Source organism: Coregonus clupeaformis, unplaced genomic scaffold (assembly GCF_020615455.1).
Source record: "Coregonus clupeaformis isolate EN_2021a unplaced genomic scaffold, ASM2061545v1 scaf0351, whole genome shotgun sequence".
NCBI classification, from domain to species: Eukaryota; Metazoa; Chordata; class Actinopteri; order Salmoniformes; family Salmonidae; genus Coregonus; species Coregonus clupeaformis.
In genome coordinates, this window is record NW_025533806.1 from 30,878 (window position 1) to 101,866 (window position 70,989).

The window sequence follows — 70,989 nt, forward strand, 5'->3', positions numbered from 1 at the left end:
TAAAATGCATTGATAAAGATTTATAAATTGATTTGGAGTACTTAGGTGGTCGCCTGGGGCAGAGGGGCCGTGAGATAATTTTCCTGTCTTGATTGATTGATGGATATTTGGAATGAAAGCTGCCAGACAGGTTTTTCGCTCTTACACTCCATAACAATTTATTTACACTCCATAACAATTTATTTACACTCCATACAAAATGTGTCTATATTAACATGTGTTTACTCTCCATACATTTTGGTTTATTGCTGAAGTTACTCAAGAAAAAAATAATTATTTGTCATAATCCTATTCTTTTTGTTTTCGAGACTTAATTAGTCTCGAAGGGGGGAAATATGTAGTGTCTGAAGGTCTATGATTTTGCTGACATTTGCAAATGGTGTAATAGATTAACTCTACTCTGCTTTGCTGAAACATCTGGAAAGCATTACTACATAGGCTTCTTGGAATAGAGGACATTTGGAGATGTGTGGAGGCCAGGGATTGGTCTGTCAAAAACCACCCATCTTATGTTACATAGGATAAATACCATGTTTTGAACAAAGGACGGAGAGAAATAACATATTAGGGATTGGGTCCGGTTATTCTCCAGATATCTGCAGATGTCTGTAAATTGACGCTGGAATCCTTTGAAATAATAAACCTTTATAATCAAAGTACAGCGTCAGCGGAATTCTTATCATCACAGCATAATCAGCATCGTTGTCTCGGACACCACACTGATGGCAGCCCATTCTTGCATAATCAATGCTTGGACTTTGTCCGAATTTGGTTGTCCACCCGCCTCTTGAGGATCGACCACAAGTTCTCAATGGGATTAAGGTCTGGGGAGTTTCCTGGCCATGGACCCAAAATGTCGATGTTTTGTTCCCCGAGCCACTTAGTTATCACTTTTGCCTTATGGCAAGGTGCTCCATCATGCTGGAAAAGGCATTGGTCATCACCAAACTGTTCTTGGATGGTTGGGAGAAGTTGCTCTCGGAGGATGTGTTGGTACCATTCGTTATTCATGGCTGTGTTCTTAGGCAAAATTGTGAGTGAGCCCACTCCCTTGGCTGAGAAGCAACCCCACACATGAATGGTCTCAGGATGCTTTACTGTTGGCATGACACAGGACTGATGGTATCGCTCACCTTGTCTTCTCCGGACAAGGTGTTTTCCGGATGCCCCAAACAATCGGAAAGGGGATTCATCAGAGAAAATGACTTTACCCCAGTCCTCAGCAGTCCAATCCCTGTACCTTTTGCAGAATATCAGTCTGTCCCTGATGTTTTTCCTGGAGAGAAGTGGCTTCTTTGCTGCCCTTCTTGACACCAGGCCATCCTCCAAAAGGCTTCGCCTCACTGTGCGTGCAGATGCACTCACACCTGCCTGCTGCCATTCCTAAGCAAGCTCTGCACTAGTGGTGCCCCGATCCCACAGCTGAATCAACTTTAGGAGACGGCGCTGGCACTTGCTGGACTTTCTTGGGCGCCCTGACGCCTTCTTCACAACAATTGAACCTCTTTCTTTGTAGTTCTTGATGATCCGATAAATGGTTGATTTAGGTGCAATCTTACTAGCAGCAATATCCTTGCCTGTGAAGCCCTTTTTGTGCAAAGCAATGATGACGGCACGTGTTTCCTTGCAGGTAACCATGGTTAACAGAGGAAGAACAATGATTTCAAGCACCACCCTCCTTTTAAAGCTTCCAGTCTGTTATTCTAATTCAATCAGCATGACAGAGTGATCTCCAGCCTTGTCCTCGTCAACACTCTCACCTGTGTTAACGAGAGAATCACTGACATGATGGCAGCTGGTCCTTTTGTGGCAGGGCTGAAATGCAGTGGGATTTTTTTTGGGATTAAGTTCATTTTCATGGCAAAGAGGGACTTTGCAATTAATTGCAATTCATCTGATCACTCTTCATGACATTCTGGAGTATATGCAAATTGCCATCATCAAAACTGAGGCAGCAGACTTTGTGAAAATTAGTATTTGTGTCATTCTCAAAACTTTTGACCACGACTGTACACAAAGAGAGGCTGTACTTCTGTCAAAATTGCTCATAGTAATTCCACACCAGTGCTGTATTGCCATCTAGTGATGACATGCAGTCTATTGCTATAACCCGTTGTGTAGACCTGAAATACCAAAACAACAACTTGACAATGCACATTTACAAATCAACTCCCCTCATTTTTTATATTTTAATTTGCACAATTTATGGTTGCATTGATTAGCTCAGTTGGCCCTTTGAAATCATTCAAACCTATTGATATGAAATGGCTGTGATTATAATTATCTTTTCTCACAACTGACATTGTTCTCTGGAACACAAACTTTTGTTGGTATCATGACGAAAATCTTGGTTATGATGATCTTAAAGTTAGCCCGTTAACTGAAGTAACACTATATAAGTGACATGTACATTCACAGATATTTATATCAAGGCTAAAGATGGCACAGGTTATGGAGAGACTGCCATGGGGTGGAGGAACAGCTGGAGGGTGACTGGTACACCTGGACTATTCACTCACGGTCCTGGTCGGAGGGCACTAAAGCTGGTGCCATGACTCCATGACCAAGGAGTAATTCCTTCACTGGGGTTTGAACTGAGTTTGAATTTGAGTTCTGAGAGTTGTTGACATGCTATAACAAAGTAGCACTTCCCCCGAAACGCTTCACCAAATCATACTGACAGGATTTCTAGGAATACACATCCTAATGTGAAACTATGCAACATGTTTTAAATATCAGTCATTAGACTGACACAGTGGTCTAACGTAAACCTGATCAATGTTTTCACTATGTGCAGTTTTGCATTATCATTTTGTGACCTTTGCACGTTGTGCAATAGAAGTTTGTGCGAATGTGTGCATGTTGTTGTGGCTTCAGGTAGTTAGACCGGCGTTTGAGTCAACAGGAGAAGATGCAAGACTTCCAGGAAGCAGGAGATGAGAAAATGAAGGTTTGTGATGAAAGAGGGAGTAGAGTCACAGCATGACCATGTGTTTACCTGGGCTGAGAGTGGGAGAAGGTTAATGTAGTGTATCTGCACTGTCACACTGTCTGTCACACCATGACCCTTCAATGCTTGCAGATCTGAAGGGGCTGGATAGGTATAAGCAGTGTAATGGTCAAGCTTCGACCATATTGCTTCCACCTTATAGATCTGCAAACATGGAAGGGTTAGGGGTCAAGGGGCAGGGGTTAGGAGCAAAGTGGGAGTGTGTACTGGCTCTCTGTGGGTGGGGGTGGTTATATATATAAACCTCTAGCACCCCGAAGACCACAACAGGTGGCCTCTCCTCTCCAGCCTCCACCTGTCTTTCCTTTTCTAGAGGCCACATGCATGGTGACCGGGCCCAGAAAGGATCCGTCATTCAGGAAATGGTATGCTGCTCTGCCAAGGGGATGGCGTGAGCCCAGTTAGCGCAGGAACCCCGCACCCCCAGTCACCGGATCACACGGCGGCAGCTGGTCCCAGGTGCTATTTTCACTCTGCATTTATAAAGTAGTGAGCAGCAGTCGGCCGCGCCATGAAACAGACACAGGAGCAGAGCCAGTCCCAGACCCCAACTCAGTCCCCTGCCTTAGACACCCAGCCAGGTCCACCATGAAGTCCACAGGGAGCGAACAGGGCGCCGCGCCGGACGGTTTCCCCTCCGACCTGGACGAGCTGGATAGCGGAAGCGAGGAGAGCTCCGACAACAAGTCGACGGGCGGCGGCTGTAGCCCCCAGGGAGGGGGCCGTGAGGGGGCCAGGCAGAGGGAGAGAGGGTGCAGCGGCAGCAGGCGTCTGCCAGGCGTTAGCAAACAGAGGCAGGCAGCCAATGCGAGGGAACGGGACCGGACCCACAGCGTGAACACGGCGTTCACCGCACTGCGCACCCTCATTCCCACAGAACCGGCCGACAGGAAACTGTCCAAGATCGAGACGCTGCGCCTGGCGTCCAGCTACATCTCCCACCTTGCCAACGTGCTGCTGCTGGGGGACGAGTGTGTGGACGGCCAGCCCTGTCACAGGTACCACAGCATCCTGCAGAGCAGCACCAACATCAGCAGCAGCAGCCCCCCACTCAGGCCCATATGCACTTTCTGTCTCAGTAACCAGAGGAAAATGGTGAGTCGTCAAAATAAATCAGTATATATTGGTTGACAGGCTGTGGGCTATCATGGAAGGCTGCATGTAATCTCTACAAATGAAAATGGATGGGATTTGGCTATATTTAGATAAAGGGTCAGTACTCTAACATTTGAGCAATTCCATAACAGCAATCACAATCAACAGTATTAATGGTTTTATTTCAATGTAAACTACTACAATTTCTCTACCCTCACAGCTCAGAGATGGAGATATGCACACAGCCATCTGACATGGGCACGCACTACTGTCAAGACAAGGATGCAACAAGGATGCATACCAAGTCACACTGATGTTTACATGTACCTACGAGTGAAAGAAAAAATCTATATAACTGTACATATTTTTGCAAAATCTTCAGACAAAAACCCCCACTGATATGCACTTTCCGTTCACTACATGTGCGTCTTATCCACTGTGTTTTGGTAAAATTGTAACTCAAGCACAATGTGTAAGGTTGCACCTGACAGTGGGCTATTTCGGTATCAGAAATAGTAAGCCCTAGTGTTGCGCTCCTAAAAAACAGTCTTGCCTCCCCCATGCAGCCAGTCACATGGTTGTAACCAAAGCCTAGGCCATGCAGCGGTTGCTGTCAGTAGAGTAGTGGACTGGTTGGCTTGTCTCCTGACTGACTAATCTTTAGCCAGCTGAGGAGAGGGTGCCTTGCTTGATTATTATGAATTGTAACTGCCATTCAAACTCAATTCCATGGCCCCAAATATACTTTGGTAGCTGCAATATTTAATGTAATTTTAACCAGGATAGTCCACTTAGTAAATGAGTATAAACCACTGCTTTCGAGGGCGTCTTGAAATTTAAATGGGGGAGGCAAAACAACAAATATAGAATGTGCTTGAATCCAAATATTATGAATTAAAGTGTTATATGTAGGCCACGTCCACTAGTACAGCAGAAGCAACCCAACCGTACCACAACATCAAGTCATATTCCATGCCAAATGTAACATGGTGTAGATCAGAAGAAAATGTAACAAACATACAGTGCCAGTCAAAAGTTTGGACACACCTACTCATTCCAGGGTTTTTCTTAATTTGTACTATTTTCTACATTGTAGAATAGTGAAGACATCAAAACTATGAAATAACACATATGGAATCATGTAGTAACCCAAAAAGTGTTAAACAAATCAAAATATATTTTAGATTCTTCAAAATAGCCACCCTTTGCCTTGATGACAGCTTTGCACTCTTGGCATTCTCTCAACCAGCTTCACCTGGAATGCTTTTCCAACAGTCTTGAAGGAGTTCCCACATACGCTGAGCACTTGTTGGCTGCTTTTCCTTCACTCTGCGGTCCAACTCATCCCAAACCATCTCAAATGGGTTGAGGTCGGGTGATTGTGGAGGCCAGGTCATCTGATGCAGCACTCCATCACTCTCCTTCTTGGTCAAATAGCCCTTACATAGCCTGAAGGTGTGTTGGGTCATCGCTGCAGAATACTGTGGTAGCCATGCTGGTTAAGTGTGCCTTGAATTCTAAATAAATCACTGACAGTGCCACTAGCAAAGCACCCCCACACCTCCTCCTCCACGCTTCACAGTGGGAGCCATACATGCGGAGATCATCCGTTCACCTACTCTGTGTCTCACAAAGACACAGCCGTTGGAACCAATAATCTCCAATTTGGACTCATCAGACCAAAGGACAGATTTCCACCGGTCTAATGTCCATTGCTCGTGTTTCTTGGCCCAAGCAAGTCTCTTCTTCATATTGGTGTCCTTTAGTAGTGGTTTCATCGCAGCAATTCGACCATGAAGGCCTGATTCACGCAGTCTCCTCTGAACAGTTGATGTTGAGATGTGTCTGTGAAGCATTTATTTGGGCTGCAATTTCGGAGGCTGGTAACTCTAATGAACTTATCCTCTGCAGCAGAGGTAACTCTGGGTCTTACTTTCCTGTGGCGGTCCTCATGAGAGCCAGTTTCATCATAGCGTTTGATGGTTTTTGCGACTGCACTTGAAGAAACTTTCGAAGTTCTTGAAATTGTCCAGATTGACTGACCTTCATGTCTTAAAGTAATGATGGACTGTCGTTTCTCTTTGCTTATTTGAGCTGTTCTTGCCATAATATGGACTTGGTCTTTTACCAAATAGGGCTATCTTCTGTATACCACCCCTACCTTGTCACAACACAACTGATTGGCTCAAACGCATTAAGGAAAACAATTCCACAAATTCACTTTTAACAAGGCACACCTGTTAATTGAAATGCACTCCAGGTGACTACTTCATGAAGCTGGTTGAGAGAATGCCAAGAGTGTGCAAAGCTGTCAAGGCAAAGGGTGGCTACTTTGAAGAATCTCAAATATATTTTGATTTGTTTAACACTTTTTTGGTTACTACATGATTCCATGTGTTTTTTCATAGTTTTGATGTCTTCACTATTATTCTACAATGTAGAAAATAGTACAAATAAAGTAAAACACTGGAATGAGTAGGTGTGTCCAAACTTTTGACTGGCACTGTATGTAAACACTGCTTTCGGGAGCTCAATGTTATACTGTATGTTGATAAATGTTTACTTGCATGTATTGCACAAGCCTTTTTACAACTCACAAACACACAATAGTTCTGCATGTGTGTCTGTGCAGTATTGGTTGCACCTTTGAAGGCCCAATGCAATTTTTATATCACCATCAAATCATTTCTGGTTAACAAGTACCTTACTGTACCATAAAACTTTCTCAAGCAAGACTTTTGCTAGGACTGTCTGGGACTGGTCTGAGTGGGAAGGGTAAACTGAAAACTAGCAGTTATTGGCATAGAGGTTTGGAACTGTTATTGGTCATGGTCCACTAACCAATTTACCGCATGGTGATGTCACCATGGAAAGCCAAAACTCCAGCCCATGCAAACCTGCTGATCAGAAGGTCCTGTGTAGATCGTATTTTCAACCAGCAACCATCAGGAAATAACACTGATCAAATGTTTTCACACTTTCAGTATTAGTTTCATCAGCCGTTGTACAATATAATTTAAAAGACAGGAACAAAATTGACTGCACTGGGCCTTTAACACCTTTAAGCTTAAAACAATATTTTTACTTTATGCATTGATTTGGGTATATAAATAACTTCAAAATCATGCAAGATAAAAATCTTATTTGGATGAATTATCCAAAACAATTAACTTGATGTGGCACACTGACTGCAATACACTTACCTCAATGAAGACCCCTGAATGTATTAACCTAATAGAATTATAGGCCTACCTCCAAATGTGTAACATTGTTGTAAACATACTTGAATTTCTCCTAATTTATGTAAGACAATTGTCCTCTGCACATAGCAATCAATGAGAAGCTGCTTGAGAAAAAACAAATGTATTTTTGTACAATAAGTTTTAAAAATCAATCATTAAACTACTTTCAAAATAATATTGGACTGATTACTTGAATGTGCATGTAAAAAACATTCTTAGGCAGATGTTTACACAGGCAGTCCAATTCTGATCTTTCTCCACTAACTTGACCAATCAGATCAGCTCTTTTGTCAATAATTGGGTCAAAGATCAGAATTGGGCTGCCTGTGTAAACACAGCCTTAGAAATCACTCAAGACAAGACCATTTACTGTGGATTGTGTAGTATAGTCATCAGGTTTACCTATTAATAACATTAAGCTTTGTGTGAATTTGGTAGCTCAGGTGGAGATGTATTAGTACAGCAGGCACCCATGTTAAGTATAGTAATTGATTGCAGTGCTACACATCTAACATACAATCATGTACACCATAAATAATCAAAACAATATGAATTTTAGTCATCTTTATTTCTTTAGAAAAGTAAATTGGTTTAATCAGATTAAAGAAAGTAGTAACCAATATTAATTACTTAGCTGGCAATGCATCTTCCAGAGAGGATGTCAGTCAGGTCAAGAGGTGGTTCTACCAAAATGACAGTCACTGCACAACGTTCATCTGGTCACCAATTCAACTGTTCATTACAGGTTTGTCCAAAAGGCCAAGGTCAGGAAATGAGCTAACATGAGGATAGGGCTACCGGTAAATCATTTGGCGAGAAGGCAATGACTTGTCATTTTTTGGATGCCTTTAAGTCACATGGCAAGAAGGCGTACTACTGCAATATTAACTGATACAGCAATATCAGGGATATCATGGTTATTAAACTTTAGACTGGAAGCAGCAACATCAAGAGTATCTTAATCATCAAGTGGAATGTTCCATTTCCAAAATACACAAGGCATAATAGTGATACTAATAAAAGGGGGTTCATTTCTGCTTCTTCCCAAATAAATCAACACTTCATTTGTTAATTTGATGAGGTTTTAATTCACAATCTATGTGAACTCTTAAGGGTAAGTTAAAATAAAATGGAATAAAGGAGTGTACTGCTCACATCACAGCCCTTGAATTAAATGTTGAAGTTGGAGAGGGGGGAAAGAAAACAAGGAAAAATAGAAAAACAGGACTGGGAGAGACTAGCACTCTGCTGCTCCTACTGTGATGTTTAAAATGCGGGAGGGTTGCGGTCTCAGTTCTCTTCCTCCTCCTCGGACTCAGACTCTGGAAGACAGAAAAGAGTAGACTCAAATCAGAACATTACAATTTACATCAACATGAATATTAAAATAACTTTGGTGTTTTTCAAAAAGGTTAATATTTACTAAGAATAGGGCTGTGGCGGTCACAAAATTCTGTCAGCCGGTGATTGTCAAGCAAATAATTGTCGGTGTCGCGGTAATTGACCGTTAATTAACAAACACATTTAGCATCTCCTGGCTTCCACACATGGTCTGCATCAGTGGTTTGTAGGCTTTTGGAATATATACATTTTTTAAAGTAATAAATTCATGTAATATAGCCTACATCTTCACAATAAATCCATTATTTTAGACAGGTCTAAAGAAACATGATATGAAGAAAATGTAGTCTATTTCAGAAGAACAGAATAGCATCCTGATCTGGCTATGCCAAATGGCTGTTGCCTACACTAGTTCATTTAGCAGACAGGATTCGCTTAGAATTCCGTGCCATTATTTTATAGTATGAAGAATACAATTGAACATAGCTGAATAAAATAGAAAATACATTTTCCCCAAACGATTTGAGGGAGTGCGCAAATGCGGCTATTCTGTGTTGAGCAGTTAAGTTAATAGGTACTCTATATGCTTAATTTAGAGTTATTCATGTAACTTTAGTTCTACAAACATTGTATTAAAAATCAAAACATATAGCCCATTGTAAGGCTGCATGATGCGACTAATGATGATTTGAAAAAAGTCGCTTGAAAAGGCATGAGCGCTGCTTTGTTTTTTGCACAGGCTGTACACACTACATCAGTCACTCATTCACAATTTGACAAGCACATGATGCCTTGAATTTCACAGCGGCATCCCCTTTGTGTGGCCGTAATGAATCCTAAAAGAATCCATGCCTTTTGCGGCCAGTGGCCGTTGTGCCCTTGGCCCAGAGTGCTGCGGGCTCCAAATCACCTTTCACTCACATGGCTCTCCATGACGTGATCGGGTCTTTCTCACAGGCTACAAGTGAAGACAGACACATCGGGGACGCAACTGCGAGCGTCCTTATCCAATTCCAAGGTTCATTTTGAAGATATTGGAAGAACTGTCCAAATTTACTTTGTCAGCCAACAAGATGAGTAGGCCTAATAAACAGCTAAAGCACTAGCCTATGTCAATCTACTATCCCCCATAGTACAAAAGTTGACCTATTCTATGCGATAAATATTTCAAACATAGTCTGGGACCGTTGTGGGATGCGATAGAGCCCAAATTAATACAACCACTAGCATCAAAACCACTTTTTTACACAATGTGGCTGACAACAGATCAGAACGTTTAGCTTAAAATGTTGATAAACTATTAGGCTATTTCTTCACATTATAAGCGCAGCAATGCGCACACGGCAGTAGGCTATAAGCACGAATGTTCCATTAGCGGGAAAACTCCATTATCAAAAGTGACTGAAAATGCGATTATATATGTAATGTTCTTTTAATAAAAAGGTGAATATCATCTTCCCCAAACTTGAAACTCACGCACTGCTTATGTATGCCAGTTAGGCTCTACACCCCTTGTAAAGCAGATTAATGTGCTTACATTTTATGAAGTTATTTGGCCCCTATAGTTGTGATAAACCTTATCAAAACATATAGGCCTATGCGCTAGTCTACATGAGGTGTGCGACTGATGCGAAAAAGTCGCAAAGAAAGGCATTGTTTCTTGCCTTAAGCTGGGCATCATTCACAAGTAATACTATTTAATTCACAAGTGATAAGCTAAGATTGTCACCCATCAGACTATTCTTGATTTAATCTTGTCTTCACATATATTAAATAATGTGTGAAAATTGTTTTGATTTAGAATGGACCATTATCATGCACCTTTCTTGAAACAGGGGCAGGGGAAAAAAATACATGTCATCTATGTACTTAAATAGTGAATGGAGGATGCTTTTCCTGCGGTTCATTTTCATGCCAGTGTTTGATTAGATTTTTGATTACATTTGCATTGATGTCAGAGTGATTAGAGGGACCAGGCAGTTAGAAAGTTTGGTAGGCTACTAATGACCATCAGCAGCATCAGAGCTTGGAGAAGCCTAATTACTGTGACTAAACGGTCACGTGGAATTTGACTGCCTTCATGACTCGTGACCGCCGGTGTGTCGGTAATACGGTCACAGCAACAGCCCTAACTATGAAAAGTAAGGCATTTCTTTTTACCTTCCTCGGCACTCTTCAGCCACTCAACAAATTTCTTCATCTGCTCGAGGAAAACACTCTTTCCTTTAGCAACGTGGGCCTCTGTGTACCACTTAAGAATGGCCTCTTCACTCAAAACATCCGCTGTGTTGGGAGAGGGGGCAAGATCATAAGAATGTTAGGTCAAAGTTCATGCGAGCCAGGGGACCAGGGTTCATTAGGGCACACCATAAAGCTTCAATAGAAAACAAAAATTAATCTTTCTTATTAGACAACTCCGGGGAAGTCTCTCTCTCCGTTTCAGTCCATTATCTTCCGTTTGGTCCCTAAATGACATGTCACATGAGAGCCATTGCACCCCCCACACAATGCCTGTGTCCCAAATGGCACCCTATTCCCTTTATAGTGCACTACTTTCAACCAGGGCCCACACCCACACCTTTGTAGAGGAGCACCACGATCTTCTGGAAGGCCTTCATGAAGTGGATGTTGTCGTAGCAGTACTCCTGGATCTTCACCAGCAGGATGATCTCAGAGGCTCCCTGGGAGGTGAACGCCTTCAGGAGAGGACTGTATTGCTGTGGAGGAGAGAGAGAGAGCGAGAGTTAGGGTCCAGGAGGGTTAGAGACTAGATGATCTCAGAGACTCCCTGGGAGGTGAACGCCTTCAGGAGAGGACACTGCTGTGGCGGAGAGAGGACCAATTAGTTTTCATTTATCCAATCTTTGTTTACTAATAGGTGAGTCAATTAAGAACAGATTCTTAGTTGCAATGACAAGATGTCAGGGGCAAGCACAGCAGCAATAAGCACATACACTTACATTTTAGTCACTTAGCAGATGCTCTTATCCAGAGCAGCTTACAGGAGCAATTAGGGTTAAGTGCCTTGCTCAAGGGCACATTGACAGTATTTTCAACTAGTCGGCTTGGGGATTCAAACCGGTGACCTTTCGGTTACTGGCCCAATGCTCTTAACCACTAGGCTACCTGCCGCCACCTAGGGTGGCATTTAGGACACAGCCTGTGTGTGGCGGAGGGGGGCACGGTGATTGACTGGACTAAAACCATTTCACGCTCCAATCTGGCCCATATTAGTACCGCCCCACCCACCTCTTCCAATACTATACAGTTCCACAAAACTCTAATATGAAGTTAACATAGCTGAACAGCAACTATTTTAACCTTAATCTTGGTTTGTCTCATTGAGAAATCTTTGGCAAGAGACCTGTTCAAGACCACAGAAGTCTACAGTTAAAGTATTTACCTTCAAGTGTTTGATGGATTGTTCGCAGACCAGCTCTTCCTTCTTGTTCCATTCCACACAGCTCATGACACTGGACCACACGATGCCAATCATCAGTTGTTCAGAGATGCTGGTCTTCTTCATCTCCTCCCTGACGTAGGCAATTATCTAAACACAGCAGGGAACATGTCAATTAACAATGCCCATCTATCAAGCATATATATATATATATATATATATATATATATATACACACACACACACACACACACACAATTCGCCTTTTAAAATGATAAACTTGGATTAGCAAACACAACGTGCCATTGGAACACAGGACTGATGGTTGCTGATAATGGGCCTCTGTACGCCTATGTAGATATTCCATTAAAAATCAGCAGTTTCCAGCTACAATAGCCATTTACAACATTAACAATGTCTACACTGTATTTCTGATCAATTTGATGTTCTTTTAATGGACAAAGAAATTGCTTTTCTTTTGAAAACAAGGACATTTCTAAGTGACCCCAACCTTTTGAACGGTAGTGTCTACACACACACACACACACACACACATACATACATATGTGTGTGTGTGTAATATATACAGTGGGGAGAACAAGTATTTGATACACTGCCGATTTTGCAGGTTTTCCTACTTACAAAGCAGGTAGAGGTCTGTAATTTTTATCATAGGTACACTTCAACTGTGAGAGACGGAATCTAAAACAAAAATACAGAAAATCACATTGTATGATTTTTAAGTCATTAATTTGCATTTTATTGCATGACATAAGTATTTGATACATCAGAAAAGCAGAACTTAATATTTGGTACAGAAACCTTTGTTTGCAATTACAGAGATCATACGTTTCCTGTAGGTCTTGACCAGGTTTGCACACACTGCAGCAGGGATTTTGGCCCAGTCCTCCATACAGACCTTCTCCAGATCCTTCAGGTTTCGGGGCTGTCGCTGGGCAATACGGACTTTCAGCTCCCTCCAAAGATTTTCTATTGGGTTCAGGTCTGGAGACTGGCTAGGCCACTCCAGGACCTTGAGATGCTTCTTACGGAGCCACTCCTTAGTTGCCCTGGCTGTGTGTTTCGGGTCGTTGTCATGCTGGAAGACCCAGCCACGACCCATCTTTAATGCTCTTACTGAGGGAAGGAGGTTGTTGGCCAAGATCTCGCGATACATGGCCCCATCCATCCTCCCCTCAATATGGTGCAGTCGTCCTGTCCCCTTTGCAGAAAAGCATCCCCAAAGAATTATGTTTCCACCTCCATGCTTCACGGTTGGGATGGTGTTCTTGGGGTTGTACTCATCCTTCTTCTTCCTCCAAACATGGCGAGTGGAGTTTAGACCAAAAAGCTCTATTTTTGTCTCATCAGACCACATGACCTTCTCCCATTCCTCCTCTGGATCATCCAGATGGTCATTGGCAAACTTCAGACGGGCCTGGACATGCGCTGGCTTGAGCAGGGGGACCTTGTGTGCGCTGCAGGATTTTAATCCATGACGGCATAGTGTGTTACTAATGGTTTTCTTTGAGACTGTGGTCCCAGCTCTCTTCAGGTCATTGACCAGGTCCTGCCGTGTAGTTCTGGGCTGATCCCTCACCTTCCTCATTATCATTGATGCCCCACGAGGTGAGATCTTGCATGGAGCCCCAGACCGAGGGTGATTGACCGTCATCTTGAACTTCTTCCATTTTCTAATAATTGCACCAACAGTTGTTGCCTTCTCACCAAGCTGCTTGCCTATTGTCCTGTAGCCCATCCCAGCCTTGTGCAGGTCTACAATTGTATCCCTGATGTCCTTACACAGCTCTCTGGTCTTGGCCATTGTGGAGAGGTTGGAGTCTGTTTGATTGAGTGTGTGGACAGGTGTCTTTTATACAGGTAACGAGTTCAAACAGGTGCAGTTAATACAGGTAATGAGTGGAGAACAGGAGGGCTTCTTAAAGAAAAACTAACAGGTCTGTGAGAGCCGGAATTCTTACTGGTTGGTAGGTGATCAAATACTTATGTCATGCAATAAAATGCAAATTAATGACTTAAAAATCATACAATGTGATTTTCTGGATTTTTGTTTTAGATTCCGTCTCTCACAGTTGAAGTGTACCTATGATAAAAATTACAGACCTCTACCTGCTTTGTAAGTAGGAAAACCTGCAAAATCGGCAGTGTATCAAATACTTGTTCTCCCCACTGTATGTGTGTGTGTAACAACAAACAGCAAAGGTATCCATCAAGTTCATAGTCACAAGCTTGATGTAATCATTGCGTCCTAGGAACACGGGACCAAATACTAAACTGTTGACTACTTTAATACACATAAGTGAATTTGTCCCAGTACTTTTGGTCCCCTAAAGAAAGTGGGGACTATGTACAAAAACTGCTGTAATTTCTAAATGATTACCTGATATGGATGAAAATACCCTCAAACAAAAGCTGACAGTCAGCACTTTAACCTGTCATTGTATCATTTCAAATACTAAGTGCTGCATGCAGTACACATCCAAAACAACACAAATGTGTCACTGTCCCAATACTTTTTGAGCCCACTGTATAAGAATAATAGAGAAGCCGGGTCTTACTTCTTTGAAGTTGTCCCCACGCGCCATCATCTCCTGGAGCTCTTTCTGCAGCTCCTTACGGGACCCAATGGCCTCCTGGTTCCTGGCAAAGTCTGACAGCTCCTTCAGTCCAGCGTCAGTGAAGTACTTCGAAAAATGCTCGCAGCTCCGCTTGTTGGCAGGAAAGAGTTCCTGTGACAGATATTTATATAAGTAATTAGTTCCCATTCAAGATTTTGTTTTAAATCTATAGGCCTATATACACCCTTAGGGCCGGTTTAACGGACACAGAATCTCCATTGAACATGCTTTTTAGACTAGGACTAGTCTTAAAGGGATACACGACAGAGCCTGAATTCGAACCAGTCTCCCGAGTGGCGCAGTGGTCTAAGGCACTGCATCACAGTGCTAGTTGTGCCACTAGAGATCCTGGTTCGAATCCAGGCTCTGTCGTAGCCGGCCGCGACCGGGAGACCCATGGGGCGGCGCACAATTGGCCCAGCGTCGTCCAGGGTATGGGAGGGAATGGCCAGCAGGGATGTAGCTCATTTGGTAGAGCATGGTGTTTGCAACGCCAAGGTTGTGGGTTCAATTCCCACGGGGGGCCAGTATAAAATAATAATAATAATGTATGTAAGTCGCTCTGGATAAGAGCGTCTGCTAAATGACAAAAAAAAAAACCTGTAAGAAGTCTATGGATAAGGTATGACAGAAATCCAAGCTTTGGTTTAGTATCCCTTGCACCATTTCAACATGCTAACGTTATAGTATTTGTGGCACAAATTCCATTAAAGTCATGGGACCGATTAGCATTATTCGCACATCATGTCCAAATCATCCAAAAGTATCTAAAATTAATTGTGAAGCGCAACAAAGTCACTTATAGAGGATTTGAAAATGGTGTGAAATGCTAATATTGGTCCCATGACTAATGGTTTTTGTGCCACAAATGCTAAAATGTTAGCATATGGAAACAGTGCCAGGGATACTAAACCAAAGCATGGATTGCTGTCATCCTTTGTCCATAGACTGCTTACAGCAGGTGTGTCAAACTCATTCCATGGAGGGCCTAGTGCCTGCTGATTTTACCTTTTAATTAAGACTTAGACAACTAGGTGAGGGGAGTGCCTTACTAATTAGTGACCTTAATTCATCAATCAAGTACAAGGGAGGAGAGAAAACCCTCGGCCCTCCGTGGAATTAGTATGACACGTGGCTTACAGGATAAGAAAAGCAATGTCATTTTGGAGAACTATCCCTTTAAATCTGTGTTGCGGAAACCTGTCCTTACTCTTCTATATGTGGGCGGCAGGTAGCTTAGTGGTTAAGAGTGTTGTGCCAGTAACCGAAAGGTCGCTGGTTCTAATCCCTGAGTCGACTAGGTGAAAAATCTGTCGATGTGCCCTTGAGCAAGGCACTTAACCCTGATTGCTACTGTAAGTCGCTCTGGATAAGAGCGTCTGCTAAAATTACTAAAATGTAACAAATATGTATTGGTATCCTTGGGAGAAAACAAAATATCTATCAAGTAAGGAATGGTAGCTTTACCATCAGCCTGTTGTCCATGCCGACTTTGCGGAGAGCGACAGCAACAGCGTTGATGTCCCTTTCATAGATCCAGGACTTGAACAGTTTCACAGCAAAGGCTGCAGATACTCCTACAAAGTCATAAAGCCTGAATATTATTTAAAAAATTACAGAGCAGCAGGTACCCTGCAATGAACAGCACTGAAATCACTATTTTGTATGAAGTTCATACAAAATAAAGTTGCTTGACTGAATACTGTGTCCATTTCAGAGAACATTTAACAAAAATGTGTGTTTCCAATGAAGAGGGCCATGTTCATTAGGGAACACCGTAACCAAACATTTGTAAACTGAAAACAAGCAGCTCTTATTGGACAGTTCCAGGTAAAAATAGTGGTGGGCCGACAGACACTCACCCTCTTTGACCACGTTCTCGTTGAAGAGACTTCCAATGACGGCAGCTGATATGTTTCCATTGGCCAACAGAATGCCAGTGAGCATGGCCAGCTTGTTGCGTTCTGATTCGGTGAACCCTTTTAAAAACAGTAGCAACTGTGGAGTAGATAAAATAATGAGCCTGCAGGGTAAAATAATGAGCCTGCAGGGTAAGTGTTAAAGTTAGTTGTTGTGAAAATAAAATATCCCATTCAAATAGCTCATGCAGGTTCCATTATGTGTAACATTCATCAGAGCCAACTGCCAAGCAGGAGGAGTTCAAACCGTCACCTTCTTGATCTCCTCCTCAAACCCTTTCTCCAGGTACTTGTAACGCCGGATTAGCTTGTTAAAAACCTACAAGTCCAAAACAAAGTAAGATGTGACATTGTGGTAGATCCATTATTATACTGCATTGATTAGCTGGGTAGAGCTTCTAGACAGATTCAGCTCCATAGTTGAATATAGATACTTTGCGCTAAGAAATCATTTCCACATCCTCTTACCTGAGCATATGCTTGCATTGTCTCGAGGTCCTCTTGTGCCGTGAAGAGGCAGAACTCTGTGCGGGTCAGGTCGTCAGATATACTCCCTCCTGGGGCTGCAGACAGGTGAAAGGGGAGAAGGAGAGGGTGTCAGTGTGCTGATCTGAACAGTGATTTTCCAAATGGTATGGAAACTGACTTCCAACACTATACTTCCTCTAAAACATTCCTTGAATACTCTCTCCTTCTCAAAACGCATTGTATAAGAAGGTCAGATGGGAGGGTCTTTGGAAAGAGGCAAGGAATCACTGAAAGGTACTGACTTTCAACATTATTTAAAGAACTTTACTCACCCAGCATTCCGCCAGCCACCAGGATGTCAAAGAGTGTCTCTGCATACCGGCGGTAGTCAAGCTTGGCACCAGAGGCATCAAGGAATTTTGCAACAGCTTCCAAATCAGAGCCAGTTTGATTCAAGCCTTGTACGATACTTTCTTGAAACTGTGTAGGGTCAAATCTCTCCTTTTCATCTGTTGAAAAACATGTCCGAATTTCACCGCCGGTACCATTTTGACATAGCTAGGTGAACCCAAACAAGTAGTGGCAAATTGGTGAAAATGGAGATGCCCAACTTACCTCTTTTCCTCGTTTTGAAACGCTGGCCGGTTAGCGTTGGCTTTTGCTGCTTTTGATTATTCATAAAAGACACTCTGGATGAGAAAAGTTTAACATTAACGTCTGTGATTGAGCACTATCAAGATAACTAGTCAACACTAGCAGGCTATGTAAAGCTAGCTTGTTGGAAACGTGCTCTGCCCAACAGGATTTCTGTAACGTTAGCTCTGACTGGCTCGCATGGGCCTATACTATGCCTTGTTCTGGCTAACTTTTAGCAAGCCACACCTGGTAATTTTGAGAAATTGCAAAGTTGACATTGTAATCTAGATAAGTCGTGATGAACATAAAACACAATGAAAATGAAGTTAGCTAGCCTGCTTAGTTGCCATCCAAGATGGTAGGCTTTAGTGTGAGCACGGGGACCTTCCCCCATGCGCCAGTTCAGACAGGCCTTGTTTGTGTGGCACCTGCGAAACTCCCATAGCAGCTAACAAGCCACAACTTCATGTAATGCTAACAAAACTTGGAACAAAGGACGTCGATATTCACACGTCTGATTATCGAATATCATGGGTAACTAGCTATCTCTACAGTGGGTAGCTAAATAAAGCCTGTGTTTCAACGTGCCATATCTAACAAAGTCAGTTCTTCCGACATGATAGCTAACGTTAAGTTAACCATTTAGTTTGCTAGGTAGCTAAATTATGCTTGCTAGCTAACAATGCCGGAAAAAGAAATCTATCAACAACACTTTGCTAGCTAGCCAATGTTGGTTTAAACAGACACATGTGTAGATTAAATTGTAAACCGAATGTGAGAAGCCTGCAGGTATCCTACCGAAATGTATGCAGATAAAAAACGGTTAGAGAAAAAACAAATCCAAACACCCGATTTCAGTCCTCTCGACCTAACAAAAATACCCTTTACAGAGCCAACCAGTGACCGGTTTTCGGAAGTACGCATGCGTGTTTAAATGTGGCTATAGTGTCACTTTCTCTGGGCGGGGGGACTGACGTTGTGTAGATCAAAGTCAGTCCGGGGGGGTGGGATACATGTAATATTTATTTGGCATGATATAACTTTCTTGATAATGTGTGTAAATGATTATCAAGCTCAAGCCATGTGACAGTGGTCAATCCCAAAGGTATTTAAACTGCCACAAATGATAGTTCAGAGACAGAGTTTCAGATTGCTGCTTTTAAGTAAACATCAATGATGTCCTCTCCCAACAGTTGCAGTGAATTGATTTTCTATGTAAATGGCCAAAAGGTAAGAAATTATATTTTTCTAAAACTTCTAATATGTGACAATGGCTGTGTTCACACAGGCAGCCCAATTCTGATCTTTTGCCCAATTATTGGTCTTTTGACCAACCAAATCAGATCTTTTGCCAATAATGGGGCAAAAGATCAGAATTGGGCTGCCTGTGTAAAAGAAGAAAAAAAGACTGCTTAATCATATTGAATCAACACTTTATTTACTCTCCATTAGATATTGGTTTGACCATGTATACTGTACTGGTCTTTTGGAATAACATTAGGGATACATGTCCAAACTGCAGAGGACAGTATATTTTCCTTTAGCTGAGCAGCTCAATTGACATTAGTTCCAATTTAAATGGAATAATTAGGCTAATCTCATGCTAAATGTCCTGTCATTTACGCAGTGTAGTTTTCTGGTAAATATCTATTGTGTTTGTGACACTTTCTGTTATTTATATGGTTAGTATGAGGAAATCATATCACTTCAACACTGTAAGAAAATATGAAACAAAAGGCTGCTTTCTAAAATGTAACATTTTGTATAATCTACAGTTTTTCTGCATCTGAAATATTATCTTATACAGTATTCAATATATTGATACATATTCCTCCAGTCCTCCCACCTCAAAATGTTCACTTTTATGTAAAGCACATGATTGTCAGCAGACTGATACACCAATGTCCTGCCTATAGTCACACATAATACTATAGATTAGATGCAGAGGGTATGACATTCTCAAGCCAACTGTGATATCAATTTGACTCTCCAGGGTGCTTCCTGTCTCTTGATGTAGATATGCCTTGTGACTGTTTTCTCACAAACAGAGGCTTGGTTGTCTTAGAATAGATTGTGATCTGCGCGTGTGTGTGTGTGTGTGTGTGCGTGCACGCGTGCATTGGCTGGTGTACACATTTCAGATCTCAGAGAGGAATGCCGATCCAGAGGAGGTGCTCCTCAAATTCCTCAGAAGGAAAGGTACTTTTCCTCAACAACATAACAACACCCTTTTTGTGTAAATAACAACACACAATGTCTATGTTCATCATCAAATCCGCTGTGAAAGTCATTTCAAAATGCTTAGCCAAAATCATCTACGTGTCTCTTCTCTATATAGTGCTTCTAACTGGGACTAAGTATGGTTGTGGAGGGGGTGGCTGTGGGGCCTGCACGGTCATGGTGTCCAGATATGACCAACTCCACAACAGAGTTCTGTATCCTTTCTTTCTATTTCTGCCCTCACAACCACATGTGGGACCCCTGTAGCTCAGTTGGTAGAGCATGGCACTTGCAACGCCAGGGTTGTGGGTTCGTTTCCTACGGGGGGCCAGTATGAAAATGTATGCACTCACTAACTGTAAGTCGCTCTGGATAAGAGCATCTGCTAAATTACTAAAATGTAAAATGTAAGAAAACCATTTAATTTAATATTTTACTAAATAACACAGCCACAAAATATCATGACTGAGAAACCCAGTTTTGGGGTAAAATGACTGGAATCTTCTTCAGTTTGCATCACACTATTCTATTCTATTAGACACGGCACTGCTTGTTATATCCTTGACCTCTGATCCTAGCCACTACACTGTTAACGCCTGTCTGCAACCCATCTGCACCCTACATGGGGCTGCTGTGGTAACAGTGGAGGGCATCGGCAGCACCAAAACCAAACTGCATCCGGTTCAGGTAGGTCCTACTATAGGGTTATATAGGGTTTTGTGATCGTAAATCCTACAAGTGGAGCTCTCCATTCATTGTGGCTGGATGATATGTATCGTAAGGAAAGCTGATATGTCTATGTTCTTGCAGGAGCGTATAGCCAAGGCCCATGGCTCTCAGTGTGGGTTCTGTACTCCAGGCATGGTGATGTCCATGTACACTTTACTGAGGAATAAACCACATCCCACCATGGAAGACATCAGAGAGGCTCTAGGAGGTAATTCATTTATATTTCATAGATAAAATATAAAACATAGGCTATTTATTATTATTATAATATTTTATTATTATTATAATCTTGAGTAGTCCAAAGGTCTCCACAAAAACATGGGCTCTAGGTGCATGTCTATTTTCAAACATTATTGACAGTTTTTTGACCACATTCTCAAAGGAAACCTCTGCCGCTGTACTGGCTACAGGCCCATCATTGAAGGATTCAAAACTTTCTGTGATGTGAGTAATGCCTTTAACCCATTTCCACAAGCTAGTTGTTTGATTCAAAGCACATGTCTCTTAACCAAAATGCACATGTTTTCTCTTTTGATTACTTTGACACATGTTCTATAAAATGCATGTGTTACCTATCACAAGGCATCAGAGAATGGAGAGGGATGTTGCCAGAATGGAGAATCAGGGGGAAAGTGTTGTATGGATATTGGAACTAAGCACCACAAGGATAGTGATGTGAGTTAAATACTTTACATTTTCACCTAATGAATTCCAACCTTATACATGTGCAAGATGCGTTAGGGAATGGTATAGTCCCCTTAACCCAACGAGTCCCACCATAACGCCTGCGTGTTTTGGACTTCTAACCCTTTTTAAACATTGTGTGTTTGAGCTGAGCTACAGACATCTGGGTTGTACCATTGGCTTTGTACATTTCTTCTGCATACGTTAGTCTGTGTGATTAATGAGGGCTGAGCTAGAGCGGTGTTTGTGAGACAAGGGCGGATCCCGAAGGGCCCCGTGGCCGGTTCTTTTACAAAAACGTCTGTTGAGTCCAAATGGTTTCAGCTTCAAACTATTAACAGCTATCAATGAAAAGCTGAGACTGACGGATACGCATGTTTTGTGTCTATTGTGACATAGTGTCTATAATACTATAATAAGTTCACATAGTTGATGTCACAAACTCCACAGTTGTCACTGACTAGTTGGATATTAATTTCCCAGTGAGCAAACAATTTCTGTACTTACAGCATTCATATAAATTCATTTTTATAAGGTTTTCGCTTTGGCGGACCTTATTTTTTTATTGACATTTGTCAATAAAAGTCATGAATGCAACTGTTTATGTGAAATTGTTTTGTGTACTACTCTACTTGTAGCTCTGGTTGTCCTGAAAATAAAATGGTAAAACACTTCATTGTGTGGCTAAATATAAGGGCTGGACATGCAGATAAATGAAAGTCAGATAAATGAAAAGCAGATTTTTGCTGGGGTCTCTGGACTAATAGTGTTAACCAAAATGATACCTTAACACTACTTCATGTAAAGGTAATCACAGCATGTAACTACGGTGGCCCTAAGGGGCAAAGTAGCCTTTTAAATTGAGTGGCAGTTGCAATGATGACACCAGGACAGAATGATTGTGTCCTAAAGACATATTTTGATACCTTGTCAGATCTCGGAGGAGCTGTTCCATATGGACGATGTTCTACCCCTTGACCCATCCCAGGACCTAATTTTCCCTCCAGAACTCATGGTACGTGATATTCAGTCTTCACAGTGAACAGACTTGTCCATTGTCAACTCAAACAGAACTAACTTGCAGAGAACTTTGCTTTCATTCTTTTCTATACCAGCGTATGGGAAAGAAACGTGCCTGTGGCAGTCTGTGTTTCCAAGGGGATAGGGTGAAGTTGATATCTCCAGTAGATCTGTCCAATCTGCTTGAGTTGAAAACAGAATATCCTGAAGCCCCTGTGGTGGTTGGCAACACAACTATAGGTACTAACCTTTTGTTTTGCCATTTTGCTTTTGTGTTTCAGAACTTCTTTCACTCTACCCTAAATATTTTGTTCCCTAAAAATACACCCATATGTTGTATACGGTACAATAAATATTCATCCCAATGACTACTAAGCCACATTGTATCTATTATGCGTGTATTTATTTTGAGCAGGACCAAATATGCAAGTGAAAGGAGTCCATCATCCTCTCATCATCTACGCCGGGAGGGTTTCAGATTTACATACTGTGAAGTGGGGGAAGAACGGTAGGTTTAGAAGTGTATTTATTGTCCGTTAATGGAAATAACTTTTCAGGTTTCTATAATCTACTTGCTGTGTGCTCATGTCCGTGCAGGTGTGAGTGTTGGGGCTGTCTGCACCCTGTCCAGTCTGAAGGAGGAGATGGAGAGGGCTGTGAGGGAGATGGAGGCAGAGAAAACCAGGGGGTACCAAGCCCTGCTACAGACCCTCCAGTGTCTAGCAGGGAAACAGATCCGCAACATGGCTGTAAGCCCTCTAACTATTACCCAGATACAGATGTTCTATCATAATTTGACCCGTTTCTCACAGCAGGAAAGTCATCCTGCAGCAACAGGACATTTGAATTATTATGTGGATTATAATTAATGGACATTTTGTATTTGTATTGGCTGATACATTTTTAGTTAGGATAAATCGATGTTAAAGTGGAAATTACCAACTTTAGAAGCCTTTTTAAACCTTCAATACACTACAATTTGCATTTCCTGCTGCACAGGAAAATTCTCTGTGACAACAGAGTGATCAAATTAAGATAGCACACCTGTATGTACCCTTTTCACACTGTCGTGCCGACCCATACTAAACTGTGTTGGCTCAGATATGCTCTTCTCACATTGTCCTTTTCAGCATGGTTCCAGCAATTATGGTCAATGCGTAACCAGGAAAGCACAGACATTACAGCTTGGCTTGGCTCTATAGTGTGAAAAGGGTGTCGCTAGGCCACTGTCATGCATAGGCCAGTCGTATGACATTAGACCACTGCATTACTCTTGCCTGAAAGCCTTATTGATGTGTTTTATTTGATTGGTTTTCTCATGTCCCATGTCTTACAGACCATTGGAGGCAATATCCTCAGTGCCAACCCCAAGTATGATCTCAATAGTGTTCTAGCTGCCTTGGACTGCACGCTACGGGTCATGTCTAAAGGTACTGTTGGCCAAAGCATTGATTCTCATTGATTTTATCATTTTCTTTCAGTTCGTGATCATTCAATATCACATGACCTAAATGGGAAGGACATGGTTGATCGAGTGATGAACTAGATTCATAGTATGAAACTGTCTTTTTGTTATAGAAAATGGGACAAGGGAGATCACTCTGAATGAAGAACTCTTCACTGGCTTTGGCAAGACAGCACTTAGACCAGATGAAGTCCTCCTGTCCATTGACATCCCCTACTCCAAACCAGTGAGGAATAACTGCTTTACTCTCTCATACAAATACCACTCTGGACATTGATGATGACCTTAGTTTACTCTTTCTGTTGTGAATGTGATGTCAGCACAAAAGCATTATGCTTTATATAAAGCTTTGAGTACTGAGGATTTGGTTAATTGGTAAGTGAACATGAATAATCTGTTGAGAGGTTTTCAGGTAGGAGAAATGGTCTGTTGACTGTATTGAGGTTGTCTGTATTGAGGTTGTCTGATAATTGACTGTATTGCCTTCGGAAAGTATTCAGACCCCTTGACTTTTTCCACATTTTGATAGGTTACAACCTTATTCTAAAATGGATTAAATCGTTTTTTCCCCTAATCAATCTACACACAATACCCCATAATGACAAAGCAAAAACAGGTTTGTAGAAATCTTTGCAAATTTAGAAAAAATATAAAATATAAATATCACATTTACATAAGTATTCAGACCCTTTACTCAGTACTTTGTTGAAGCACCGCGATTACAGCCTCGAGTCTTCTTGGGTATGACGCTACAAGCTTGGCACACCTGTATTTGGGGAGTTTCTCCCATTCTTCTCTGCAGATCCTCTCAAGCTCTGTCAGGTTGCTGCACGGCTATTTTCAGGTCTCTCCAGAGATGTTCGATCAGATTCAAGTCTGGGCTTTGGCTGGGCCACTCGAGGACATTCAGAGACTTGTCCCGAAGCCGCTCCTGCGTTGTCTTGGCTGTGTGCTTAGGGTCGTTGTCCTGTTGGAAGGTGAACCTTTGCCCCAGTCGGAGGTCCTGAGCGCTCTGAAGCAGGTTTTCATCAAGGATCTCTCTGTACATTTCTCCGTTCAGTTTTCCCTCGATCCTGACTAGTCTCCCAGTCCCTGCCGCTGAAGAACATCCCCACAGCATGATGATACCACCACCATGCTTCACTGTAGGGATGGTGCCAGGTTTCCTCCAGACGTGACACTTAGCATTCAGGCCAAAGAGTTCAATCTTGGTTTCATCAGAGAATGTTGTTTATCATGGTCTGAGAGTCTTTAGGTGCCTTTTGGCAAACTCCAAGCGGGCTGTCATGTGCCTTTTACTGAGGAGTGGCTTCCGTCTGGCCACTCTACCATAAAGGCCTAATTGGTGGAGTGCTGCAGAGATAGTTGTCCTTCTGGAAGGTTCTCCCATCTCCACAGAGGAACTCTAGAGCTCTGTCAGAGTGACGATCGGGTTCTTGGTCACCTCCCTGACCAAGGCCCCTCTCCCCCGATTGCTCAGTTTGGCCGGGCGGCCAGCTCTAGGAAGAGTCTTGGTGGTTCCAAATTTCTTCCATTTAAGAATGATGGAGGCCACTGCGTTCTTGGGGACCTTCAATGCTTCAGAAATGTTTTGGTAGCCTTCCCCAGATCTGTGCCTCGATACAATCCTGTCACGGAGCTCTACGGACAATACCTTCAACCTCATGGCTTGGTTTTTGCTCTGACATGCACTGTCAACTGTGGGACCTTATATAGACAGGAGTGTGCCGTTCCAAATCATGTTCAGTCAATTTAATTTACCACAGGTGGACTCCAATCAAGTTGTAGAAACATCTCAAGGACGATCAATGGAAACAGGATGCACCTGAGCTGAATTTCGAGTCTCATAGCAAAGGGTCTGAATACCTATGTAAATAAGGTAGTTCTGTTGTTTGTTTTGAATACATTTGCAAACATTTCTAAAAACCTGTTTTCGCTTTATGGGGTATTGTGTGTAGATTGCTGAGGAAATTGTTTTATTTAATCCATTTTAGAATAAGGCTGGAACGTAACAAAATGTGGAAAAAGTCAAGGGATCTGAATACTTTCCGAAGGCACTGTATGTCTGTTAACTGTATTATGTTTGTTGACTGTAGTACAGTATTTATTTTGACTTTGATCTCTGCAGTGGGAGTTTGTGTCGGCCTTCCGTCAGGCCCAGAGGAGGGAGTTTGCCTTCTCCATAGTCAACGCTGGGATGAAGGTGGTCTTCAGGGAAGGCACTAACATCGTGGAGTCTCTCAACATCTACTACGGAGGAGTGGGACCCACACTGGTCAAGGTTGGACGCACATGCCAGAAGCTTGTTGGCCGGTATGTAGACTGACAACAACACACTTTATAGACATTGCAGACCTGGGTTCAAATACATGAGTATTTGGTTATTTAAATACCTATTTTCTGTGTATTTTAGTATTTTCAAATAATGTGGCCCAAATCAACTGCAATTTCCTATAAATAGCGTACTATTTGAAAGTTTTTTCAAATACTTATTTCAAATACCTGGTTAAAATGCATGGGAGTGTATTTCAGTAGGGGATTTGAATATTTTCAAATACATACCAATACTTTCAACCTGGACTCCGGGGTAGACGTAACATAGTAAATGTAATTAGTATGATATGTTACGTTTCGTATGGTATTTATTAATTTATGGATGTCCATAATCCATTTCGAATTTTATTTTACAATTTTAAATGTGTGTGATATGTAACGAATTGCAATTCGTACAATATGTTGCAAATTTGCAAACGTATGATATGTCACGAATTCCAATTTGTTGTGGCTAACGTTAGATAGGTGGCTAATGCTAATGTAAGCTAGGTGGCTAATGTTAGCTAGGTTAGGGTTAGGGTTAGCTAACATGCTAAGTAGTTGCAAAGTTGCTAATTAGCTAAAATGCTAAAGTTGTCCGTGATAAGATTCAAACACGCAACCTTTGGGTTGCTACACTATGTGTTACAGTTGAAGTCGGAAGTTTACATACACCTTAGCCAAATACATTTAAACTCAGTTTTCACAATTCCTGACATTTAATCCTAGTAAAAATTCCCTGTCTTAGGTCAGATAGGATTACCACTTTATTTTAAGGATGTGAAATATCAGAATAATAGTAGAGAATGATTTATTTCAGCTTTTATTTCTTTAATCACATTCCCAGTGGGTCAGAAGTTGACATACACTCAATTAGTATTTGGTAGCATTGCCTTTAAATTGTTTAACTTTGGTCAAACGTTTTGGGTAGCCTTCCACAAGCTTCCCACAATAAGTTGGGTGAATTTTGGCCCATTCCTCTTGACAGAGCTGGTATAACTGAGTCAGGTTTGTAGGCCTCGTTGCTCGCACACGCTTTTTCGGTTCTGCCCACAAATGTTCTATAGGATTGAGGTCAGGACTTTGTGATGGCCACTCCAATACCTTGACTTTGTTGTCCTTAAGCAATTTTGCCACAACTTTGGAATTATGCTTGGGGTCATTGTCCATTTGGAAGACCCATTTGCGACCAAGCTTTAACTTCCTGACTGATGTCTTGAGATGTTGCTTCAATATATCCACATAATTTTGGCTCAGTCAGATCCTGGACTTGAACCCGATCAAACATCTCTGGAGAGAACTGAAAATAGCTGTGCAGCGACGCTCCCCATCCAACCTGACAGAGCTTAATAGGATCTGCAGAGAAGAATGGGAGAAACTCCCCAAATACAGGTGTGCCAAGCTTGTAGCGTCATACCCAAGAAGAATCGAGGCTGTAATCGCTGCCAAAGGTGCCAAAGGTGCTTCAACAAAGTACTGAGTAAAGGGTCTGAATACTTATGTAAATGTCATATTTCCGTTTTTTATTTTTAATACATTTGCAAACATTTCTAAAAACCTGTTTTTGCTTTGTAATTATGGGGTATTGTGTGTACAATGATGAGAAGAAAAAACAACAATTTAATCAATTTTAGAATAAGGCTGTACCGTAACAAAATGTGGAAAAAGTGAAGGGTATGTTCCGAATGCACTGGTCAAAAGTTTTAGAACACCTACTCATTCAAGGGTTTTTCTTTTCTTTTTACTATTTTCTACATTGTAAAATAACAGTGAAGACATCAAAACAATGAAATAACACATATGAATCATGTAGTAACCAAAAAAGTGTTAAACAAATCAAAATATATTTTATATTTGAGATTCTTCAAATAGCCACCCTTTGCCTTGATGACAGCTTTGCACACTCTTGGCATTCTCTCAACCAGCTTCATGAGGTAGTCACCTGGAATACATTTCAATTAACAGGTGTCCCTTATTAAAAGTTCATTTGTGGAATGTAATTGCTTCTTAATGCGTTTGAGCCAATCAGTTGTGTTGTGACAAGGTAGGGGTGGTATACAGAAGATAGCCCTATTTGGTAAAATACCAAGTCCATATTATGGCAAGAACAGCTCAAATAAGCAAAGAGAAACGACAGTCCATCATTACTTTAAGACATGAAGGTCAGTCAATACGGAAAAAGTTTCTTCAAGTGCAGTTGCAAAAACCATCAAGCGCTATGATGAAACTGGCTCTCATGAGGACCGCCACAGGAATGGAAGACCCAGAGTTACCTCTGCTGCAGAGGATAAGTTCATAAGAGTTACCAGCCTCAGAAATTGCTTCCCAAATAAATGCTTCACAGAGTTCAAGTAACAGACACATCTCAACATCAACTGTTCAGAGGAGACTGTGTGAATCAGGCCTTCATGGTCGAATTGCTGCAAGGAAACCACTACTAAAGGACACCAATAAGATGAAGAGACTTGATTGGGCCAAGAAACACGAGCAATGGACATTAGACCTGTGGAAATGTGTTACGAGTCCAAATTGGAGATATTTGGTTCCAACCGCCGTGTCTTTGTGAGACGCAGAGTAGGTGAACGGATGATCTCTGCATGTGTATTTTACACCGTAAAGCATGGATGAGGAGGTGTTATGGTGTGGGGGTGCTTTGCTGGTGACATTGTCAGTGATTTATTTAGAATTCAAGGCGCACTTAACCAGCATGGCTACCACAGCATTCTGCAGCGAAAATATCATACTAATTTAAGTGTCCCAGATTTACGTTTGCTTTGTCACGTATAGTCTATGAGACCAGGCTGATATATTCCAATATTCAACTTGTCTTTTCATCAAAGAAATATCTGAATACGTACTTCAAAATGTACTGTATGTGAAAGTAATTGAGATATTTGAAATAGTATTTGAACCCAGTTCTGATAACTTTTTATAAAGAATTGTAGTTATGTGCTCTGCGTTGAGTTAAAATTAACCAAACTGAACTGAACTGGTGAACTTAACTGGCGATCTTGTGAACTGCAATTGAAGTGTTGGTTGATTGGCTCAGGTCCTGGGGGGAGGAGCTTCTGGCTGATGCCTGCTGGCTTTTAGAGGAGGAGGTGGAGCTGTCTGACTCCGCCCACGGAGGGAAGGTGGAGTATCGCAAGACCCTTACCACCAGCTTCTTCTTCAAGTTCTACATGCAGGTCCTCCAGGAGCTCAGAGAGAGGGTACATATACAGGACAGGCACAATCCTTAATTATTTTTCAGTAAAACAGCAACGCTGCCACTTGTTTTGCTCAATCTGAGGGATGTGACAATATTTGAGAATACCAATATTACATTGGCTCTAAAAGGTGTTTTATAATCATCGTTGCTATGCTTCATGTTTCTTGATTTCTACCCAATTGTGCAGGATGTGGATGTGTGTCATTTACCCCTTGAGTACCTCAGTGCTCTCAAGCCTTTCAAAAATGAAGTGCCCCAGGGACATCAGTCTTTCCAGGTTTGCTATCAACAATTACTTTTATGTAAACTGTTACAAAACTTACTCCAATGGAGGATGGTTGTATCCCCATATTGTCTGTCTCTTTCCTCTGCAGCTTGTGTCCAATGCCCAGTCCTCCCAGGACCCTGTGGGCCATCCCATGATGCACCAAGCAGCGTTCCAGCAGGCTACTGGAGAGGCCCAGTATTACGATGACATACCACCTGTCCAGGGGGAACTCTTTGTCTTCATGGTGACCAGCACCAGAGCGCACGCCAAGATCATGTGAGTCTATCTTCTATGGTAGTGTGTCATTATGTGACTGTTTTTGGATTGGCCATACAAACCTTTACAGTTGGATCTGTATGATAAGATAATCACCTAAATCCAGACTTTTTTTGGGGGGGGTCTCCCCTTTTTCGTGGTATCCAATTGGTAGTTACAGTCTTGTCCCATCGCTGCATCTCCCGTACGGACTCGGGAGAGGCGAAGGTCGAGAGCCATGAGCCCTCCGAAACACGACCCTGCCAAGCCGCACTGCTTCTTGACACACTGCTCACTTAACCAGGATCCAGCCACACCAATGTGTCAGAGGAAACACCATACAACTAGTGACCGTGTCAGTGTGCAAGCTCCCGGCCCGCCACAGGAGTCGCTAGAGCGCAATGGGACAAGGATATCCCGGCCGGCCAAACCCTCCTCTAACCCATACGACGCTGGGCCAATTGTGCACCGCCTCATGGGTCTCCCAGTCGTGGCCGGCTGTGACACAGCCCGGGATCGAACCCGGGTCTGTAGTGACACCTCGAGCAATGTGATGCAGTGCCTTAGACCGCTGCGCCACTCGGGAGGCCGCATGTAGGTTTTCTGATCATGTGTCTTTATTCCACTTCAAAACCAGCAACATTGACCCATCTGAAGCACTTGGCATGACTGGGGTAGTCACGTTCCTATCAGCTGGTGACGTCCCTGGTCAGAACCGGCGGATGTGGTTCAATAACCCAGAGGAGCTCTTTGCTGAGGAAGAGGTAGGCTATCGTACTGTACCCTCTCACTACCATGCCTAGTCTGTAGCACCGTACCATAGACAGACAGAAAGTATGACCATGGCAATGACTGAGGATGATAATTGAGAATGGAGAACCGCTGTTCTAATGGTATTTCTGATTAGGAGAGGTCTATTATACTGTATATTGTCTTACCATGGTGGTTTTTGATTGATTGATTCGTTTGTTGATTGATTGGTTGTTCCTGTACAGGTGTCTTGTGTGGGGCAGATCATTGGGGCCGTGGTAGCAGAGAGCAGAGAACAGGCCAGGAGAGCAGCTCAAAGGGTAAAGGTTACCTACCAGGATCTACTTCCTGTCTTCTTCACTATAGAAGAGGCCATCCAGCATCAGTCCTTTTTTGACCCAAAGAGGAAGCTGGAGAGAGGAGACGTGGACAAAGCCTTTGAGACTGTGGATCAGATTCTGGAGGGTAAAACACAATGGATTACATCTGTGTAGCTGCTTCTTCTAATGCGAGTTCATGTCGTCAAATGTCTTGATGATATGTGATTGTGTTGTGAGCAGATGAGATCTACTTGGGAGGTCAGGAGCATTTCTACATGGAGACTCAGGGCCTTATTGCAGTGCCCAAAGGAGAGAATGGAGAATTGGAGCTGTTCGTTGCCAGCCAGCATGCAGCATACACTCAGGTTAGACACACATAAACTATCTATGTTTTGGTTTTCTTCTCTGTTATGTAGCTATCTACATTGGATATGGGCATCTTGTTAACCCGCCAATCGGAATCTTTGATTTTTGACACACTACTACCATCTGAGTGCCCCAATGCTGGTTGATTGGTATGATCAGACAAAAAGTAATCCAATCGAAAAGTTATACCAACTTCTTATTTGAATGTCCTTTGTTTTGTCTCTGCAACCCCAGGAAGTGGTAGGAATCACTCTGGGCATCGACTCCAACAAGATCACATGTCACGTGAGGAGGTTGGGGGGAGCGTTCGGGGGCAAAGTCATGAAGATCGCCTCCCTCTCTGCTATCACTGCCACAGCTGCAGTCAAGTAAGAGCTTTCAACGACAGTGTTGATAACACACATTAGTAGAATATAATACATTGAATACTTAGAGTAAATATGCCTATGTTTTCATTGTAGAACAGGGCGAGCAGTACGCTGTGTTCTGGAACGTGGAGATGACATGCTGATCACCAGCGGCAGACACCCCTTCCTAGGAAAATACAAGGTATTGTAGAGTAGCCCTCTCAGATGAGCATCATCAACAACAACTGTATCATCAGTGGAATTTTACCTCAGCATTTCTAACGACCGGTTTTCTCTTAGGTGGGATACAACAACGATGGAACCATCATGGCAGCGGACATCACCTACTACAGTAACGGGGGGTGTACCCTGGATGAATCATCATTCGTAAGCTTGTTAAGAACTTTGAATTCAATACTGTGTATGACTCAAATGTTATCTGAGATTGTTCAATATATTGCCTGGTATCAGTTGAAAAGTCCTAGACAACAAGGACTGATGATTCTCACCACGTTTAAAAATGGACAGCAGAAACATAACCTAAAATAAGACACATTTTAATTTCCATGTAATGTGCTGTGATTCAGATCATGGAGAAAGCCCTGCTCCACATGGACAACGGCTACAGGATCCCTAACCTGCGTGGGCGTGGCTTGGTGTGTAAGACCTACCTGCCCTCTTACACGGCGTTCCGAGGCTTCGGAGGACCCCAGGGACTCATGGTGATGGAGAGCGTGCTGCACGAGGTGGCTGTCAAATGTGGCCTCCCTCCACAGAAGGTTAGTGAGAGGTTACTGGAGGGTTCAGGGTCATGTTCAGTTAGTTAATTACCCACCTTTCATCTATCCGTCCATCCATCTATCCGTCCATCCATCCATCCAATCTTCCTACTGAAGATTCATGTGTCTCTGCAGGTGAGGGAGATCAACATGTACCGGGAGGAGGAGTGCTACACCCACCACAAGCAGCTCTTCTCCCCCCGCGACATGCTCCGTTGCTGGGACGAGTGTCTAGACAAGGCTGGGTACCACGATCGCCTCCAGGCCATCCAGCAGTTCAACACCTACAACCGCTGGAAGAAGAAGGGCATCTCTGCTGTGCCTATGAAGTTTGGCGTCGGGTTCTCCAAAGGCTTCTACAACCAGGTGAGGATGAAGAACTCCCTTTAAATATATGGCAAATTTAGAATGCCCCATGTTCATGTTTCCACTGTGCTAGGAAGATGATAATGTCAGTTCTTGAACTGAACATGCTCTGACAAAGGACGTTGTAGACTGAAAGCTTAGCTCATTAAACACTGTAACTTGTGATTGGTTCAGGTGTGCGGAGACTGCTTTTCATAGCTGTAAGCATTGTAAGTTACTGTATAGAAAGAACTTCTGGAGTATAAACTGTGTTCATCCCCATAGAGATACAATATAACAGTTGTTCATGATCTTGTTCCACCTCTGCTCCAGGGTGCAGCTCTGGTGAACGTCTACAAGGATGGCTCGGTGCTAGTGACACACGGGGGCACAGAGATGGGTCAGGGCATCAACACCAAAGCCCTCCAGATCGCCGGTCGTATCCTGAAGGTGCCGATGTCCTCAATCCACATCAAAGAGACCTGTACAGGCAACGTTCCCAATGCTGCACCCTCAGCAGCCTCCTTTGGCACAGACGCAGTGGGCATGGCAGTCAAGGTATTTCAACATAGCCTGGTCTCCGATCTGTTTGTGTTGTCACGCCAGCTCTTATGGACAATGACCATAGGAGTTGGCAAGACGGCACAAACAGATCTGGGACCAGGCTAGCTCCAACAATCTGTTCTCACAGGCTTCTCATAGGGTTATAAAGACATACGGTATAGATGTGTTTATTGTACTCTTACCAAATGGTACTGTGTTTTGATTTCAGGATGCTTGTGAGAAACTGATGAGGCGCTTGAAGCCAGTCATGGAAAATCATCCCAAATATACGTGGCAACAATGGGTAATCAACAAACATCCACCAGACTATAATAAACTCAATATAATGTTGTTTTTGTGTCAATCTCCATAATTGTATAGCATACAATAACTTGTGTTCTTTCCCACAGATTGTTGAGGCTTATTGCCAGAAGGTCAGCTTATCTGCAACTGGCTTCTTCTTGTACGTACCCTGTCAATACTGTAGACTGTAGTGTGTAATGAAGCAATGCAACGTATCACTGACGGTTATCACTGAAATGGCACGATTACGGTGCTCATATTAGGAAAGTCTCAGTCATAAGTAGGCTATCCTAATATGGGCACCATATGGGTTTCAGGGGACCTCACACGGGTGTGGACTGGGAGAACAGCGAGGGGTCAGCCTACTATTACTTCACCTTTGGGGCCTGCTGCTCAGAAGTGGAGATCGACTGTCTCACTGGAGATCATAAAGTACAGTAGTATATTTTGTCTACATCAGTGAAATGTTCGTTTTACACTTTACATCATACCTGCAGGCATAATGCATTATAACTTGCAATAAGCATGTATGAGCCTTTATAATGTCTTATATGTTAAGTCTCAAGGACGTCATTGGCTTAATACAATTAACTGTGTGTGTGTTACAGAATCTCAGAACAGATATCGTGATGGATGTTGGGAGGAGCCTCAACCCAGCTCTAGATATAGGACAGGTACAGTATGTCTGGCACTCACAGCTTTGGTGGCTATATATTTCTACAGTACTATGGACCTATATAGGATGTATTCAGTAGCATACATTCCAATATGACTGGAGACCTTCAAGTTAACAGGATGCTATATATTCCAGATCGAGGGAGGCTTCGTCCAGGGCATAGGCCTGTACACCATAGAGGAGCTGCAGTTCTCTCCTGAAGGGGTTCTGATGACCAGGGGTCCATCCCAGTACAAGATTCCTGCCCTCTGTGACGTCCCTCCTCAACTTAATGTCCACCTGCTGGCCAACGCACAGAACCCACATGCCATCTACATGTCCAAGGCAAGAAAAACGACATCACGTGACACATCCATAAAGGCATAAATACAGATCTTTTTTGGGACTGAGCAATTTGCACCATGCCAAATTGTCAAGTTCAAGTTTAATTGTTGTATAAAACACAAAATGCTTTCATCCACAAGCTTCCTGAGGATTCACTTCCTAAGTGGTAATTGATGGTCGACCATCTTGTTACAGGGTATAGGGGAGCCTCCAGTTTTCTTGGCCAGCACCATCTTCTTTGCCATAAAGGAGGCAGTTGCTGCAGCCCGTAGAGAGAGGGGGTTAGGGGACAGCTTCCCTCTAAGCTCCCCTGCTACTGCTGAGAGGATACGCATGGCCTGTCAGGACCAGTTCACTAAGATGGTAACATTTCTTCATTTCAAAGGACTGGTTTCCCAGAGGACTCAGATCAAGCCTAGTTCTAGACTAAAAAGCTGTTTGATGGAAATTCTAGTTCAGGACTAGGCTTGATCTGTGTCCTCTAACTGGCCCATGTCTACGGTTTTGGTCTCTCCAATAACATTTGTTTAACAGCATTATTTCCCCCCCCCTCAAGGCTCCATCTTCAAAGAAAGGAACATTCAAACCTTGGAGTATCAACGTATGAGCCAACTGAAGATGACTTGGTAACCTGGTCAGACCTGGGCTTGGCTCCAACTATGAATCATTCACCTCATCTTAATGTATTGTTGGGTCTTGGTGGCTCGCTTGCAGATTGTGTACTTTGTGGATGACTTGGAAATGTGTCTAGAATATTATGTGCTTGAGATTTTACTTTTGTCCTATGACCTAGGGTAAGAAATTCACCATCTGGTGTTGTTTGGTCATGCATTTCTTTGGCTGTTTGTTTAAAAACTTTAACATCCTGCATCTGTGACCTACAGCCAAGTGCAGTCAACATACAGAACCCAGACTCACCTAAAATTAGAACTGAACTTTGGTTTAATTCTGTGTTGTAAAGCATTCTGATGTCTGACTAATAAATGATTAATTTGTGAAGCATGGATTTTCATATTTAAGTTGAGAAACATGCAATTTATTGAAAGTGTAATAAGAAAGGCATACATGACATTGGACAGATTCATAGGATGGACATACAATTGGACAACCCTACCTTTTACATTCAATTTAATTTGAGACAAACTCATTTTTTTAAGCAAAGTATAGGTTGACAGCAAACGCAAAGGCTTATTCTGTAATTTGATATTTAAAGTAGTACAATCATACAGTGTAGGTGTTATTGATAATTATTCAGCTAAATATAGAATTGATGTTAGTAACAATCTGTGATTAGGTAATATTCCTTATGGCAGTGATCAATACTGTACCTCATTGATTGACAAACCAGAATGTTATTTTAATTCAGGGAATATTCAAAGCCCATGGTTGGAATGATCCTGGTTTGCTGGTTGGAATCTGGAAAATAACAATTGTTGACATTACTCCTGAGCACTAAGTTGGATTTCAAACAGTCATGGTTGCCACGTGAATAAGGTACAGTATATTGAGCTGGTGACTTGCCGGTTCCATTTCACTCCCTACCCCTTCTCCTTGGCCCTAACTCATTTATGTTTGCAGATCTATAAGATGGAAGCAGTATGAAAACTCCATATTCAAATTGGCAAACATTGATGGGTTAGAGTCAAGCATTATGGGTTGGGGTAGGGAGCGAATTGAGACTGGCTGGTGGTATCACCTTACCTTCTGAGTAAAGGGGGTGTTGCAGGCCAGACAGGTCCTTTCTGGGGTAGCAGGGCTGTCCAGGGTAAAGGGCCCCACCACACCAGCCTCTACCCGGGCTGCTGCCACTGCGTCTTTAATGGCGAAGAACACAGAGCTACCCAGGAACAGCACTGGCTCTCCGATACCCTGTAGAGAAGAAGATTTACTTTATCGTCAATTGTCCTCGACAGAACACTCTTCACTGATGAATGTAGACGCCAAAGGTCTTGGTTATAGACTATAACTAGTTTAACTATAGTTTTTCCTGATCACACACACACTTCTCTCACCTTAGATGAGTAGATGGCATGTGGGTTGTCAGAGCCTGAAAGCAGGTAGACGTTGAACTGCAGTGGTATGTCACAGACAGCAGGGATCTTGTACTGGGAAGGACCACGTGTGTACAACACTCCCGATGGAGAGAACTTCAGCTCCTCCATGGTGTACAGACCCAAACCCTGGATGAAGGCGCCCTCAATTTGGCCAATGTCTACAGAGGGGTTGATGCTCCTTCCAATATCCATAACAATGTCTGTCCTCACCGTCTAGACATGGGCAGAAAACATAAAATTGTGCATATTTAATAGTACAATTTACATTTTAGTCATTTAGCAGACGCAGAGCGACTTACAGTAGTGAGTGCATACATTTTGATACTTTTTTTCTTCTTCATACTGATCCCCAGTGGGAATCAAACCCACAACCCTGCCGTTGCAAGTGCCATGCTCTACCAACTGAGCTACACGGGACAGTGTGACATGATGAATATGTTCTAATTTTACCATCTGAACCTAAGATAAAAGGTAAAGTGTGTAATAGATACTGGTTGTGTAAGTGAGGTTACCCTGTAGTCTCCAGTGAGACTGTCGACCTCCACCTCACTGCAGCAGGCACCGTAGGTGTAGTAGGCATACGGCTGGCCCTCCTGCTTCTCCCAGTCCATGTGGAGGTCATGACCCCTACACAAACATCAGCCATTTATGTTGAGATATATATATATACACACACAACCGTTCAAAAGTTTGGGGTCACTTAGAAATGTCCTTGTTTTCGAACGAAAAGCAATTTTTTTGTCCATTATAATAACATCAAAATGATCAGAAATACAGCGTAGACATTGTTAATGTTGTAAATGGCTATTGTAGCTGGAAAAGGCTGATTTTTAATAGAATATCTACAGTTGAAGTCGGAAGTTTACATACATTTAAGTTGGAGTCAAAAAAACTTGTTTTTCAACCACTCCACAAATTTCTTGTTAACAAACTATCGTTTTGGCAAGTCGGTTAGGACATCTACAGTGCCTTGCAAAAGTATTCAACCTCCTTGGTGTTTTCCTATTTTGTTGCATTACAACCTGTAATTTAAATGGATTTTTATTTGGATTTCATGTAATGGACATACACAAAATAGTCAAAATTGGTGAAGTGAATTGGAAAAAATAACTATTTCTAAGAAATAAATAACGGAAAAGTGGTGCGTGCATATGTATTCACCCCCTTTGCTATGAAGTCCCTAAATAAGATCTGATGCAACCAATTACCTTCAGAAGTCACATAATTAGTTAAATAAAGTCCACCTGTGTGCAATCTAAGTGTCACATGATCTCAGTATACAGCTCTGGAATTACTAATTACTATTTATAGGTATGTTGTTCGGGTGAAATTAACATTTTTGTTTTATTCTATAAACTACTGACAACATTTCTCCCAAATTCCAAATAAAAATATTGTCATTTAGAGCAAAAAAGATGCAGTGTTGTTAGACCTCGAATAATGCAAAGAAAATAAGTTAATGTTCATTATTAAACAACACATACTAATGTTTTAACTTAGGAAGAGTTCAGAAATCAATATTTGGTGGAATAACCCTGATTTTCAATCACAGCTATCATGCGTCTTGGCATGCTCTCCACCAGTCTTTCACATTGATGTTGGGTGACTTTAAGCCACTCCTGGCACACACATTCAAGCAGCTCGACTTTGTTTGATGGCTTGTGACCATCCATCTTCCTCTTGATCACATTCCAGAAGTTTTCAATGGGGTTCAGGTCTGGAGATTGGGGTGGCCATGACAGGGTCTTGATCTGGTGGTCCTCCATCCACACCTTGATTGACCTGGCTGTGTGGCATGGTGCATTATCCTGCTGGAAAAACCAATCCTCAGAGTTGGGGAACAATGTCAGAGCAAAAGGAAGCAAGTTTTCTTCCAGGACAATCTTGTACGTGGCTTGATTCATGCGTCCTTCACAAAGACAAATCTGCCCGATTCCAGCCTTGCTGAAGCACCCCCAGATCATCCCTGTGGCTGTGGCTTGTAGGCCTCTCTAGGACTCTGTCTAACCATTAGACGACCAGGTGTTGTGCAAAGCTGAAAATTGGACTCATCAGAGAAGATGACCTTACTCCAGTCCTCTACGGTCCAATCCTTATGGTCTTTTGCAAACCTCAGCCTGGCTCTTCTTTGCTTCTCATTGATGAAGGTTTTTTTTCTAGCTTTGCACGACTTCAGCCCTGCCCCTAGGAGCCTGTTTGGAACCGTCCTCGCCGTACATGTCACCCCAGCTGCCGTTTGCCATTCTTTTTGTAGGTCACTTGATGTCATCCTACGGTTGTTGAGTGACATTCGAATGAGTTGGCGGTCATCCTGGTCAGTAGAGAGTCGTTTTCGCCCTCTGCCGGTCTGTAGCTTTGTTGTCCCCAATGTCTGCTGCTTGACCTTGTTCTTATGAAGCGCCGTCTTTGACTTTTTAAGGATGGAAGCAACCTGACGCTCACTGTATTCCTCTGCCAGTAAAGCCAGAATTGAACCCTTCTTTTCCTCACTCAAAACTTTCCCTTTCAACTCTTTTGGCATGGTCAATTGTTATTTTTTGATTAATATTACTTTTGAGGTAATATTAGCACTGTTTTTGCCATCCAGCTGGTCCTATTGCAAGAGGATAGTGATAACCACAGCAGTGGTTTTTATACTTTTCCCCGTTAAATAAGATTTGGTTCAGGTGATCACCTAATCAGTACCTAATTCAGTAGAATGAGGTGTGCCTGTGTTGGAATTCAACAGACACTGGAATGGAATGGCTGTCATACATGTAGAGATGCTGATTTAAGAAAAATTTGCAGTGGTCTCTTAATTTTTTCCAGAGCTGTATATACACCTGTTCTGAAAGGCCCCAGAGTCAACAACACTAAGCAAGGGGCACCACCAAGCAAGCGGTACCATGAAGACCAAGGAGCTCTCCAAACAGGTCAGTGACAAAGTTGTGGAGAAGTACAGATCAGGGTTGGGTTATAAAATAATATCCGAAACTTTGAACATCCGACGGAGCACCAATAAATCCATTATTAACAAATGGAAAGAATATGGCACCACAACAAACCTTCCAAGAGAGGGCTGCCCACCAAACTCACGGACCAGGCAAGGAGGGCATTAATCAGAGAGTCAACAAAGAGAACAAGGGTAACCCTGAAGGAGCTGCAAAGCTCCACAGCGGAGATTGGAGTATCTGTCCATAGGACCACTTTAAGCAGTACACTCCACAGAGCTGGGCTTTACGGAAGAGTGGCCAGAAAAAAGCCATTGCATAAAGAAAAACAATAAGCAAACACGTTTGGTGTTCGCCAAAAGGCATGTGGGAGACTCCCCAAACATATGGAAGAAGGTACTCTGGTCAGATGAGACTAAATTTGAGCTTTATGACCATCAAGGAAAACGCTATGTCTGGCGCAAACCCAACACCTCTCATCACCCCGAGAACACTATCCCCACAGTGAAGCATGGTGGTGGCAGCATCATGCTGTGGGGATGTTTTTCCATCGGCAGGGACTGGGAAACTGGTCAGAATTTAAGGAATGATGGATGGCGCTAAATACAGGGAAATTCTTGAGGGAAACCTGTTTCAGTCTTCCAGAGATTTGTGACTGGGACAGAGGTTCACCTTCCAGCAGGACAATGACCGTTGCATACTGCTAAAGCAACGCTTGAGTGGTTTAAGGGGAAACATTTAAATGTCTTGGAATGGCCTAGTCAAAGCCCAGACCTCAATCCAATTGAGAATCTGTGGTATGACTTAAAGATTGCTGTACACCAGCGGAAACCATCCAACTTGAAGGAGCTGGAGCAGTTTTGCCTTGAAGAATGGGCAAAAATCCCAGTGGCTAGATGTGCCAAGCTTATAGAGACATACCCCAAGAGACTTGCAGCTGTAATTGCTGCAAAAGGTGTCTCTACAAAGTATTGACTTTGGGGGGGGTGAATAGTTATGCATGCTCAAGTTCTGTTTTTTTTGGTCTTATTTCACAAGAAAAAATATTTTGCATCTTCAAAGTGGTAGGCATGTTGTGTAAATCAAATGATACAAACCCCAAAAAAATATATTTTAATTCCAGGTTGTAAGGCAACAAAATAGGAAAAATGCCAAGGGGGGTGAATACTTTTGCAAGCCACTGTACTTTGTGCATGACACAAGTAATTTTTCCAACAATTGTTTACAGACAGATTATTTCACTTATAATTCACTGTATCACAATTCCAGTGGGTCAGAAGTTTACATACACTAAGTTGACTGTGCCTTTAAACAGCTTGGAAAATTCCAGAAAATGATGTTATGGCTTTAGAAGCTTCTGATAGGTTAATTGACATAATTTGAGTCAATTGGAGGTGTACCTGTGGATGTATTTCAAGACCAACCTTCAAACTCAGTGCCTCTTTGCTTGACATCATGGGACAATCAAAAGGAAATAGGCCAAAAAGAAAATTGTAGACCTCCAGTCTGGTTCATCCTTGGGAGCAATTTCCAAACGCCTGAATGTACCACGTTCATCTGTACAAGCAATAGTACGCAAGTATAAACACAATGGGACCACGCAGCCGTCATACCGCTCAGGAAGGAGATGCGTTCTGTCTCCTAGAGATTAACGTACTTTGGTGCGAAAAGTGCAAATCAATCCCAGAACAACAAAGGACCATGTGAAGATGCTGGAGGAAACAGGTACAAAAGTATCTATATCCACAGTAAAACGAGCCCTATATTGACATAACCTGAAAGGCCGCTCAGCAAGGAAGAAGCCACTGCTCCAAAACCGCCATAAAAAAGCCAGACTACGGTTTGCAACTGCACATGGGGACAACGATCTTACTTTTTGGAGAAATGTCCTCTGGTCTGATGAAACAAAAATAGAACTGTTTGGCCATAATGACCATCGTTATGTTTGGAGGGAAAAAGGGGGTCGCTTGCAAGCCGAAGAACACCATCCCAACCGTGAAGCACGGTGGTGGCAGCATCATGATGTGGGGGTGCTTTGCTGCAGGAGAGACTGGTGCACTTCACAAAATAGATGGAAGGAAAATTATTTGGATATATTGAAGCAACATCTCAAGACATCAGTCAGGAAGTTAAAGCTTGGTCGCAAATGGGTCTTCCAAATCGACAATGACCCCAAGCATACTTCCAAAGTTGTGGCAAAATGGTTTAAGGACAACAAAGTCAAGGTATTGAAGTGGCCATCACAAAGCCCTGACCTCAATCCTATTGAACATTTGTGGGCAGAACTCAAAAAGTGTGTGCGAGCAAGGAGGCCCAACTTATTGTGGGAAGCTTGTGGAACGCTACCTGAAACGTTTGACCCAAGTTAAACAATTTAAAGGCAATGCTACCAAATACTAATTGAGTGTATGTAAACTTCTGACCCACTGGGAATGTGATGAAAGAAATAAAAGCTGAAATAAATCACTCTACTATTATTCTGACATTTCACATTCTTAAAATAAAGTGGTGATCCTAACTGACCTAAAACAGGGATTTTTTACTAGGATTAAATGTCAGGAATTGTGAAAAACTTAGTTTAAACGTATTTGGCTAAGGTGTATGTAAACTTCCGCCTTCAACTGTACATATGCGTACAGAGGCCCATTATCAGCAACCATCAGTCCTGTGTTCCAATGGCACGTTGTGTTTGCTAATCCAAGTTTATAATTTTAAAAGGCTAATTGATCATTAGAAAACACTTTTGCAATTATGTTACCACAGCTGAAAACGGTTGTGCTGATTAAAGAAGCAATAAAACCTCGAGACTAGTTGAGTATTTGGAGCATCATCAATTGTGAGTTCGATTACATGCTCAAAATGGCCAGAAACGAATAACTTTCTTCTGAAACTCGTCAGTCTATTCTTGTTCTGAGAAATGAAGGGTATTCTATGCGAGAAATTGCAAACAAACTGAAGATCTCGTACAACGCTGTGTACTACTCCCTTCACAAAACAGCGCCAACTGGCCCTAACCAGAATAGAAAGAGGAGTGGGAGGCCCCGGTGAACAACTGAGCAAGAGGACAAATACATCACAACAGTTTTCAGCGGTGCTAACATAATTGCAAAAGGGTTTTCTAATGATCAATTAGCCTTGTAAAATGATTAAACACAACGTGGAACACAGGACTGATGGTTGCTGATAATGGGCCTCTGTACGCCTATGTAGATATTCCATTAAAAAAATCAGCCGTTTCCAGCTACAATAGCCATTTACAACATTAACAATGTCTACACTGTATTTCTGATCAATTTGATGCTATTTCTAATCGACCCAAAAAATTGCCTTTCTTTCGAAAACAAGGACATTTCTAAGTGACCCCAAACTTTTGAACGGTAGTGTACATACATACACACAGCTATCTACTGTAAATATATACACAAATATTTAATGTATAATTGTATCTTTCCACATTGGGTAACTGTAGCAATATTTTACACATAGGCCTACAGTCCTAAAAGTCAATTGTTTTGTATCCGCAATAGTGAAATAAAATACAATATGTAAGGTGTAAAGCTTCTATAAACTCATATGTGTTTGGTCTGCATTGAAATCTAGGCTGAATCTCATTACCTGTAGTATCCAGTAGATGACAGACTGATCTTTTGGAAGAACGCTGAGTTCACCTATTTCCCACAACACAAACACCAGAAATAGGGAATTTAGGACCATCTCGATATTCATGAACTCACTTAAATCCCTCTGTCCTACTTAAAATCATTTTGTCATGGGAAGTGGACATCAATATGAAATACCCAGGTCTGCCATGTGCCTCCTGGGTTCTGTTTCCTGACAGGTTCCAGTCTTTGGTACAGGGTCTCACAGGCATCCTAAGGGACAAGAAAAAGAAACGCACAACAGACCGGTTGAACATGACTGATCAATTGGTTGAATATCCATACTAACAGGCCAACAGGAAAATATCCACATCAGGTGTTGCAGCACCAACTAATCTGGGATTGCAGCACCAACTGATCTGGGATCAGGCTAGCTGGGGAGATCCCAGGCAATACTGTACCTTCACGGCCATGCCGTTGGCGTCCGTGCCAAAGGAGGCGGCTGAGGGGCAGGTGTTGGGCACAGCACTGGTGTTGGTTTCTGTGATGTGGATGAGAGAGGCGGGGATGTGCAGCTCTCTACTCGCCACCTGGAGATATTGATTGATGAATTGATTGAATGTAAAAAGTACATACAGCCAAGTACAAGCAGTACTCATTTACGGAATAGTTACATCGTTAGTAGAGAATGTGTACTACAAACATTATTTCACTCAAACTAGTCAAGCTAAGGGAGAAAGTACTGTACCTACCTGTTGCATTTTAGTGTGTATTCCCTGGCCCATTTCTGTCCCACCATGACTGACTAGAACAGAACCATCCTTGTAGATGTGTACCAGAGATGCAGCCTGTCTCTCACACACACAGACAATATCAAACCTTTATTTTATTGATTCATTATGTATAATTTTATTGACTGATTTGACAGTGCAAGGCAAAGCTAACCTGGTTAAGGAAGCCGTCTGAGAATGCGATGCCATACTTAATGGGTATCGTGGCCATGCCTCTCTTCTTCCAGCGGTTCTGCTGGTTAAACTGGCCGATGGATTTGCGTCTGCTGCCGTAGTCAGACTTCTCCTTGCATTCGTCCCAGCAACGCAGGAGGTTCTTAGGATCAAACTCAAACTTGTAATGTGTCAGGGACACCTCCTTGTACATGTTTATCTCACGAATCTGCTCAAGAAAGAGAAAATATTAAATGAGAACTGTGTTATAAAGTGTGTAATAAAGTGTATACAGTACTTTATATATGACATCTATAAAGTATTTATAGCATATTGACTTTATTGCATATTGGTATTTATAGCATATTCAGCTATTCATCCATCTTAATGATCTCCGACGTCATCAGTTTTTGAACAGACAGTCTGTCATGAGACTACCCACTTTTGAGATATTTCTCTGTTTATCTAAATTATATTTTCCTCAATATAAGGCTCTGGTACCACCCATTCTATTATCATAGAAATATAATTAGCTAGATTATATTTATACGGCATTCCTCCCTGTTCCCCTTACCCTCCCTGACCCCTAACACTTGACCCCTGACCTCTTCAGCGTTGCGGCCCAACTTCATGGCCACGTCGTTGATCATGTTCTCTGTGACCAGCATGCTCTGGGGCACGCCGAAGCCTCGGAATGCCGTGTTGGAGGGCAGGTTGGTTTTACACGCCACCGAGCGACCTCGCAGGTTGGCAACGTTGTACGCATTGTCCAGGTGAAGGAGAATCTTCTCTATTACCTGGAGAAAGGGAGGGGGCAAAGAGCTCGGACACTGTCTATGACAAGCATAGAGACTGAGTCTGGTATTAGGTTTCAAGGATGACTTGGGGTTAAGAATTGAATGGTGAAAGGCAGAGGAAGAGTGACTCACCAACAAAGATTCATCTGCAGTGTTTCCGGAGTTGGCGTAATAATGTAGATCAGCAGCCATTATCCTCCCATCGTTCATAAAGCCAACCTGGAGACATTAACACATTATCAGTCAAATCTACAGTAGCACTTAGAGAGACCTCAAAGGCACCGACAGTCAGTCACATCACAAAGCCTTGAGAGGGGTAGCACCTTGTGTTTGCCCAGGACAGGGTGACGGGCCCCAGTGATCAGCATGTCCTCTCCTCTCTCCAGAACACAGCGCACGGCCCGACCAGTCCTGGGTAGAGACATCAGAACAGGCCGGGATTCAAACAAACACATAAATGATGTTTCGGATTCATAGAGTACCATTGCATTTGGGTTAAATATGTAATGTATCATTGGATCAAGTCTGTTCTTTTTGAAGTATTTCACTTACTTCCATGCAGCCACAGAAGTGATGCAGGCTATGATGGACGTTTTGGTCACTTTCCCTCCAAATGCTCCGCCAACTCTCTTCACATGACAGGACACTCTGTTGGAGGGAATCCCAAGAGTCTCTGCGATGGATTCCTACAGAAAAGACAGACTGCCAAATGAAATGTTTCCTATTAGGAGTAATGCCTTACACTTCAACAGTGACCATTTTATATATTTTCTTATCCTCAGGGATGGAGATTGAGGGGGTAGAGTTGACTGTACCTGGGCATAGGTTGGGTGTTGACAGGAGAGATAAACCTTGAGCTCCCTCTCCTCTCCAGAAGGCACAACAACCATGCTCTGTGTTTCCATGTAGAAATGCTCCTGACCACCGAGCCGGATCTCCCCTGAGATTAAAGACCACAAAAGACCACAACAAGACCACAATACGCTTCAGTACATAGACTAAACCGGTACAAACAACACTCAAGATAGGAACCAGGTTGACACACCTAGTATGCATACGAAACTAAGACATACTGTACCTTCATAAATGTGGTCAACCTTATCAAAAGCCTCATCCACATTGCCTCGCTCGATCATCCTCTGGGGCAGAAAGAAGGACTGTTTCTCAATAGCCTCCTCAACAGTGAACACTGGGTCTGGCAGATCCTCATAGCTGATCTTCACTACAGCCGCCCCTCTCTTAGCCTGCTTCCTGGTGTCAGCCACCACTGCACACACCATGTGACCCACGCATGACACCTGAGGAACAGAGACGTACATAAACCTGGCAATAACGTTTGTGAACATAGTATTAACTAACAATCATGCATCTGTGTGAGAATGGCCTTCATACAGTACATCATACACTACATGACCAAACGTATGTGGACACCTGCTGGACGACCATCTCATTCCAAAATCATGGGCATTAATATGGAGTTGGTCCCCCCTTTGCTGCTATAACAGCCTCCACTCTTCTGGGAAGGCTTTCCACTAGATGTTGGAACATTGCTGCGGGGACTTACTTCCATTCAGCCACAAGAGCATTAGTGAGGTCGGGCACTGATGTTGGGCGATTAGGCCTGGATCGCAGTCGGCGTTCCAATTCATCCAAAAGGTGTTCGATGGGGTTGAGGTCAGGGCTCTGTGCAGGCCAGTAAAGTTCTTCCACACCGATCTAGACAAACCATTTCCGTGTGGACCTCGCTTTGTGCACGGGGGCATTGCCATGATGAAAAAGGAACTTCCCCAAACTGTTGCCACAATGTTGGAAGCACAGAATCGTCTAGAATGTAATTGTATGCTGTAGCGTTAAGATTTCCCTTCACTGGAACTAAGAGGCCTAGCCCGAACCATGAAAAATGGCCCCAAACCATTATTCCTCCTCCACCAAACATTACAGTTGGCACTATGCATTCGGTCAGGTAGCGTTCTCCTGGCATCCACCAAACCCAGATTCGTCCGTCGGACTGCCAGATTGTGAAGTGTGATTCATCACTCCAGAGAACGTGCTTCTACTGCTCCAGAGTCCAATGGCAGCGAGCTTTACATCTCTCCAGCCGACGCTTGGCATTGCGCATGGTGATCTTAGGCTTGTGTGTGGCTGCTCGGCCATGGAAACCCATTTCATGAAGCTCCCGCCGACGTTGCTTCCAGAGGCAGTTTGGAACTCGGTAGTGAGTGTTGCAACCGAGGACAGACGATTTTTACGCAATACGCGCTTTAGCACTCGGCAGTCCCCTGTGAGCTTGTGTGGCCTAACACTTCGCGGCTGAGCCATTGTTGCTCCTAGACATTTCCACTTCACAATAACAGCACTTACAGTTGACTGGGGAAGCTCTAGAAGGGCAGAAATGTGAAGAACTGACTTGTTGGAAAGGTGGCATCCTATGACGGTGCCACATTGAAAGTCACTGAGCTCTTCAGTAAGGCCATTCTACTGCCAATGTTTGTCTATGGAGATTGCATGGCTGTGTGCTCGATTTTACAAACCTGTCAGCAACGGGTGTGGCTGAAATAGCCGAATCCACTAATTTGAAGGGGTTAGTATATACACAGTTTTGTATATACACAGTATAGTGTGCATGGTGAGGTGAATAAACAGCATGGCTACTCATATACTGTATGAAAACAACAACACATATGATATGACACGTGTGATTCTGGTTGTGTCTCTGATGAAGCACTACAGTACCTCATTCTGAGCCAGAATGTCCTCGTCTATGCCTGTAAACGTCCTGAACTTCTTCCCTGGGATGTCTTTAGAAGTGATGACATCCACCACACCTGGAATCTGAAGAGCTTCACTGATATCTATGTCTCTGTTAGGAGGGGTAAAATACAGTTAGTAGAGAGACAGTCATTTACATACTAACCAATACTAGCTCTCATTTCATACGGGTTAGGATTATACATGGCGCTGAGTTTATATTCATTCGGTCTCATTTACAGTGAATGACGTTCAGATAAGGATCTATGGTGCTGTATACCCATTTAACAATGAGGATAACAACCTATTGAGGCCCACATGTGGTCAATTACAATATAGCACTAAACCCACCATGCTGGTTTACAATAGCCAGTCTCTCTACACTGGTGTGTCTATGAAGCCCACTTCCTGTCCAATGAATAGTGAATGTGTGAGTAAGGTCTATACTTTGTGTTCTATACAACCTGGATAAGACCCCTGTTATTACTGTTGGCTGTGGATAGAGGGTTCTATTGGATTTTTATAATTCAATATTTATTAGGGATGTTGATTCAGCACAGTGCAGCAAAATGAACATCTTACGATTCCTCATTAAATGAGAGGTAGTATTGGTGATTATCTGAATGATTGGGACTCTGCTCACTGTATGGTCTACACCAGGGGTGTACAACAGGCCTGCAAGTGATTTTAGGAAAATAAATTTGATTTTAAATTTAGGAAATCTGTTCAAGTATTCCCACAAATAAAAAGAGACATATGTGATCGAGTCTCAATGTAATCAAGGTATGAAATCTCCCACAGCTGAATCTAGTTGGCTACCCCTGTGCTACACAGTGGGCTCTATTTTCAGCTGGCGTTAAGCCAGCGCAATTGTCAAACACTCGCTCGTTTGCAATTTCAACCCGTTAAAGCCGGTGCTCTTCTATTTTCAAACACTGAGCTCGCTTGTGCTGAGGTGGGAGGGGTGGCTATATCTGAGCTGTGTCCTTAAAAAACATGTGACAAAGTGCCAATTTCAGTATGTGCTGGTGGGGATATTTAAGACCAACCAAAAGCTGGTCTTAGTGGTAACGGTTGGTTATGGCATGTATTTTGACAACGGAAGCGTAGCCTATCCAGCCGTGACACACAGTGCTCATATGCACATGGAACAAGAGAGACGTGTTATTTTGTGCCCATAAACCCCATATTTAGAAACAAATAAATAAACCCCATGTATAGCCTCTCAATAAAGGCTGGGTTTTTTTGTCCTGCCCAATCCATTCGCAAAGTAGTCAAGACTATAGGAAAGGGTTTGGCTTGTAAGACCGCTATTGACCCGTGCGTAAATCTAAGTGACATAATAAAAAGAAAAACAAATCTCCATCAAAATCCATCAGTTTAAGCGACAGATATTCTTTCCATGGGCTGCGTCTCAATCCACCGCGTCGGCCTTCCTCAGCTGCAGTGGAAGGTGGCCGAGCTACAGCGGTGTTTGTCAGACCATGAGACATCCCGAAAATTGGTCTTCTCACGAACACGTCTGACCTACAAACTAAGCTATGGAAAGATGAGACTCTCTCACGAACACAATGGTTACAAGTGTCACAGGACTCGTCTGAAGGTAACCTGGTACCCTTTAAAACATTTACGGAAGTATTGAGGTAGTTTCTTATATCTCCTAGATATAGGACAGACACTTCAAAACATTATTCCTTATGATTACATTTTTGACTGTCTGTTTTGCCATTTTTTTATGTGTTATTCAATGTGTTTCTATGGGCTATAGTAGTAAAGGCCAAATTCAATATATTTTATCAAATCATTTTATATATTTTTTGGGATACCTACAGGGGTCCTAAAATTCGAAATGATCCATGGTATGACCATCTTAAAACAATCAATATATATATTTTTTTTAAAAGCTTTATTAGAAGATCAAGTTTGGGAGCAGCAAAACAGTAAGTGGAAATCCCTTTTTTGTATTAATTTTTTATCTATGTAGGCTTTGTACATTATTCTAGCCAGCTCCTTTTATTATTTTGGATGGGCAACTTTGATTGGGGTGGGGGCCACAAAAAAACAGAACTCATCATGTGGGGCCGCAGTGGCTCGTGGGTCTGCGTACCCACATCTTTAGCAGCCCCCCTCGTGACAGCGAAGGGAAACATTTTAAGTTTTAAAGTTAATTTCCTGCAATTCTGCACATTTTGCCATGGGGCATAGAGACAATGATGCTGTTTTAAAGCAAGTTTGCTACAATACTACACATTTTGCCATGGGGCAAAGAGAATATTTAGTCATTTTATAACTAATTTCATGCAATTCTACTAATTTTCCATAGGGCGGAGGCAAATGTTTGAAGTTTTTAATATGATAACTGATGATCAATGGGCCCCACCCCGGTCGGTAATTCAACCATGCTTACTACAAGTTTAGATAGATTAGTAAATTAGTCTAGAGGCTAGCTAAGAAAAATTAACTGACATGGCCTAATTGTGTGACTGCTTATGCACAACAAACTTTATGCACCTTGTATATTCTATTGTTCTTACTCTCAACAGTAAGTGGAGACCCCGACTGAGTTCCTAAAACATTTTTTGGGGGGTTAATTTTGGGGAGGGGGGGAATTGGTCTGTTGGCCTACAAAAGTGGGGCCTCAGTTGCCCATCCCTGATGTAGGCTATATGCCCATCGTGGAATGAGAGATGAGCTACTACCTGGCCTGATGACTCCTTGCTGTCCCCAGTCCACCTGTTTGTGCTGCTGCTCCTGTTTCATCTCTCCTGCCTGCGGCTATGGAACCCTGACCTGTTCACCGGACGTGCTACCTTGTCCCAGACCTGCTGTTTTCAACTCTCTCTACCGCACCTGCTACCCCCTCTAAATGCCCGGCTATGAAAAGCCAAGTGACATTTACTCCTGATGTACTGACCTGTTGCAACCTCTACAACCACTGTGATTATTATTTGACCCTGCTTGTCATCTATGAACGTTTGAACATCTTGGAGAAAAATCTGGCCTTAATGGCCATGTACTGTTATAATCTCCACCCAGCACAGCCAGAAGGGGACTGGCCACCCCTCAGAGCCTGGTTCCTCTCCAGGTTTCTGCCTTTCTAGGGAGTTTTTCCAAGCCACCGTGCTTCTACATCTGCATTGCTTGCTGTTTGGGGTTTTAGGCTGGGTTTCTGTATAGCACTTTGTGACATCTGCTTTATAAATTAATTTGATTGATTGATACTTTGGTGACACTCGTATTTAGAAACATTTAAGTTATTTTCCTGTAACAATTGCTTGTTTTCCATTTCATTTTATTAAAAAACAAGTCCTTAGTAGGCTACCCTTACCTTACTATAACGAAAGCTGGTTCAACAGCAATTCGTCTGGTGTCTTTCCTATGCTGGCCATGCATTAGCCAAGTAGCCTATCCATAAAATATTTCTAAATGGTCTACTCATGAGGCTTTTGCTGATATGGTTTTGCATTATTCACAATTTAAATAGCTTCCCTGCAGTGCATACTCCAATCGGCTTGTGTCCATCCCCATTTCCAAAGAGCGCCTCTTGCCCAGTTACCAAAGAAGCACTTTTCCAAACAAATAAAAATAATTCAGTCCTATAACGCCATATCAATGGTAGGCCTAGGCTATATCTTCATTATTGAGAACGTGCCTCACACATACAATACCATTTACGGGAGCCTAGTATTTTTTGAGGAGTAGTGTGTGTGTAAAGGCTTAAACTCGTTGAAGCCAATTACCACAGTGTTGACTGTCAACAGTCCAAACATATTGATCAAACACTGGATGTTTTTTTTTTTTTTTTTTTTACTGTTGCTATCACTCATTACTGTAGCCTATGCTATTTAAAAAAACTGTAGTATCAATTCACAATGGACCAGGACGAGAATATTCCATTCCTCCAGCCGAATTGGAATTGATGATAACGCACAGACTGGCAATAACCTACAGAACTTGAGCCAAACGCATGCAGTATTAAGCCATGGAACGCCTTGATTGGCCAGTGAGTTGCCAAGTCCTCGTCACACCTACAACTTGTTTATTCATCGCGCCACCGCCAACTATTGTGCTCATAATTCTGGCTGTGAAAATAGCACAAATATTTCTGACACACCCCCTGACCTATAACCCTGACCTATAACGCTACCGCCAGTGCTCAGATGTACCATTGCTTTAGGTTTGTTAAAATAGAGCCCAGTATGTTACCAACTAAAAAAGTGGTTTGTGAGGAAACATATCCATGAATCCTTTACAATGTTCCCCAGGACTTACAGGATCTTAGCGTGCGGTCTGGTGCTGGTGACCAGGACTAGGTGGAGCTCTCCGTCCGTCTTGGGGATGTCATCACAGTAAACAGCCTCTCCAGTAGCCTGGCTGATGGCTGAACGGTGCATGATAGGCCGACCTACTGGGTCCTCACCACTCTGGCCCTTCACCACAGACTGAAACACACACACACACATCTTCATGACAGCCTGAAATGTAACCATGTTTGTTTCCAGACCAATCAATCCAACTTTATTGACCCCAGAGGAAATGTTGGTTTGTAGGCAGGGGTAATCTCTCCTGGACAGACTACATGAATTGACCAAATTATGTGAGATTCAGGCAGGGGTAACATGATAAAACCATGATTGTTAATAAGAATTTTCTCTTAAAGGAGAAGTTTGCAAATCAAAATTGTCGATATAAATGGAATGTTATAGAAGGGTCCAGACATTTTTTTCTTTTTACTTACCCCAACCAGCGATTCACTTCCTCATCCTCGTTGTGCAGTATGGGGGCTCTGAAAAAACATTAACAAATGCTCCAAAAACAACCAAATACGTCCTTCTAGAAATGGAAACAGTTTCAGTATAATGATGCAGGTCTTTAGATGTTGTACACATGAAATGGTGTCATTCCGAACTTCATCCACAACTTTATATTCCATTTTGTGCGACTCCAACTGTTTCCCCTATCCAGCTGTTCCATTCTCCATGTAGCCTGCTGCTAGAACAGACGGAGAGGTATTGCTCGAGTCACAACAAAATGAATGACACAATTTCACGTGTACAACATGTAAAGACCTGCAACACTATACTGAGCGCTTTTACGTTTCTAAAAGAACGACTTGGGTGTTTTTGGAGCATTTGTACATGCTTTGTCAGAGCACACGTACTGCACAATGAGGATGAGGAATAGAATCACTGGTTGGGGTAGGTGAAATCGCAAAAGTCTTCTTTAACCGACTTCTCTGGTAAAACATTTTTATAAAATAAACAGACCTGGAACTCTTGTAGGCTGGGCTCTAGCTGTTTAGGTAGGGGACGTATTCCACTTCTGATCTCTTCTGATAGGTCCTCCTTGATCACATTCTGTACAATGCCAATACAGTGACAAAAACATACCTATATTTATAAATCTATATTTAGAGAAACATTTAGCAAATCCAAGTTCCAAATTTCAAGTTTGCCAAGTAGGCTACCAAACTGAATTTATCCAGATCATTATTATCATCATTGGGCAAAGAGTGACCCAGTCCATACCATCTCCCAGAGCTTGTGCAGCATCTGCAGATTGAACTTGAAGAGGAGGCTGAGAGTTAGGGACCTGCGGAACTCCACCTGTCCCCCGGGGTGGGAGGGAGACAGGGATATCTCATCTAAGAGCTGGGTGTAGGCTTCACTCAGCGTCTGCTCATCCCACTTCCTGGAGGGGGGGTGTGTGTGTGTGTGTGTGTGTGTGTGTTTGGACGTGGGGGGTATAAAACAGGCAAGGATGTAAAACACAGATAATGTAACACAACAAGAACATTACTGATGAGGGTAACAAGGAAACGTATGAATTACAAATAAGTTTAGCTAGCTCTCCTCAAAAGAAAACAATAGCCTATTATCCAAATCCTCCTAGCTGTGTGAAAAATTCCCTCTGTACCTTCCGATAACTGCAGCACATGTTTTGGTGGCGCTGACAGTGCACGGCCCTACACCGCCGTAGTAGATACTAAGCTCCTTGACCACGCTGGAACCCTCTGTGAACATGACCCTCATCCCAGTGGTCACTGTGGCCAGGGCGTTCTCCTTACGAGGGGCCTGGCGGAAAGCTCGCATAAACTCTCCCTGCAGAGACACATTAGATTGGGAAAACTTTATTGCTCACGCAGTAACAGGATTGAACTCACCACGAGGCCAGGAGTTCTTCCTGGTGAGGTCAAATGCATTCTCAAGAGGTTCTCCATTCCCAAGTGGCTTCTTACTGTACCTGTCTAGATACTGGTATGAACACAGACAGGACTATCTCATCTGGTTTTAGAGATGTTTTTCCAAACCCCACAAAGAAATCTTTATTCAGCTGGATTTCTTGTCTTCCCCCTGGTATAGGACCAATTAACACAATGACTTGTAATACTTCAATACAAACATGGTTATATTTAACAGAATAATTTAAATGAATGAAAATGGTAACTACTGACAACTCACTCTTTGACACCACATTAAGTGTGCAGTTTCCAGCAGCGAACACAGGGTTCAGGTCTGAATTTGGATATGCACTGACAATATTGCCTCCTATGGACTAACACACACAGAAACACGCCATAAATATGTTTAACAGTCAAACAAATGCAAAAACACATGTTTACCAGTGATCCCCTCAGGGTAGTTAAGACATAGAGATTTGGACAGTAATGTGCAGCACAGCTGTTAGCCTGGTTCCAGACCTGTTAGTGCTATATAGCCAACAATGACCAAAGGAGCTGGCAAGACCGGACAAACAGATCTGGGACCAGGCTACAAAGTTGTTAGGGAATGACAGAAAACAGATGATTCATACTCACGGCCACGTTGCGGATCTGCTGTCCTCCCAGGTTCCCCAGCTGCTGTAAGAGGGATCTGTATATCTCTGTCTTCTCCTCAGGCAGCTCCTGTACCAGCCCCTCCAACAGGGCCTGAACCACAGACAGACTGCAGCCAGCCCCGATACACACACCTACACACACACACACCAGACAACATCAACAGACAGAACAGACACACATGAACAGTTCTAAGAAAGAGAGATAGAGAGCACTAACCCTGAGGAGTCTTGGTAACGTCAAACAGCTCCTGGACTCTGGTGGGTGATATTATTATGGGATGCTGGACACCTTTGAACTTGATGTCTGGGCCGATGTTGGTGTTACCCATGACCAGCGGGGCCTGAGGGTGGCTGGTCTTCAGCTGGATCAGTTCCTCCAGAGACACAGGGGAGACCCACACCATCCTGTCTCCACGGAACAGCTGACTAACCTGGGGCTCTGTCTCTGCCATCAGCTGAGTGGAGAATAGTGGAGAATGGTCAGGATATAGATATCGCTAGGTTATAGACTAACGAGGATATAGACCGTTTTAACAACATTACAGACTATAAGACCTACGAGGTATTAAAGCTTGTTTAAAGCAAAATAACAGCATTTTGCCAATTTGGTGTCAATTAATAATTTGGTCTTGTGTAAAGGTTGTTATTTCAGTGATTTTAGACTGAAGAATGGTACTTTTTGACTGTTACACAGGGACATACAGTACGTGATGAGAGCATATCACACTGTAATTCCCTATTTGACCACTAGTCCAGCTGTCTTACTATGAGTTCTGGGGGGAAGATGAGATCTTGGGTGGGGTCCAGAGGGAGAAGGTCCTCCTGGTCAAACAGCTGTGGTGGAAGCTCCTGGAAGACACAGTCAATCTCTTTTTATAAAAAAAGTGTGTTGAATCGGAATAAATGCAGCAATGTCATGGTATTGTGAACTAGAACTTTCCAATATCATTAGTGAGGTGGTAAAACAATACCATGATTGTAAATTATATTATACAGTTAAGCCATGCAAATTTAATTTCATGTTTAAAGGGGCAGTTGAAAAAGTAACAAAGTGGCCTCCCCTGTTTCTGTAAAAAGCTGAGGGATGGGGCTAGAGAAACACTCTCAAATGCATAGACAGAGCAATGCATGCAATGACTGACCATCCATGATATGAAAATTATAGTTTTAATCCATGTTTTGAGGCTATATAGTGTTTCTTTACATTACTTTGTTTACAAACGTTAGAGTAAAACAAGCTTATATTTTGGGTTCTGATGTGGTACGACCGTTGAATTAAACCCATGAGTCATTTACAAGTTATATTTTTCAAGAATTAATGGGTACATATCATTAATTTACAAGTCCAAAAATTGATGTAGCAACTGCATATTTCACGATTTAGAGCAAAGATAAATGTCCTCAAGCTTCCAGTAAAGAGATAAAATACTTCCTCTCTGGCTATGGCTTAACCATGCCTCTTTTAGCCTTCCCAAGTCAGGCAAAAATCTCTTGATTAGGTCACTAGGTGTTGAACTAAGGTTAATATAGTATTTTAACAAGAGGGTCTACTTTTTTTTAATGCATTTTTTTTATTTTTATTATTCGCTCAGTCGCCTCACTTTTCAAAAAAGGAAAACTGTTAAACATTTAATAAAATGTGTATGGACTTATGAATAGAAAGAGTCACTCACATTCTCTGATCTCTCTGGAGGCGAATCTCCATTCAGACAACATCCAGCACCATTACCAGTGGCTTGACAACAGTTTGATTCCTAAAGATGGATTACAAGGATGGATTATACATTTACTTTACAGACAGTAAATACAATGCAATGCATGTGTCTGTTATGTGCAATATAATGTATACCTGACTAAAAGTTTTGCAGCCATCAACAATGGGACGATATCCTGTGCACCGGCACAAATTGCCTCCAAGTGCCTCTGTGATGTCCTCCATGTTGGGCTGTGGTTTGTTCCTCAGTAAAGTGTACATGGACATCACCATGCCTGGAGTACAGAACCCACACTGAGACCCATGGGCCTTGGCTATACGCTCCTGCAAGCACACACAAGCATATAATCCAGTCAGCCACACTGAATGGAGAGGTTCATCAATCCGTCAGTCCATCCACCCATCGTAGGGCCTACCTGTACTGGGTGCACCCTGGTCTTGGTGTTGCCAATGCCCTCCACAGTGGTGACGGCTGCCCCCTGAAGCTGGCAGACTGGCAGCAGGCAGGCGTTGGCAGAGTAATGGCTAGTAGGTGAAGGTAAACTGGCCTAAGTGGCATTCACTTTTCAATATCAACATAACAATGTCCTCCAAGTATAATAGAGAACATCATAAGTAAGCCTTTGAAGACACTGGAAGATAAATGTTGGATTTGTCCATGCATCAGTTTTTTCATGCAATTTGTGTCCAAAGAGCACCTGCTGCCACACCTACAGACCCACTATACGCTTCATACAAAAAAACACGTTTTGCCTATCTCATCTAAAGGAAAGGCCTACTTAAAAGTTACTATCTCAGTATGACAATATAGTATTCATCAACAGTATAACATTCATAAAATCTGTCAATAATTTATCAAAATCCTGGATGTTTGTTGAGGGCTGAAAGGATACAGGATGGTCTTGGTGCTGGGCTGGTAGCGAGACACCATGACAGTACAGGCTCCACATCCTCCTCCTCCACATCCATACTTGGTCCCAGTCAACCTCACTGGAGTCAGGCACGTCAAGGAATATAATAGTATATGCCACTTAGCAGACATTTTATTATCCAAATGGATTTAAAGTACATTTTTAGTATGTGTATGTGATCAATGCAGAAATTCAACCCACAACGTTACCAACTGAGCCACACAGGAGACACTGTTTGGGCTAGACGATCTATCAGTATCCATCTTTCCACAAACCATAACATTAAATGATTTCAACTGAGATCTTATACAGACAATCCTAATCATATGAAAGTGGAAACTCACAGTGACACGCGCAATGGAACTATATCTGATAAGCTACTGTACTTATAGGCCTTAACAAGACTTTCACACCTTGAACTCTGGACTGGCTTGGTGGGTAAACAAAAAACACGTATAAAATCAGTGCATCACCTTAGGCTACCCATAAAGTATGAATTTATATAAGCTACTCATTGTGCAATCAGTTGTCTATAGGCTACACAACTTCTGTCCGTTTTTCTTTAAGATAAATGTTAATAAGAATATAATCATTTAAATATATTTTTTCAGCAAGGAAAGGATACATCTCTCTCTGAGGTAAGACAGTAACATAGTCTCTGGGTCTGCATTGTTTTCGGTCACCTTTTTGAAAGAAAGAGGGAAATCTTGTAAAGCACACCGCTACTCATTTGAGTTTTTCGGGTGATTCTTGGAGAGCAGGCCTGAAGCCTACAGCCAGTATCTTTGGTACAAACAAAGACGACGGAAGTAATCATTGGACAACAACAACATTAGCAGCCATGCAGACAGTTTTGTAGAGGAACCGTATGTAGTAGGCTAAAGTTAGTGAATGTGCAAAGTGCTACAACTTAAACCAACGTACAGCGAATGCACAAAACTTAAGACAGTAAATGATTTACCTTTTTACCGTTGACATAGAAACACAAGCAGTCGGTTTCTTTCTTCTCACTCATTTTCCTCTCATTTGCGAATTGAAGTCCAGTGTTGACTGTTTCTGCGACTACTCCATAAATCACCCAGAGACCTCACACGCTTCCTTGACGAAAGCAAATCCAGCCGCTTTCCTGCCGTTTTGAAGCACTTTTCACCTAATGGTTGATATACAACAGACCCCTAAACCAGTTGATAATTACTGATTTTAAATCGATATGATAGGACAGAGTACATTTGGGGTGCATAGCCTACTGTAACTCGACTCCACCTCCCAATGTTAATGTTGTGAAACAACTGTTACAAAGTTGAACCCTCTTAATGCAATCAACACTAACAGTGCCGATACAGGATTAATACATTTCAATGCATGACAACATCTTGGTATCGTATCATGCCCTAAATGTTCAAAGAACCTATTAAATGTTTTTTCCTTCGCATAATTTTGACCAAAGAGTGAAACTATGCACTTCTAACCAGAGGGTGTCACTACAACCTAACAAACCAAAATCCTCTCAACAAAATAGTACCCTACATCATTGCTAATCACTTGTTAGGCTACCACATTGATTGACATAGAAAGCTGACATTTATAATATACAACAAATCAAGAAAAATTGCCTTTTGAGCAATTTTCTTCCTGAGACCATGCCAAATACATAATGTGATGGGCAGTAGAATAAATACTTTCTAATATCATGATGTTGTTTGTGGAGTGTTGTTTTGATTTCATAGAGGCATGGTTAGGGTTAAATGTATTCTGCCCATGTGCACTACATTCCACACTCTCAGAGGAAGACTGATAGATAGCCTTTTTGGGTGTTGGCAGGTCACCCCTCTCTCTCTCTCTCTCTCTCTCTCTCTCTCTCTCTCTCTCTCTCTCTCTCTCTCTCTCGCTTCAGCGGCACACTGTCTCTCAGTCAGACTGGCTGACCTAGACTGTGCTTCCTGTCTGTGGGCTGTTGTTCCGTTGCCAGGTCCCTCTCTTCTCTGCTGCTCTGTGGGACAGGTCTGTCCCAGGGGACTGAGAATGAGGAATGTGCTGAGAGCACTTTCACAAGAAAATTGTGTCTAATAATTCTGTATGACAAGACACATAAATTAATATTAATGAATGAATCTATTCATTCATTATAGTGACCCCACCGAGTTCATGACTTTGTGTACCAGGGGTTGCTGTAGATAAGTTCCAAACCATATAATTAGCATGTCAGCTGAATATGAGCTTCTTCTGGGTAGTTTGTGTGAATAGGGAGAGAGAATAATGTTATGGTAAGCTAGGTACCAAATCAATGCGCTATTCCTTTTTTAACCCTAAGTGGTTCACATTGATATTATTCCTTTAATATGAATACTGGGTGTACCCTAACTAAAACAACATCAGTGTACGTACACTACAGTCTAGCTTCTGTTTTTGGTTACTCAGCTAGGAGATCTGAGAGATTTCAGCCGTGCTGCTGTGTCTAATGTGATGTCTTACATGCTGTTTCAACAGTAAACTTTGAAGATAGGATCAGGACTGCAGAACACAATTACATAATGCTCAGACTTCTAGAGCACAGTCAGACGGATTTAAGTTCTCAGCTTGTTTCTAATTCAGTTTGACTTCACCAAGAGGTTGAGTGAAGAACATGACTCTGAATTTGACTTGAAAACCTCTTTCCTTAATTTCTTTCCCTCACTTAAGAAGCAAACCCTCTCAGGAATCCAGACTGGGGAAATTAACCCTGGGCTCTAGGGTGACATGTGGTACAGAGTCACTGGTGTTACTACTCAGCCAAACTCTGGAATTGAAATGAGTGGGAAACATGATTGAAATGAAGGGGAGACTTACATCAAAATAACCCTTAAAGCAATGTTAAGTGGTGAAGGACAGGGCAGACACTTTTGGGTGCTGAGTGAGTAGTGGTGGTGGGCCACCATCATGGATGCCCAGTGGGACTAGGCTTCATGTTTATGGATGAGCCCCAGACTGCAACTGGCTCCCTGCTGGCCCCCTGCTGGGGAGTGATCATGGGCAGCGTGCCTCCTGGAGCGCTCATCACAGTGCTGCTAATGCATGGTGCTGTGAGGCTGAGGAAGGCTGCTCTCCTCTGGGAAGACTGGGATTAGCCTAGCATACATAGGCCTACTGGGATTAGTACTCGGCTGCTCATGTTGTGTCTCGCCCACTGTGTTCGTTGTGTCTCTCTCAACCTCAGTTCAAACATCTACTTTTCTAACTGAAGCAGTGTGAAAGCTATATATATACGGTTTCTCTCAGACTGGCAATGTTGTTCAAGTGTATGGCATAGTGTAACAAGGTCCCTGTATTGTGCTATTCATGCCACTATGAGTCAGTGTCGTGGAAACGTTACAATCTATCACCCTGGCATAGTTGTTTCCTCCCTCCATTACCCCATCACTCCTCACAGCAACAGAAGAAAATCCCATCTGCTTCCCATTCATCCACATATTTATGTATGTATGGTCGTACAGTCCCTCTTAGCTTCTCTCCCAGGGTGAAACAGCTGCACATCTGACGATACACAGATCTGGGCTGCGTTCAGTACGCAAACACGTAGTGGAACGTTCAAGTAAAATGAAACAGTGCTGTACTGAATAACCAGTTGAAAAACAGGGAGGGGTTGGGGGTTCAAAATGCACTGCTCCCCTTTAAATACATCAATCATTGCTTCAAGCCACTCCCGCCACAACCACCAAACAGAGCAAACATATCTCAAAGTCTGTTCAAGAATGTACAAGAACGTTTTGAGGAAACGTGTCATTCAGTACAAATAGTTCCGCAACGTAGCAAACATTCAATCGGACTGAAGGCACCTCAGATCCGCCCCGTGCCAATACTGCATTTGCTCACTAATTAAAGCGCTTGCATGTGGCTAGCTAGAGAGCATTCCCTTGCCCGCCCTCACTCAAATCTAACTTATAAAGCTTCAGCTGGGGCGAAGGCTGTTAGAACTAACTTTATTTTCAAAGCATGCACACAGTGACGCAAAAAAGAGGCCTCAGTCGTGACATTTACAATCACAAAGTCTTTGAGCAGTGCTTAATACTCTCTCTTGCTCTTGCTCTTTCTCTCAAACTGTCCCTCATATTCTCAGTTATGAAGTCTAGGAATCGAGGCTTCAAACAGAAAGTCTACCCTGAGTTATTGAGTCAGAAAGGGAATGAAGATATTGTAAAGTTTGAGAATGTAGCAAGAGGCAAAAGGGTCGATGCCAGGGAACATTTGTAATTAATTTAGGTCAGAGGAGAACAGTTTAATGGCAGCAGCCAGGCAGTGTGCGAGCATGTTAAATATGTTAAATAAGAACTGAAGTGCCCTGAGGATGTGCACTGTACACACAGTGTAATCTCACATGCAGGCAAGAGACCGCTTAGAGAGAGCGAGAGAGAGAGAGAGAGAGAGAGAGAGAGAGAGAGAGAGAGAGAGAGAGAGAGAGAGAGAGAGAGAGAGAGAGAGAGAGAGAGAGAGAGAGAGCGAGAGAGAGAGAGAGAGAGAGAGGATGGATGGATGGATGGAGAGAGAGGTAAATATTTCTCAATCGCAGGCTTTTTTTCTAGATTTATTCAAAGAGCTCAGAGTTTACGATGTAAAAATAAGAGGAAAGCCTGCATGGGCTTTGGGGATATTGGCATGGATACTTCTTTAAAGATTTAATACACCATGAAAAGATCAAAACGACAAAGAAACTCAATAAACCTGGCAGTCCAGAGGATCAAAGCGTTCAAGTAGAACCCAGCTGCTATAGGCGTACATACAGTCTCAGTTCCATGTGAGCCAACTTTTGATATACAGTACGTATACAAAATTCCTTCACATTGACAATCTGTTCCTGGAACATATTTGGAACATACAAAGTCGTCAACAGTTCTTGCTGATACTTTTTGTGTGCCGAAGGAGTGTCTATCATACTGCTACATACTGTAGTTCTACTCAGAGCCCTTTACAGAGCTATGTCTCTTGTTCTACCTGCCCAACCCAAGCCTTTGGTATTGAGAAGTAACATCTCACTTTGGGAAAGCCTGGCAGCTACATGATCAGAGGGTGAAGTGAATAACAGGGGGGACCAGTAGCAAAGCCCTTTAGACCAATAGGATCAGAGTGATCTAGTAATCTAGTCCAGACGTTGCCCTGCGGCTTTCCCAGTTCTCAGGTCCTTCTCACGGGCCGTCCTATGAGTGTTGCTGTTTGATGTGGGGCTGCAGGTGTTTGCACAGCCTGGTGCTGTGAGCTGTGGGTGGGGCTGGCCTGCAGGGACTGAGTGGCTCCAGCTGCAGTAGGTACAGTAGCTATCCATGGTCGTGTTCATTAGGGCACACCATAGCAAAACGCATTGGAATGGAAAGCGAAAACAAGCGTTTCTTATTGCACAAGCTCAGGTTGTCCCTCCCGGTTTCAGTCGTTTTTTTTCTCCATTTGGTGCCTAATGAATACACTCCAGCTCTCCTCATCTCAGAGTTACAGCCCAGACTGTTTATTGACAAATATTAAAGGGGCATTAGATAGAGGCTTTAAGGCTCAGCTGCATCAGAAGAGGTCAAGACAAGGCAGCACTGAAAGCTACTTGGCGGGGGTTGTGATTGTGGAACACCAACAACCATCCCCATTTTACATTGTGCAGTGCTCTATCCAGAGAGGTAATAGCTTAATGATAATAGTTAATGGGGGTATGGGGTAGTGTCTTGTCTCACACTAGTAGAGTCAGTCAGTATTTAATCTCTCTCTCACAGCCTCACTCCAACCCCTCTGGGACTCGTATTGAGTGTGAGTGCAGCCAGATCTAGACATACTACCCTCTGAATTACAGTCCTCTGCTGTACAATTTAATCTGGGGAAATTCAGCAGTGGTGAGGCTTCAGGCTTGTAGGATGTAAATTACATGCTTTCACCCCTCCACAGCAACATGGTGTCATTCATAAGCCACAGAGAGTGAAGCTTTTGCGAAAAGATAGGCTTCACGGTCACAGACAATAACACTTGAATGTATTTCATTTACATTCATGAAGCTCTGCCTTGATGTATGATGCTAGTCGACAAGATTCTAGATACTGTACTTTGCTTTTTTTACTTAACATAGCTCTGTTATCTCTCTGTTTTTTTTTTACAAAAGATACACAAGTGTGCCCTTCAGACAGGAAAGGGAATTGCCTAAAGAACACTTTAGGGCATTGTGTTGTTGTGATTGCATGCCAGACCTGAAATTTTACACACACCTTAAACACTTATCTGGGAATTAAAATCCACAAACAATAATGGCTTGAGTGATGTTAAAAGTACCTAAGATACCATCTGTTAAATTACAACCACCATGAAATATAGGAAGCATTAAATCTATATACATTTGAAAGGGTTATTAGAATAGAAGCTCCTGTGTGCTAACTTGGTTCATGTCACGCAGTGAAATGATCAGCATTAGGAGGAAGGGGACCAACAGAAAAGACAGACAGAACATTGAGGATCAAAAGCTTATAGGCCTACCCGAAGACCACATTTCACCCATATGCAAATATGTACACTCTGGATCTGCAGTCAATCAGTTATTATTGGATCCCACCTCTCTGCATATGGTGAGCTTATGGAGGTTGCTGTGGTTAAATGGGCGGCGCACAATTGGTCCAGCGTCGTCCAAGGTAGGGGAGGGTTTGGCCGGCAGGGATGTGGGTTCGTTTCCCACGGGGGGCCAGTATGAAAAAAACAAAAACAAACAAAAAAACATGTATGCATTCACTAACTGTAAGTCGCTCTGGATAAGAGCGTCTGCTAAATGACTAAAATGTAAAATGTAAAATGTTACACTCCCTTCCCGGTTTCCTTACCTCAGCCATCAGAGCTGGTTGCTGTAATAGTATCATTCCCACTGTGTTGGTGTGAAGGGGACGCATATATCTCAGACTCCTCTCTGCCTAAGTACAGGCATTCGGTGGTGGCAAACAGTGGTGTATTTGTGTGTGTGCGTGTAGTCTAACCCAGGAGGTTCATTCATTTTCTGAGGGGTTCCAGTCTCTCTCATTAGCCTGCAGCACTCTGCCTGCCGGATACCTGTAATTGAATTTACCTTTGGGCAGCCAAGCCCAGCAGCTGTTGTTTATCTGATGCTGTACACCATTCAGTTACTGCTCACCGTGTCCCTGCAGAGAGGAGGGGGTGCTGCACCCTCAGGGATCCTTCTACTGCTGCGTGTGTGTGTGTTTGTCTATTCACTATGTAAAACGATCACGAGCCTCCCTCCCAACTTTCACATGTCTCTATGTCATCTTAGGAACGGCTGCCCTTTTTTGAACTACTATTACATTCCATCCCTGCAAATTGGATTTCCGTTCAGCATTCGTCTGCATGCAAAGCTCCTCATTACTCATCCCTTCCTTTAGTGTCACATCAGAAATAATTGATAAAGACAGGGAGAGAGAGAGGGAGAGAAGCAGGCTACCACCTACGCAGCAGTGGTAATAAACACATCTTAAGCTCTTCCTGTTGAAGGATTTGTTTCCTTCCTCTCATATGAGAGCATATACACTGAGTGTACAAAACATTAGGTACACCTGCTCTTTCCATGACAGACTGACCAGGTGAATCTAGGTGAAAGCTATGATCCATTATTGATGTCACTTGTTAAATCCACTTCAATCAGTGTAGATGAAGGGGAGGCGACAGGTTAAAGAAGGATTTTCAAGCCTTGAGACAATTGAGACATGGATTGTGTATGTGTGCCATTCAGAGCGTGAAAGGGCAAGACAAAATATTTAAGTGCCTTTGAACAGGGTATGGTAGTAGGTGTCAGTTTGAGTGTGTCAAGTACTGCAACGCTGCTGGGTTTTTCATGCTCAACAGTTTCCTGTGTGTATCAAGAATGGTCCACCACCCAAAGGCCATCCAGCCAACTTGACACAACTGTGGGAAGCATTGCGGTCAACATGGGCCATCATCCCCGTGGAACGCTTTCGACACCTTGTCGAGTCCATGCACCTACAAATTCAGGCTGTTCTGAGGGAAAAAGGGGGTAAAACTCAAAATAAGAAAGTAATTACAAAAAAATGTATGCACTCACTAACTGTTAAGTCGCTCTGGATAAGAGCGTCTGCTAAATGACTAAAATGTAAAATGTAATTGTTCCTTTTTTTCTAGAGGAACGAACTGCTCTCATTATGTAAAAAAATAAATTTAAAAAGATTGACTTAAGCGCAACAATCATTCCATGCGTACCATTCCTTAGAATGTGCAGAACCAAAACAGCTCAAAACACTGTACTGTCTAAACAAGGAATAGTTTAATCCTTAAACACCTGAGGGATAACTATCTACAGGGTCAGATCATTGCAATATTACAATATGTCTGTGGTGGATGTAGTGAAACAACCGATGGGGTATACTCCAAAGCAGGATCAATGAGTGAGCCAGCTAACTAAATATTCAGAAATAACTTTAGATTTTTTTTAAAAGATAAGGTTGAAATGGGCATGGTCTAATTGACTCAACAACCAAAAACACATATGTAAGTTTAGCTTTCTTAATGAACCAGAAAATCTATATTTATTCCTGATTATTCCTCATTGATCCTGCTTTGTAGTATACCCCTTTGATGAAGTGCAAAGCCCAGTAAACCCCTGTAGGATTCTGAGTATTCAGAGTACCAGGGTATCTTTTTTAAATCTCTTTTACCCATGCAGTGAATTCCTCTGGGGACAGAACAGCCTGTGCTTTCACCAGCCTCCACCTGGATTGTGTGTATGTGTGTGTGTGTGTGGTGGGATTGGACTATCCTACTGTTGACAGGGAGCCAAGGGGCTAGCTCTGCTCTGCTGCTCTACGCTCACATCTCACATACCTGCCAAATGACTAGTTAATGCTGGGAGCACTGAGACTGAGAGGGGGCATTGTACTGACGCCTTCCTCTTCTACTTGCAAAGTCTGATCCACCTGCCTCTAAACATGATATCTGTAAGAGGAGAAAAAGAAAGCTTAATTCCGAGTCACTTGCCCCTGTGTTCTGTCATGAAGGTAGAATACTTTTGCAAGTTCAGCTGCATTATGGTGGACATGGACCTAGGATATGAACTTTCATGTCCGGGGACGTTCTGAGAGAAAGCTTTCCTCAGGCCCATTCTATTTACAATACACTCACTCATCCAAAAGCTGACCTAGACAGATATGGGATACAATTTGGACCACATATCTTGTAAAAGCAATTATGATACACTACTACTGTGATCTGTAACCCATCAAGTATAAAACAAACTACGCTCTTGAAATATTATTGGTAGGAGGTTGAGTTTGAGAAAAATCAACCCAATCCCAAACAATCATTTGATCATATATACACTCATGACGAGACAGGACTGTTGGGGGAGAAGGTGAAAGAGTTGACAACGGATTCTCTCTCTCTCTCTCTCTCTCTCTCTATCTCTCTCTCTCTTACCTTATTTACAGTGTATTCAGAAAGTATTCAGACCCCTTGACTTTTTCCACATTTTGTGGCGTTACAGCCTTATTCTAAAATAGATTACATTAATTGGTATCCTTATCAATCTACACACAATACCCCAGAATGACAAAGCAAAAACAGGGTTTGTAAAAAAAATAATCTGAAAAATAAAGAAAGTATTCAGTCCCTTTGCTATTAGACTCAAAATTGAGCTCAGGTGCATCCTGTTTCCATTGATCACCCTTGAGATGTTTCTACAACTTGATTGGAATCCACCTGTGGTAAATTCAATTGATTGGACATGATTTGGAAAGGCACACACCTGTCTATATAAGGTCCCATTGTTGACAGTGCATGTCAGAGCAAAAACCAAGCAATGAAGTCGAAGGAATTGTCCGTAGAGCTCCGAGAGAGGATTGTGTCGAGGCACAGATCTGGGGACTGGTACAAATGAATGTCTCCAGCATTGAAGGTCCCCAAGAACGCAGTGGCCTCCATCATTCTTAAATGGAAGAAGTTTGGAACCACCAAGACTCTTCCTAGAGCTGGCCGCCCGGCCAAACTGAGCAATCGGTGGAGAAGGGCCTTGGTCAGGGAGGAGACCAAGAACCCGATTGTCACTCTGATAGAGCTCCAGAGTTCCTCTGTGGAGATGTGAGAACCTTCCAGAAGGACAACTATCTCTGCAGCACTCCACCAATCAGGCCTTTATGGTTGAGTGGCCAGACGGAAGCCACTCCTCAGTAAAAGGCACATGACAGCCCGCTAGGAGTTTGCCAAAAGGCACCTAAAGGACTCTCAGACCATGAGAAACAAGAATCTCTGGTCTGATGAAACCAAGATTGAATTCTTTGGCCTGAATGCCAAGCATCACATCTGGAGGACGTGAAGCATGGTGGTGGCAGCATCATGCTTTGGGGATGTTTTTCAGTGGCAGGGACTGGGAGACTAGTCAGGATCGAGGGAAAGATGAACGGAGCAAAGTATAGAGAGGTCCTTGATGAAAACCTGCTCCAGAGTGCTCAGGACCTCAGACTGGGGCGAAGGTTCACCTTCCAACAAGACAACGACCCTAAGAACACAGTCAAGACAAGGCAGGAGTGGCTTCGGGACAAGTCTCTGAATGTCCTTGAGTGGCCCAGCCAGATCCCAGGCTTGAACCCGATCGAACATCTCTGGAGAGACCTGAAAATAGCTGTGCAGTGACGCTCCCCATCCAACCTGACAGAGCTTGACAGGATCTGCAGAGAAAAATGGGAGAAACTCCAAAAATACAGGCGTGCCAAGCTTGTAGCATCATACTCAAGAAGACTCAAGGCTGTAATCGCTGCCAAAGGTGCTTCAACAAAGTATTGAGTAAAGGGTCTGAATACTTATGTAAATGTGATATTTTATTTATTTTTAATACATCTGCAAACATTTCAAAAAACCTGTTTTTGCTTTGTCATTATGCGGTATTGTGTGTAGATTGATGAAGAATAAAAACTATTTAATCAATTTTAGAATAAGACTGTAATGTAATTAAATGTGGAAAAAGTAAGGACTTAGTAATGCCTGTGTTGTGAATAAGATTGATGGCATCTTGCGAAGGAGAGTTAGGAGACCCTCCTCTCTCCTCATTCACTCCCATATGCAGCAAGATAGATGGGTGAATTTGTCGCAGTGAATCAAAGATCACAAACTACTATGCATATCAGGATACACATATGCACATAATGAGTGTCTATCATGTTTGTTTTGAGGCAGCCTGGCATCAGTCTATAGTGCACAGTAAAGTGTTAGTAAAATCATGAATGTAGCATTATGCTATTAGACCTTGGTGCTGCTCACGCTGTATAAATGTGCTGGCTACATGGGAAAGTGATAACCTGAATTGAGAACACTAACCAGGGAATACCTAGATGCCAGGGAATAATAGCTGCAGAGGAGGTCTGCATCCCAAATGGAGCACCACTTTTGACCGGAGCCCAATGGGCCCTGTTGCACCATATAGGGTGCCATTTGGTGCTCAGACGACGTCTCTCTTGTTTCCATTTCCTGTAAACGGCAGATCCTGCAGAACTGAAATGAAGCCATGTGCGGAGTCGTCCAACTGACACATGATGCAGACTGAAGACATAACCTCTAACCTTCACCAGTCACATATGGCTAAATGGGCCATACTACAAACACATAGAGGTAACCAACGTGTTGTATCTGCACATGTTTCATCCAGATGACATTGGCCTAGACCACATGTCAAACTCCAGTCCTCAAGGGCTGAGTGTCAGCGGGTTTTTGCTTATCCCTTGTATTTGACTGATCAATTAAGGTAATTTATTAATTAGGAACTCCCCACACCTGGTTGTGTAGGTCTTAATTGGACCCAAATTGAAAGTAAATAATAAAATCCAGCATACACACAGACTTCCTGGAATTGAGTTTGACACTGGCAGCTTAGACGATAAATCTGACAATAGAACTCATGCTAAGACACTTGTTAGGTCAGGTCTGTAAAGCATGTGCAATTGTCCATCTGATACGTCACAAGACAAAACTGTCACAACAGAGCAGAGATCACATGGACTTGGAGATCACATTGACTTGGAGATCACATGGACTTGGAGATCACATGGACTTGGAGATCACATTGACTTGGAGATCACATTGACTTGGAGATCACATGGACTTGGAGATCACATGGACTTGGAGATCACATTGACTTGGAGATCACATGGACTTGTATATCACATGGACTTGGAGATCACATGGACTTGGAGATCACATGGACTTGGAGATCACATTGACTTGGAGATCACATGGACTTGGAGATCACATTGACTTGGAGATCAGATTGACTTGGAGATCACATGGACTTGGAGATCACATTGACTTGGAGATCACATGGACTTGTATATCACATGGACTTGGAGATCACATGGACTTGGAGATCACATGGACTTGGAGATCACATTGACTTGGAGATCACATGGACTTGGAGATCACATTGACTTGGAGATCAGATTGACTTGGAGATCACATGGACTTGGAGATCACATTGACTTGGAGATCACATGGACTTGTATATCACATGGACTTGGAGATCACATGGACTTGGAGATCACATGGACTTGGAATTCACATTGACTTGGAGATCACATGGACTTGGAGATCACATGGACTTGGAGATCACATTGACTTGGAGATCACATGGACTTGGAGATCACATTGACTTGGAGATCACATGGACTTGGAGATCACATTGACTTGGAGATCAGATTCTTCAGTCTCTTTTTAGCTTGTTTTTCTCGCTCTCCCCTCTCGCATGTCTTTAATCGCTGCCTCTGAGAAGAGGATTTGCAGCCTCCATCACTACCACCTAACTAAAGGCTCTGTGAAGGATCGTCTCCATTCCCATCTCTGTCTCTGCTACGGCAGTAATTGAAATTATAATGAGACACGTTTATAGCTCCGGAGAGCATGCAAATGAGGCCCCGTCTCTCTCTCTCTCTCTCTCTCTCTCTCTCTCTCTCTCTCTCTCTCTCTCTCTCTCTCTCTCTCTCTCTCTCTCTCTCTCTCTCTGGCTGTCTCATTGTCTCCCTCTTTCTCTCTTTCTCACTCTGTCTCTCTCTCTGTCTTTCTCTCTCTCTCCCTCACTTTCTGGCTGTCTCTCTCTCTCTCTCTGTGTCTGTCTGTCTCTCTCTCTCTGACGCAAACGATGCTACTCCATCTCCCCGGCAAACTCCCCACGACTGCTGCTTCTCAGAGAGGATCAACAGAGAGACGAGAAATACACCAGCAGTGGGTTACCCTGTGTCTGAACTCTGATTCATCTTGTCTTCAACAGAATTATAGATGAGAATATTATTCAGAATGATTACCACCAGAGCCTACTGTGATGTTACATGAGTGTGACCTATTTAGTGCATTTTTTTGTTTCTGCACGTGGGTCACTGTTATGCCATAGTATGCTCTGAAGTGCATGGGCAATATCTGGCTTCATCAGAAAGCCGTGAGAGTCTTTGTCTTTCCTCACTTCAACATTCTTTCCTCACTTCTCTTGCATATGTAACCTACCGTGGCTGTCAAAGCAGACAGTAACTCCACATAAAAGTGGTCTTTCTTCTCTCTGTGTTATCCCCCCCCCATCCCTCTCCTCTCTATTATATAATGGGGCGGCAGGTAGCTTAGTGGTTAAGAGCGTTGTGCCAGTAACCGAAAGGTCGCTGGTTCTAATCCCTGAGCCGACTAGGTGAAAAATCTATCGATGTGCCCTTGAGCAAGGCACTTAACCCTAATTGCTCCTGTATATCGCTCTGGATAAGAGCGTCTGCTAAATGACTGAAATGTAAATGTATAATCTGTTGAGCTGTTGTGGGGAATTCGACAAAGAA

At 42.7% G+C, this 70,989-nt stretch overlaps 4 protein-coding genes across 5 annotated transcripts; 2 read left to right on the forward strand and 2 right to left on the reverse strand.

Annotated features, from left to right (window-relative positions):
• The first annotated feature begins 2,899 nt into the window (after window positions 1-2,899).
• si:ch211-246m6.4 (basic helix-loop-helix transcription factor scleraxis) lies at window positions 2,900-5,180 on the forward strand. The gene is made up of 2 exons (XM_041870279.2): window positions 2,900-4,105; window positions 4,326-5,180. The coding sequence occupies exons 1-2, from the start codon at window positions 3,599-3,601 to the stop codon at window positions 4,356-4,358; spliced, it is 540 nt and encodes a 179-aa protein (XP_041726213.1). The 5' UTR covers window positions 2,900-3,598; the 3' UTR covers window positions 4,359-5,180.
• A 2,716-nt stretch (window positions 5,181-7,896) lies between these two features.
• On the reverse strand, window positions 7,897-18,669 carry bzw1a (basic leucine zipper and W2 domains 1a). Of its 2 annotated transcripts, XM_041870274.2 has the most exons (12): window positions 18,549-18,669; window positions 17,730-17,803; window positions 17,447-17,623; window positions 17,115-17,209; window positions 16,900-16,965; window positions 16,590-16,725; window positions 16,195-16,304; window positions 14,668-14,838; window positions 12,092-12,238; window positions 11,267-11,405; window positions 10,849-10,971; window positions 7,897-8,669 (listed from the first exon to the last, which is right to left on the reverse strand). In XM_041870274.2, exons 2-12 carry the CDS (start codon window positions 17,791-17,793, stop codon window positions 8,638-8,640), a joined length of 1,260 nt encoding a protein of 419 aa, XP_041726208.1. In that variant the 5' UTR covers window positions 17,794-17,803; window positions 18,549-18,669; the 3' UTR covers window positions 7,897-8,637. The 2 variants fall into 2 exon arrangements, with proteins under 2 accessions (XP_041726208.1, XP_041726209.1); XM_041870275.2 differs by lacking the exons at window positions 17,115-17,209; window positions 17,730-17,803; window positions 18,549-18,669 and having other exon boundaries at window positions 17,438-17,524.
• Window positions 18,670-18,796: 127 nt separating this feature from the next.
• On the forward strand, window positions 18,797-35,592 carry aox5 (aldehyde oxidase 5). Its single transcript, XM_041870277.2, has 34 exons — window positions 18,797-18,855; window positions 18,944-18,980; window positions 19,892-19,949; window positions 20,089-20,185; window positions 20,549-20,657; window positions 20,781-20,907; window positions 21,082-21,143; window positions 21,282-21,374; window positions 22,318-22,398; window positions 22,499-22,643; window positions 22,819-22,911; window positions 23,001-23,152; window positions 23,740-23,833; window positions 23,982-24,094; window positions 25,997-26,181; window positions 29,231-29,393; window positions 29,580-29,669; window positions 29,767-29,936; window positions 30,553-30,679; window positions 30,911-31,130; window positions 31,226-31,350; window positions 31,586-31,719; window positions 31,813-31,900; window positions 31,999-32,085; window positions 32,286-32,477; window positions 32,613-32,843; window positions 33,156-33,380; window positions 33,595-33,669; window positions 33,776-33,828; window positions 33,986-34,100; window positions 34,277-34,342; window positions 34,480-34,668; window positions 34,864-35,031; window positions 35,225-35,592. The coding sequence occupies exons 1-34, from the start codon at window positions 18,812-18,814 to the stop codon at window positions 35,273-35,275; spliced, it is 4,059 nt and encodes a 1,352-aa protein (XP_041726211.1). The 5' UTR covers window positions 18,797-18,811; the 3' UTR covers window positions 35,276-35,592.
• Window positions 35,593-35,682: 90 nt separating this feature from the next.
• aox6 (aldehyde oxidase 6) lies at window positions 35,683-58,452 on the reverse strand. Its single transcript, XM_041870278.2, has 31 exons — window positions 58,164-58,452; window positions 57,828-57,885; window positions 57,185-57,281; window positions 56,708-56,816; window positions 56,427-56,615; window positions 56,251-56,331; window positions 55,343-55,426; window positions 54,795-55,032; window positions 54,558-54,709; window positions 54,202-54,295; window positions 53,984-54,093; window positions 53,657-53,841; window positions 53,269-53,431; window positions 53,008-53,097; window positions 52,013-52,182; window positions 47,726-47,852; window positions 46,071-46,290; window positions 45,808-45,932; window positions 45,545-45,678; window positions 45,316-45,403; window positions 45,125-45,211; window positions 44,801-44,992; window positions 44,197-44,424; window positions 44,004-44,099; window positions 43,713-43,841; window positions 43,450-43,524; window positions 43,268-43,320; window positions 37,235-37,349; window positions 36,681-36,935; window positions 36,370-36,537; window positions 35,683-36,084 (listed from the first exon to the last, which is right to left on the reverse strand). The coding sequence occupies exons 1-31, from the start codon at window positions 58,215-58,217 to the stop codon at window positions 36,031-36,033; spliced, it is 4,020 nt and encodes a 1,339-aa protein (XP_041726212.2). The 5' UTR covers window positions 58,218-58,452; the 3' UTR covers window positions 35,683-36,030.
• Between the last annotated feature and the right edge of the window lie 12,537 nt (window positions 58,453-70,989).

Coding starts and splice junctions, on each gene's coding strand:
- si:ch211-246m6.4 (XM_041870279.2), top strand. CDS start 3,599: ATGAAGTCCACAGGGAGCGAACAGGGCGCCGCGCCGGACGGTTTCCCC. Junction 4,106..4,325: donor TCAGTAACCAGAGGAAAATG/GTGAGTCGTCAA, acceptor CTACCCTCACAG/CTCAGAGATGGAGATATGCA.
- bzw1a (XM_041870274.2), bottom strand. CDS start 17,793: ATGAATAATCAAAAGCAGCAAAAGCCAACGCTAACCGGCCAGCGTTTC. Junction 12,239..14,667: donor GTGGGGACAACTTCAAAGAA/GTAAGACCCGGC, acceptor TGCTGTGTTTAG/ATAATTGCCTACGTCAGGGA. Junction 8,670..10,848: donor GCTGAAGAGTGCCGAGGAAG/GTAAAAAGAAAT, acceptor TCTGTCTTCCAG/AGTCTGAGTCCGAGGAGGAG.
- aox5 (XM_041870277.2), top strand. CDS start 18,812: ATGATTATCAAGCTCAAGCCATGTGACAGTGGTCAATCCCAAAG. Junction 29,937..30,552: donor AGAGCGCACGCCAAGATCAT/GTGAGTCTATCT, acceptor CTTCAAAACCAG/CAACATTGACCCATCTGAAG. Junction 32,086..32,285: donor CCCTGGATGAATCATCATTC/GTAAGCTTGTTA, acceptor GCTGTGATTCAG/ATCATGGAGAAAGCCCTGCT.
- aox6 (XM_041870278.2), bottom strand. CDS start 58,217: ATGAGTGAGAAGAAAGAAACCGACTGCTTGTGTTTCTATGTCAACGGT. Junction 57,886..58,163: donor TCTATGTCAACGGTAAAAAG/GTAAATCATTTA, acceptor TCTTTCAAAAAG/GTGACCGAAAACAATGCAGA. Junction 54,296..54,557: donor AGCAGATCCGCAACGTGGCC/GTGAGTATGAAT, acceptor TGTGTGTGTTAG/TCCATAGGAGGCAATATTGT.